Source organism: Amborella trichopoda, chromosome 3 (genome assembly GCF_054954075.1).
Source record: "Amborella trichopoda isolate Santa Cruz 75 chromosome 3, AtrichopodaSantaCruz75HAP2 v2.0, whole genome shotgun sequence".
In the NCBI taxonomy this organism is placed as follows: domain Eukaryota; kingdom Viridiplantae; phylum Streptophyta; class Magnoliopsida; order Amborellales; family Amborellaceae; genus Amborella; species Amborella trichopoda.
The window spans coordinates 28,613,130-28,685,218 of NC_142338.1; the positions used below are offsets into that span (position 1 = coordinate 28,613,130).

Here is a 72,089-nt window from a genome sequence, read left to right on the forward strand (position 1 = left end):
GATGAACCAATGTCGATCAGCTAAATCAAGGACTATCCAGCTAAATCAAGGACTATCCAGCTCAAACTATATTAGCCCCATCAGCAAAATATTGGTCAGATCGGGCTATTAAGATAAGATCGTACTAGCCAATTCAGGAAAATAATAAATAAACAAAAATAGAACCGGATTGTGGATCCACTTTTGATAGACCAATGTGGATCGACTAAATCAAAGGCTATCCAGATCAAACTATATCAGCCCAATTGAAAAAATAATAATAATAAATAAAAACATGTGACAGTTGTTTGGCCACATCGAGCTATTAAGATAATATTGTATTACCAATTCGGGAAAATAATAATATAAACAAGAATAGAACTAGATTGTGGATCGGCTTTTGATGAACCACCGTGGATCGGCTAAATCAAGGACTATCCAACTCAAACTATATCAGCCCCATCAAGAAAATAATAATAATAAATAAAAATAGATGACAGCTCTTGTTTGGCCAGATCGGCTATTAAGATAAGATCGTATTAGCCAATTCAGGAAAATAATAATATAAACAAAAATAGAACCGGATTATGGATCGACTTTTGATGAACCAATGTGGATCGACTAAATCAAGGGCTATCCAAATCAAACTATAAAAGCTCAATCGAAAAAATACTAATAATAAATAAAAACAGGTGACATCGATTGATTGGCCAGATCGGGCTATTAAGATAAGATTGTATTAGCTAATTCGGAAAAATAATAATATAAACAAAAATAGAACCGGATTGTGGATCGGCTTTTGATGAACCAATGTCGATAAGCTAATAAAGGACTATCCAGCTCAAACTATATCAGCCCCATCTGGAAAATAATAAAAAATAAATAAAAACATACGACAGGTGTTGTTTGGCCAAATCGGGCTACTAAGATAAGATCGTATTAGCCAATTCACGAAAATAATAATATAAATGAAATTAGAACCGGATTGTGGATCGGCTTTTGATGAACCAATGTGGATTGACTAAATCAAGGCACTATCCCGATCAAACAATATCAACCCAATCGGAAAAATAATAATAAAATATAAAAACATGTGATAGTTGTTGTTTTGCCACATGGGGCTATTATGATAAGATTGTATTAGCCAATTCAGGAAAATAATAATATAAACAAAAATAGAACCGGATTGTGGTTCGGCTTTTGATGAACCAATGTGGATCGGCTAAATCAAGGGTCATCCAGATCAAACTATATCAGCCCAATCAGGAAAATAATAATAAAAGTAAAAAACAGGTGACAACTGTTGTTTGGCCAAATCGGGTTATTAAGATAAGATCGTATTAGCCAATTTAGGAAAATAATAATAAAACAAAAATAGAACCGGATTGTGGATCGGTTTTTGATGAACCAATGCGGATCGGTTAAATCAAGGGTTATCCAGATCAGACAATATCAACCCAATCAGGAAAATAATAATAAAAAATAAAAACAAAGTGACTTGTTGTTTCTCAAGAATTAAAGGGTGTGGTTTGTATAAGTTTGAAGCTTTAAACAATCAAAATAATGCACACCTTAAAATAGGGTTGAAACATGTTGTTTCAGTACTAGAAAGCTTGGTGATGCTTTTAAAATTCATTTTTATCTCTAACTACAAAATTTAAAGATTTAGAATTAGTGTAGATTGAGCAGATTTATAAATACTTGAAAATTTTGAGAATCGACAGTCTAGAATATACATTACATGATGCACTATTTTGAAGACTTAAAATCCAATTTTTTCATATTCATACATTTTGAGGTTGAGATGATCAATTTGGGAATTTTCAAGGGTCTCAACATTATATAAACTATTTTTAAAATTAAAACTTGGGTCTTAAGACATTAACCCTCTTTAAAGCCAACGGACAATGATAAACCTCCCTCTCTCACTCTAAAGCCAGGATAACTCTCTTCCCCTTTCTCTCTCTAGGTGATAACTCTCTCTCTACCCCTTTCTCTCTCTAGGTTCCATTTGACATGAGATAAGGCGAAGACTTCCATATAGAGCAACTTTCAGTCCCATGCCACGTCATCTACCTATCTACGTGGGCTCCATCTCTTGGTCGTATTTTCTAATTCAAACGAACACATAGGGCTTCTATTAGCCATCCATCCCACGTCATGCAGGACCAATCAGGGTAGCCATCTGTGAGTACAGACACGACACGTGTCAGACACGCGATGGCGTAGTAGAATATGCTGGACCCCAGTTTGGGGGCATTGAATCAAATGGGCGGCCAAGATTGCTGATATGCTGGACCCAGTTTGGGGGCATTGAATCAAATGGACGGACAAGATTGAATCAGCAGTTGAAATGAACTTAAATGTGCTTTTTTTTAAATTTGCTTTTTTAAAATAGTATGTTGCGCCTGCAATACAATAGAATCCTATGTTACGAAATTATGGGATACCTTTTTTTTTCCTCTTCAAGTAGAAAAACTCAAAAGTTTTCTATTTTTAAATTATTTATTTTTCACCGGGCAGCCCCAACTGCCCGCGTATGCAGAACGGTCAGCCCCGTCTTGGCGGGAAAAGATGAAATTTTGGATTTGTTTCCACTTTCCCGCCCATGGCCTTTCGTATTTTTACCCCTTTCGTTGCCCCCACAAAATTAAAATACCCACGTTGTCCTCTTCGTTTCTGACAATTAACTTTGGGTCCTGCCAGTCAACTCCCTCCACAAAACACACATACTCTCCATATCGTCCCTCCTGCCAGTCAAACTCTCTTTCTCTCTATAACACAATCGCAGAAAATTAACCTAATGAAACATAGCAAATATAACGTGGTGGGCAAACAAATCCAGCAGCCCTGCTAACACAGAGAGAGGAAGGGAGAGAGAGCTAAAATGTCCTTCCCACTTCACATTGTTATGGTCAGTTCTTTTTGTCTCCCCACTTGTTAACTCTGAAAATAACAATAGCTCATAAGAATTGAATTTACAACCTTCACCAAATATGCATACTCAGACAGAATTATTTACACCTTCAGGTTGTAATAACAACTATATCATCTCAGTGATCCCTTGTTCCAAGTAATTAAACGAAAATTTTCAGTGAACCATCAAGAGAGAGAGAGAGAGAGAGAGATTTACAAGTCTTACAAGCCTTCTCTGCTCCCTCTAATAATCCTTAATCCAAGAGCCACAAAATTGTGTTTTTGGAGATGCTAATGGAGAACTCCCGATTCTTTCATATGTAGGATACTTCAAGTGACCATATTCACTATGAAGGTCCTCCAAATTAACAGTGATTTATTGAAACTTTAGCAGAAAGTCGAGCTTTCACTCCGTGCTTTCATCATTCTCGTCCGTCTCATCATTCTCTCCTTTCTCATCTAGCGCATCCGGCATTTCAGTTTCTTCATCTCCTTGTTTCTCATTTACAGCAGTCTGGGTCTTGGTGGTTACCCTCCTGTGTTAACATTTTTACAAAATCAATATGAGAGAGATAGAGAGAGCAACAAAACAAAGTGATAGCCACCCTTAACCAGAATTTGGTGAGAGAGAGAATCCAATGAAATAAAATGATATAGACCCTTCGATAGAATCATGTTATAGAGAGAGAGAGAGAACGGGAGAGAGTCCCAATAGGTGAAGCCTTGTTTAACAGCCTCCAATCTATGGGTACTTAAGTACACATAAAATTTAGAACTACTCTAAATAAAAAAAATTTAGACAATGATTTACTTGATAAGGTGGTGAAAAATTTAAAATCTAACCTCATATCTTCACATTAACAGTCACAGTTCATGTCCACCATCTAGCGGATGAGGAAGATCAGGACGTGTCATGCTTCATGAAGGGCGGGGTCTAATATGATCATTTCTCATATATAAATATTGCTTATTATAAAATATAAAAAACTTCATTTTAGTAAATGTAAACTTACGAGAAACTAACTAAAATAGTAACAGATGATTTTATCATTAGTATCTAAAATTATCTCTAATACACAAGTGTCTTAAGGTTTCTAGAGTCTTATTGAACTCCGATGCGGCCTAGCAAGTTAAGACCAATGTTGACCCCGGACTAGTGACCGAACCAGTAAGGGCAACGGCTCAGGACCAGCTGAACTAGACTGGTTCGCTGGTCTAAGAAATTAAACAATTAATAAAAAAGTAAAATAAGAAAAATATAGAAAATTACCAATGTTGACCCCAGACTAGTGACCGAACCAGTAAGGGCAACGGCTCAGGACCAGCTGAACTAGACTGGTTCGCTGGCCTAAGAAATTAAACAACTAATAAAAAAGTAAAATAAGAAAAATATAGAAAATTATGGAAAATAGTAAGATTTTTAAAAATAATAGAAACAAATATAACTCTTAAAGCAATAAAGAAATACTCATTAATAATACAATAACTCAAATTTGTAAAGAAGGCACAAAACAAAAAGCTCACAATATAATATAAAAAAACACTAGTCATGAACCACAATCGTAAGTAGGGAGAAAATAAGTACACCACCAAAGTCCACAACTCTACAACTTGCAACCAATAGGCCGAAAAAGCTTGTTACGATTAAAATATTATGAAACCCAAGTGATATAATACAAATATCAAAATAATTAATAACCTTACTCATTTCAATTTTCTTGCTCATCATTGGACTCCTCAGTGTTGACCTCTATACCTATGACGAAGTTTACATATTATTAAAATAGATACAAACTTACATTCTTAGAGTGCATAAAAACCTCAAACATAAAATTATTAAATTTAAATTTGACTTTCTTATGGCGGTTTCATCTCCATTCAATTATGTAGGATGCTCTTCAATACCTTTAAGAGCAGACCTCTCTTTTTCAAGAACCCACTCTTTCACAACATCGATCCTCTCCTATATTATAATTTATAGTTAAATAATAAATAATTAATAAAATAGACTACCTAGGAGGATTGTACCATGAGAGGCAATTACTAAAGGTCATCCAAATACTCCGGATGCATTCTAATATTGGTACAACTCTCTCTCAATCTTCACTTACATAGGCGTTTCAGAATATAACGTCACCATGGTATGCAAGCCCCCCCAAACTGCTAGATGGGTTGAAAATATGTCTCATCTTTTATCAATAATGTCTTAATACTTATCATATTGGGTCCTTCTGCTAAAAATGTTTTTGCTATAGCTTCTTTGGCCATATCCATAGCCTCATATGTGTAAGCTAAAAACATTTTTGCTATAGCTTCTTTGACCATATCCATAGCCTCATATATGTAACCCATGGCAAGTTTAGAATCACTGTCCACAAATATCAGAAAACCTTAATCAAGGGCTCTATAATTCGAATTACATTTTTAACACTAGCCCAAAAATGATCATTTAAAACTGAATTCGTTGTATCATTCCCACTAGTCTTCTTGACCCATATAGAATCCCTCCAACCAGTTGATGTAACCATGGCTCTCAGGCCATCCATTTGATTCAACATTCTCTGTAACGTGAGGAAATTAGTAGCGAAGTTATTGTGGGCCTCATTAACTCATTATTTGTATACTCCCTAATAAGATTGAGGACAAAGGAGTAGTTATAAATAAATTTTGTAATATCCTTTGCATTCTCTATAACTTCTTTAACATAATCTCTCTTCCCTATATCCTCTAGTATCAAGTCTATACAATGGGTTGCACAAGATGTCCAAAAGATTGAGGAGCAATGAGCTTGTAGCAAATGCGCCCGACGGCAAAAGTTGGCTGCATTGTGTAATAAACTGAACCAAATTCTTTGGCCCCACTTCCTCAACAACATCCTCAAATAAGTCAAATAATTCTTGCCCGGTCTTAATTATGCCAAAGGCATCTAAAGATCAATGTTTCCTTGTGACAATACTCCAAAAAAATTAATCAATTGCCTATCTTGTTCATCTTTCCACCCATCAGCCATGTTAGAATATCCATATGTCTCTCATATTGCCCTATATTTGGCTATGGACCTTTTGACATCTTCCACAGTCTTCTTTAACAACTTAGTCCTACAATCATGATAGAAATGGCCTTTATACCCTGCACCTAATGATCCAACATATGGTGGAAATGGACAGATTTGAGGATATAGGAAAGGATAGCACAATGATACATCCACCAGACTACAGACAAATCTACTCTCTTTATAGCTTTTACTCCCCAAGCAATACATTTTTAAGGGTTTCTGATCTCATCATAACTTTTTAAGGGTTTCTATGCTATTTTGCATCTCATACATCACGAGAGCGAACTTTGATACTTTTGGCCACGATTCCTATCTTTTGAGACAAATGCTCATTAACCCCATGTATTCTCCCTCCTTTTATTGGTTTTAAACCATATATGCAAATATTTTCCAACTTGAGAACATTTTTTTCCTCTATTAGACCCACTTGAAGACTTTTTTTCTCCAAATCAAATATCAAAGTCTCCAGTCTCAACCACGAATAGGTAATAACAATCTCCTACAAAGTACAAACCATACCTAAAACCAAAATACCTACACCCACACCACAACACAAAGCACACCCTCACAATAAGTGGAAAATTCTGGGAAAAAAAGAATAATAAGAAATTCCTTGAAAAAATAATTACAAGAAAATGTAAGATAATGCAAATAGCAACAAAAGTGCAAAAAAAAAAAAAAAAAAAAAAAAAAAAAGCTATTTTTTTAGTTTACTTTTTTATTTTCTTTCATCTCGGTATTTTATTTTTGTTTTTTGCATTTTCTCAATTTCTATTCTTTCTTTTTTGCATGTTCCAAAATAACTTTTTTCATTCTCTTATTTTTTTTTAAATTAAAAAATTCAAAGAATAAAAACAAAAAATTCAAAAATGAAGAAAAAAAAAAAGAAAATCCATTCCCTTCTTTCTTACTTACTTTTTTTAATTCTTTTTTCGTTTTTTCATTTTGATTTTTATTTTTTTACATTTTCCAAACCAAAATTAAAAAAAAAAAAAAGTTGGAAAAAATGGCACAAACATATTTTTATTTAGGTAATATTTCGATAGACTTTTACAAATTTGTAAATTCCCTTCAAATTTCAAAATAACCTAAAACAACAAAAAAAAATGAACACATTCCAAAATTATAAAACTCAAATTTCCCAAACCTAACAAGGCTAAAACATTATTTCATTATTTATTTTTGTATTTTCTGAAGTAAGCTATTAAATATTAAAGTAAACAAGAAATAAACTCACTTGATATGAAGCTCCGCTAAAATGTTGCCAAAATCTCACTTCCTTGGCCAGCAGTCACGCAATAAAGTTTTGGTGGGGTTCGCTTGATGAGAGAGAAAATATAGAATAAAAAACTCGAAGGTAGAAAGTAAAAAGTAAATTTTTCTCTCTTAATATTTATATTACAAAGCAAGATCTTTTATTAGCTTTTTTTGCTCTTATATACTTATAATAAGACCAAGTCAGGCTTATATTTTCCTCATTGAGAATGACAAAAGGGGGCCAAAAACGTCTTTTCTGGTCCCCATTTAGACCAAGCCAGTTCAATTTAGAACCAATGACCCAGTGGATCTAGTACATGGAATGGCTGGTGCACTGGTTTAGTGCCAGTTCAATATCATTCTTGGTTCAATCACAAGACCAAACCGAAAATGGTGCCGGTTCACAGATTGCTAGTTTGAACAGGCCGGTCCAATCCAATGCTTATAACATTAATTAAGAGGTGAGTAACTCTGCCAGATCCAAGAAGACAATAGGATTTGCAGTTGCAAAGATCCAAAGATTTCTCCATAGTGTTTTTAATGCCAATGTTTTTACTGAAGAGATCATCACAAGCGACGCAAATGGATAGGATGCTTGAATCAATGTTGTAAGAACCAGACCGGATCAGCCGGTTGGAACAAAAAACCAAAGAACCAGCATTCCGGTCCAGCAATTGAATCAGGAAGGATATTGAACCGGCACTAAATATTTGAACTGGATAATGTAAAAGGGGGCTAGAAAAGGCATTTTCCGCCTCCTTTTGTCGTTTTCATTGAGAAAAAAAATGGCCAAAATTGGCCATATTATAAGGGCGAAAAAGGTAACAAAATTTGCTCTATAATATGAACATTGGGGTTATATAAGAACGACAAGGGAGACACGTAGCAAAATATTTGCGCGTCATTATTATTGAATTAATGACATGGCGCCATTCGCACTAACGCCAACGCCAGTCCAAAAGTGGCCAGAACTCTTATGGTCCGAAAATTACACAAAACCGATAGAACGACGGGTAATACATTCATTTAAGGACGATATGGCATAAAAGACTATGAGCATGGTCAAATGCTCCAACGTTCCCTCTCCTATGATGTGATGCAAAACAGTATTGAATATCACATGACCGAGAAGAAAAAGAGGCAAATAATTGATGACGAGATCAAGAATCCCTACCCAATCCCCCATGGAGGAGTATTTTGATATTGAGGAGGGAGAAGAGGAGGCTGGAAGCCCCCTCAAACTAGAGGGAGACATGGGGAAGAGCCTAGTCACCACAACTTTTAGCGACTAGTAGCAAGCTAAGGGCAAGAAGGCAAGGTCAAGGTAGGATAGGGGCTTATTTCCAACCAAGGACAACACCAAGCTCCTAGCCAACTATAAAAAATGTATTGGTTGGGGATCTAGCTATAGAGAGAGAAAATGGATATATCATTGTGCTATCCCTTTCAATGCCTTCAACTCCGTCTATATCCAAAGTATGTTGGAAGCAGAGGATCTGTAACGAGATCCTATCATGATTCTACGACCAAATTATTAAAAAATATCATAGAAGAGATCAAAGGGTCCACAATCAAATATAGGGCAATATGGGGGATATATGGATATCCCATCAATGGCAGATGGGTTGAAAGATAAAAGACATAGGCAATCGAGACCGGAGAAGAGATCAAAGGGTCCACAAATATAGGGCAATATGGAAGATATATGGATATCCTATCAATGGCAGATGGGTTGAAAGATAAAAGAAATAGGTAATCGATTGATTTTTGGTGTACTGTCACAAGGGAACGGTTTTATTAAGGTCCATAGATGCCTCTGACATAATCAAGACTGGGCAGTCATTATTTGAGTTATTTAAGAATTGTTGAGGAAGTGCAACCAAATAACATGGTTTAGTTTACTACAGACAATGCAAACCAATTACTCCCTTGGAGGCATTTGCTACAAGCTCATTATCCCTCTATCATTTGAACATCTCGTGCAGCTCATTGTATAGACTTGATGCTAGAGGATATAGAAAAGATGGATTATTTTAAAGAAGTTGTAGAGAATGTAAAGGATATTACAAAATTTATCGATAACCACTCCTTTGTCCTGAATCTTATGAGGAAGTACACAAATGATAGGACATTAGTGAGGCCAGCATTAACTAGATTTGCTTTTGATTTCTTCGTATTAAAAAGCATGTCGAATCAAATGGATGGCTTGAGAACCATGGTTATACATCAGTTGCATGGAGGGATTCTATATGGGCTAGGAAGACTAGCTAAAAAGAGATGGGGTTCACTTTTAAGTAATCATTTTAGGACTAATGTTAAAATGTAACTTGAATTATAAAGCCCCTAGTAAAGGTGTTGAGAATTGTAGATTGTGATTCTAGGCTTATCATAAGTATACATATGAAACTATGAATAGGGCCAAAGAAGCTATATTAAAAACTTATAAGTAGAGGAGGACCCAGTATGAGAAATACTGTGACATTATTGATGAAAGATGGGATGGGCAGTTACATCACCCTATACATGCAATTACAAATTATTTCAAAGCCTAATTTTTCTATAACAATGACTCATTTTCAACCCATGTTGCAGTATTGAGGGGCTTGCATACTGTGGTGGAGAAGTTATACCTTGAAACACATACGCAAGTGAAGATCGGAAGAGAGTTGTGCCAATATCAAAATGCATCAGGACTATTTGAGGGACCTTTAGTAATTGCCTTGTGGTACAATTCTCCAAGATAATCCATTTTATCAATTCTTTGTTAATTACATATTAATTATAATGTAATACATTTGTTCTTGTGTATCTCTAGTTCTCTAATCTAAATTAATTATCACATTCAGCAGCTTGATAGGAACAATTTGATGGAGAAGTTCCCATCCTTAGGATTTTTTCTATCCATATTCTAAGCAAAACTTGCAGTGAAAGTGAGTGAGAGGAATTGGATTGTTTTCAAACGCATCCACACTACTAAGTGAAATAGGTTGGAGCACAAAAGGCTAAATGACTTGGTTTTTGTGCAATACAACTTGAGATTGGAAGAGAAGTAACAAACTCTTGTTTACTTTATTTATCATTATGTATCTATTAATTATAAAATTCTGGTGCTACTTCTATTTATTTTTAGAGCTTTGGAATGTTATATTGTAGGACCGAGGGTAAAACAATGCCCTTAGATCCAATTGACTTGAAGAGGATTGATATTGTGGAAGAGAGGGTTGTCGAGAAAGAGAGGCATGCTCTTGAATGTATTAAAGAGCATCTAGATAAGTGGATGGAGATGGAACCACCACAAGAAGTTAAAATTTAATTTATTTTTAAAAATTTTATGCACACAAAGAACGTAAGTTGTATCTTACTTAATAATATGGAAACTTAATATTAAAAAAAAAAAATATGGAAACTTTCTCATAGGTGCAGATGATGATAATTTAGAAGTCAAAACAGTGGAGCCCAATGATGAGCAAGGAGATAGAAATGAAGTTGATGAAGCAGACAATTGATCATTTTGACACTTTTATTATATCCTTGGATTATGTCATATTCAAATAGTAACAAGATTTTAACGCCTATAGGTTGCAGATTGTGGAGTTACAGACTTGTGGAGGTGTACTTATTTTCTCCCCACCTATGATGGTAGTTCATGATTAATGTTTTTAATATTTTATTATGAGCTTTTTGTTGTGTCATCTTTACAAATATGAGTTATTATATTATTAATGAGTATTTCTTTATTTATATTTGCTTCTAACATTTTTTTTATTTTTTCTTAATTTTTTAGATTTTTCCTATTTTTCCATAATTTTTTTATGTTTCCAAATTTTCTTATTTGATTACTTTTTATTAATTATTTATTTTCTTAGTCCGGTCTGGCTGGTGAACCAATCCAGTTCGGCCAGTCCAACTGAACCAATGCCCTCACCGATTCAGTCATCGGTTCGGTCCTGACAACATTGGCCTAGATACAAGATATGTCACTAGCTATTGCACATTACTGAGAGATTCACTTGTTTCTTGGTGAAATAAGAAACAAAACTATAATAGTTCAATCCCATGCAGAAGCAAGTATCATGCTACGTCCAATTTGAGCATCTGGCTCTAAATGCTATTATAGAACATTAAGGTGCATAATTCATTGCCTACTCCTCCAATGACATGATGTTAGGACATTTCATACTTCTTTTACTCTAATTAATTAATGAGTGACCAAATATGCAATAGCTGTGATAAACTTGATTGCATCACTAGTCTGCCTCATGACACTTCCTAAAACAGGTGGACATTGGTAAGCGGTTGACAAGAAGTAAGATATTGCTTATGTCCATCGATGCTCCAAGTGGAAGAAGACCTTGAAGGATATTTATACATTTGAAAAGAAATGCATGTTCAACAACGAATCTAGACCAATCATTTGGTGAATTTCAATATCTTAGCCTTTACAAACTCAAAATCATTTTTTCTTTTTTTAATATTATTTATTTAATGATAATAAAGCCATCTACAAGAATTGAAAAAAAAATCCTTCTAAGGCCTAGATCTAAGCATCTTATCAAAATAGACGGCCTATGTTAATTGAGCCAAAAAAATACTTTCAAGGTTGCGTTTTCAAATTTTTCTTTTTTGTAGTTGTTCATTAGAATGAAAAGAGTATATATTTTAAAATTTGGATAAAACAAATAGCCCTAACATGGATTTTGAAGATTGTTGCATTATATTACTATACAACCGTTGCATGAAATCACTGCACTTATCTGCATTGTTGTATGTCATTTTTCTTTTTTTAGGTGCACTTGGTCATCATAACCATAGAAATATATTTTAGTGAGCTTGATCAAATTAATCAGATTGAACCTTTTTGATATTTACATATATTATTGTACATTCATATGTTACCTAAGAGTTTCTCCTTGTGGCTTTAGGCCATTTCGACCATTCTAATATTGCAAGTAAATTTCTAATCAACCTTAATAAGTCAATGGGGAGATTTATTTGTCCAAATTTCCGTCACATTAACAAAAAATGTCCTTCAAATGCCACTGGTTCTCTTCTAGGTACTGGATTGTCGCACATATATATAGATGGAAGGAGAGACCAAACTCAAAAATAGAAAAATATCAGAATATACAGAAGTGCATTCCTAGTTACAACAAATATCCAGAAACAATAAACAGTGAGATAAAATTCTCTTTCTTAATCAATGAATACTGGATGGGAAAATAAGCTCTTTGCAATTTATAGAGAAAAAAGGCTTAGACAAGAGTAAGGAATATCGAGACAATTGAAAGCAGAAATGAGACTGAAGTGTAAGCACCATTGGGCTCAAATATCGGAAACCCCAAAATGGTATGTGACTGGTGAAGAAGATCAAAAGAGTGGACATAGTTCAAAAAAATTTTGGTTATTAGACAAAATGATTCCTTCTTCATGAACTCAAATAGGTTTCCCTTAAAGCAATAAATATATTAGACAACAAAACAATCAAAACAAGAGAGAAGGAAATAATCATATTTCCAATATAAGAAGTGAATAGATATCGTGAATAATACAGTATTATTACCTTGCGGGAGAATTCCCAACAGATTGGTCACGATCATTGGCATCATTTTCTCGAGGCCTTTGATCTTCCTCTGATTCAGATGCACAATAATCTCCATCCCATATGCGCCGACACTTAGGTCTGCGCTCCAAATCTTCTTCCTCCTGAATTGTCATCAATCTTATTATGTATTGACAGGGAAGGTGACCAACTATATTTTCGCAAGAAGTGTCCTTTTCTATTACCAATTTTGTCCTTTTGGTTTTCTAACCCTTTTGACCCGGTGGTATTTGTTTTTTTTGCCATTTTTCTCCTCATTTAAATAAGAAAAATATTGAATGTGCTTATCCATACCTTGCAAGAGATTCCCAATTCTATGAACTTTGTGTGTGTACTTATATTTTATTTCTATATAACATCTCATCTCACAAATAACGCGGTTCAAACCTTATCTAAAATACCTAACTGCCTATTTCCATGCACTCTCTCATACCTCTCTCCACGCACTTTTATATTATTTTCAAACTATAATTTCATGCCACAAATAAAGAAATTCATGCCTTACCTAAAGTACCTAAAATATCTTAAATTTATTCCACGCACCCTCAATTTACTCTCTCTCTCTCTCTCTCTCTCTCTCTCTCTCTCTCTCTCTCTCTCCGTGGGGCTTTTCACCCTTTAAGCTAGGAAACTCTTTATATATCTTTCTCACCAAATCTAATCCTTATCTTATACAATTTCAACAAAGAAACCACATTAATTATCATAATTTTATGGTTAATATCCATATTTTTTGAGAAAAGTTCTACCTCCCACTAATAATAATTATAAAATACTATAATGTCATATAAATCATAATTATATTATGTAATATACATATGCTAATTATTATATCATTTATTATTCAATAACTATATTGTAATTACACTGAAATATTAATATTATATCCAGATTATATATTTGTATTTTATAATGTATATTTATAATAATTAATTTAAATTCAGTGTAGTCTCATAATAATACTTACATGAATTTATTGTACTAGTATCAGAAATATTTGTAATTTAATTATGTTTTTAATCATTATATAATATTAGTAATTAACAACAATGCATATAATTTGAACTAATAATAATTTTTAACAACAATGAATGTAATTTGAACTAATTATAATTCTATTAAGTATTATAATAATCAATTACTATGATAGTTATAATTTTATGTAATAACAATAGTAATGATTCTATTAAAATAGTGCACCAATATGGTAATTAGTATTATGATCATTATATTTATATTAATTGAGAATGATAAAAAGAAATTTATTGTAATTCTTAATAATTAAAACTAATATACACAATCTTAATTATTACATATACAATTACCAAATGAGATTTTATACTATGAGACCATTTACCATTGTTACAAGGAGATCACAATCAGCCCTAGCCATTAGGATGTTAAATTAGATGGCTTGGGGTGTATCACAAAGTTTGAGAAATTTAGTTTCATGACCTTTGAATCTAGTCAATGACACACTACCACCCGATTTAAAATCTAATGGACAAGAGTGATTGTGATCGCTTTGTACTAGAAGTAAATGGTCTCTTTGTACAAATTTCCTACTAGATTTACAAATATATAATAACAATTACTATGTAATGTATAAAACAATTATAATTAGTGATTATAGATTATTATGAACTAAATCTAAAAAGCATTATAAAGTTTTATTAATTATAAAGTTATATTAATTATAAAGTTTTAACAATCATATTAATATTATATTAATTTATATAAAATATTAATATAATCCAACCATACTAATTATAGAATATTATTATTGTTACATAATTATAATATTATAATATAACTATAACAATAAAATGATGAAATTAATGTTTTAATAATATAATAATAACCGTTGGTTTTTTTTTTGAAATGTGTAAACCATTTTTATAATGTTTAAATAAAATTAGCATATTCAATGTAATTTATAATGTAAATTATCACATTGTAATTTAATAAAAATTAATACATAATTACTTTAATAAATATAACAATAGTAATTATGTAATATTATGAAACAAATACTATAATAGTAGTGGATAATATTGTTAATATTATGCATATATAGAACTTTTATTATAGTATAATTATTTATAATTTCCACAGTAAATGTACTATACTATGCATTGTAATATTGATAATTTTCTAATTATAATTACAAAATAATATGATCCGTAGTTGTTAGTTAGATTGTATTGTATGGATACAATTTTATTTATTTTTAATACAATTGAACTACAAAAGTAGCACTACAATTTCTAGTGCATGACTTTGTTTCTTATGATGGTGAATTTGTTTCTTCATATTTTTATTTAATAATTTTTATGTAGAGTTTCATGATTGCATGTTGAACAATGAGAGTGTATGAGTTATTTGACAATGTTACCTTAAAGAGTTTTATTTAGTTTTTTGTTTGTTGCATTTGTTTTTGACCACCGTGCATATAATACATTTTCTAATAGAAAAAATTACATATAACAATTATATAATTCAATGTCATTAGAATTCTAAGTATTATATGATTATCATTATTATACATGTAACAGTGTTTCAAAAAGCAAACTGCCCAGCACCTAGGCGGTCCAGAAGGCAAGGTATCTTCGGGCGCTCGCCTCAACCCGCCTAGGTGCCCGCCCGAGCGGCCGCTCAGGCCTGCGCCCCGCCCAGGGGTGAAAATGTCGATCATTGAGGCCATTTTTTGGTCATTTTTTTTAATACTAAAGATGTAAAATTGTCGGTTTTAGGTTTCAAAGGAACCTAAAACCCATTAGAAGCTATTTTAGAGAGAGAAAAAATGTCTATTTTTACGATCATAATCATTTCTACAAAATCCATTGATTTTATTTTTTGTTCTCTATTTCCAATGTCTACCATGATTAACAGCGTATTTCATGTTCTTTAATTCTGCATATAAATTGATTCACAAGGAGTGACAATGTCCTGGCCGTGGATCCTATAGGGCCACCCCGAGCCAGAGCTCACCCGAATAGACCCAGAGAACAAAAAGAAAAGAAAAAAAGGGCAGAACCTGTCATGGCCCTGGCCTAGGCCTAGGCCCAGGCCCGGCCCAGCTCGTCCATTGGGCCATAGTGGCCAGGTCCTAGTCCAGTCCTTAGCCACATTTTGTGGCCTAGGCCCTAGTTTATTAAGGGCTACGCTGACTAGGCCATTGCCAACCCTATTCACACCTAGCATAAAGATAGAAAAATCATTATATTTTAATTATTCACTATAACTTATCTTAGAAAAAAACAGTTATATCAATATTACATTTTGTATAACCATGTATTGAGATCAGCGAAGCAGGTGAATTCCTTGTGCACAAATGAGGAATAGCAAAGGCTCACCTCCTCAGGAAGATCAAAATTGGGAGGTCTACTATGAAATGGCACACTAGGTACATGTTGTACTCTCGATAGCTGCTCCAGCAACACAGCCCTGAAAATCCAGGTGATAGCCAGAAAATTAGATTAAGCAATGGATGTGAGGCTTTTTATGTAGCTGATTTTTTAAAAAAACAGCAATCAAAAGCTGGATTTTTATGATAAGTATCAATTTTTCCTTCTTGTTCAAAGGATCGGCTGATTTTAAAAAAATCGGCCAACTAAATCGGGGTCGGTCACTGCCCGATCCCGATTTGTCCCAATTCCGACAGTCATGTATTCTGAATTTTTTTTTCAGTACACTAATTGACCGATTTTTTGAACTAATCGGTACTAATCGGCACAAATGGGCCAATTAGTTTTTTTCAAAAAATTGCCCGATTGTGCACTATTCCAATGTGACTTTTGAACACTGTCATCTATTATTGTAAAGATTGGTGTGGGCTCTATTATTGTCCATTTTCTCTTCCCAATGTTGTGAAAAGACCTTGTGAAGAATCTCCATCATTGAGATGGAGATTTTTGTGCTTTGTTGGGTTCTCTTTCTCTCTCTCTTACTCTCTCTCTGTCTCTTTCTCTCTCTCCCTCTCTCTATCTGTTGGGTTGGGGCAGGTCCCTATCCCAACCTCTCTCTCACCCTCTCTCTCTCTCTCTCTCTCTGGAACTATTGGGCAGGGGACTGCCCAACCTCTCTCTCCCTCTCTCTCCCTCTCTCTCTCTCTAAATGTTGGGGCAGGGACCTGTCCCAATCTCTCTCGACCCCAATGTCTCTCTCTCTCACTATTTGGTTCTCTTTCTCACTCTCTCACCTCTCTTCTCTCTAACTGCTGGGGAAGGCCTGCCCCAAAGTCTCTCTCATTCTCTTTCTCTCTCTTTAATGAGTTAAAGTTTGGGTGCCTAAACAATATTACTTCAGGTGCCTAAAATTTTTTTTCCGATATCCAATTATGCCTATAATATATTTTTGTTTTGATTTTTTTATATGACAATATAAATAAACAATACATGTAAATTCGAAATATTTTTTATAATTTTTTACAAGTTTTTGGGATTTTTTTTGGATTTTTTTAGATTTTTTACCAAAATTGCATTTTTCTGGAAAAAAAGGGGGTACTAATTGGCCGATTTAGTTGGAATCGGCCCGACTAATCGGATCGGGCTAGGACCGACTAGTCGGCCAGATCAGTTGTTTTGAACACTGTTTTTCCTTTAAGCTAACAAATAGAAAGTCGTAATCATAAAATTACTATAGCATAAAGAAGATCATTTTGGTTTTGTGCTGTTTGTCTGGTTTCCTTTCCTTTTTGACGAGTAAAACACGTGCTCCTAACATGCCAAGAATCAACAAACAGGTCTAAGCAATACACTCAGAGAATTGCAGTGAAGAGTCCACTAGAAAAAGCATCAAATGATATAAGAGGAAAAAACAAGTCCGAAGTCCATTTCTATAGTAGAAGAGAGTGGGTATACCCTTTGAAAAGCATCTCACAAGCACCTAGTTGAGAAGCTTGCCACAAAAATAATTGCAGCAAGGTTCCACACATGCACAGGAAAGGGAAATGACGGATTTCTGAATATTGAATAATAAAAAACAACGCAAACTAAGATGCCCAAATATAGATATGGTTGCAGCCATGAATATGGGGAGAATAGACACAATTCGGTATTTCCCTAAATCCAGAGTAAGGATACTTGTATCCTATCTAAAATATTGCTACATATGTACTACAAATGATCATGACACATATTATAAACATATAATAAACATATATTGTATATAGATATTATATTTTAGCAACATCACATTCAAGTTCTCAGTAGATATTTTAGCAAATGGAAAATATCATGTTTCATCCCCTTAAATCTCGGGGTTTCAAAATAAATTCAACACTAATTCCATCTCAGGCGCCGTTCTGTTTTCCTGCTCCTTATATCCAACCCCGTTCTGTACAACTTCCCCTATCTTTTATTATTTGTTTTCCAAAATAGCCCCTTTCAATATTCTAATTCTCCATCTCTAGAATCCTCTCTCCAAACCCTATATTTCTCTCACATTCCAACAGTGAGTAGTGCAGGAAATCTCTTGTAATTGTAAAGTGTTTTTCTCTGTGCCATAAAAAGCAGCGAGTTTAAGATGAGAAAGAAGACAAGGGGTCCCACTCTCTGTATCCTTAATAAGCACCGGCCAAAAAAGCAGAGTTGGGAAGAGAGAAATATAATGATAGATAGGTAATGAAGAGGGGTTGGTTTTCTTTCTGTAGAAATATGAAGAGAGCGGAAAGGGAGAAGAACTTGGGGATAAGTGAAAGCCTGGGGAAGAAGTTTTTTGTGAACCTGGAAATGGTGTGGCTCTCGGTGAAAGTGGAAATGAAGAGGTAAATGGAAACCAAAAGGAAAGCCAGAGTGCAATATAGAGATAGGGTTATGTTTCTAATTGGAATTGGGTCCTGACCAGACAGCAAACCATGCTGACTTTGAAGTAGGGACTATTTCGCTACTTTTGCACAAGATCAATCTCTCCTATATCCCATTGAGTTGTTTACACGACATGGGTCTCTTTCTCTATAGAGGCTTTTGCACTAGAAACATCTCTTTATAGAAGATGAGCCTCCCTCTCGAGGGGTTTTGCAGTCTCACTCTAGCCTTTGAACAAGACCGGCTCTCTCTCTCTCTCTCTCTCTCTCTAGAGGCCTTTTGAAAGAGGGGTCTCTCTCCATGTAGAGTGACTCTGCAAAACCATTGACCTTTCCTAGAAACTTCCGGGATGCCTCAGTTAATTCTGAATTCCACCTCATATAGTTTGAGAAGGGAGATAGAGAGAGAGAAGGCTCATACCCAAGATGGGTCTTTATACTAAAGGCCCCATAGCTCATGAGCATGTCCTCTTTCAAGAGAGAGAGAGAGAGAGGAGTCATTTCTTTGTGATATTTATATCATGCGGGCCTTCTATGCAGGATGTCCCTAGGCGCCTGTCCAGGGACCTTGGAATGCCCAGTGCCTAGCCCTAGGCGAGCACCCTGGGGCTACACCTGCATACAGGCAAAATGCCCCTCGGGTGGGGCATTCCTAACAATTTTCCCCCAAATAAAGCTGCCCCAGCTTTTTTTAATGATATGACTGAAGACTCCTGAATCTTCAAGTCTATTTTTTTTTTTTTCCTTATTTTCTCCCTTTATGTGCTTGGATTACACGATGGTACGGACTATGGATTATGGATTGTGATTGTGTTGTATTTTTAGTTGTACTAGTACTTTGGTTTGGATCATAGTTGTTGGAGACAGAGTGAGTCTATGGAGGATTATGGATAATGTGTATGGACCTATAATATGGAATGGTATGGAACTACAATGTCAAAGATTGGTATGGATTACGGTTAGGTTAATTGGCTATGGATTGAGTTTTTTTGGCAGTACCATAGTACTTTGATTTGGATTTGGCACGATTCCACATAAAAATGTATAAAAATGCCTGACCATGCATTTTTTATACAAAATTTGGTCTCTAGACACACCCTAGCCCCTGTTTAACCTAGGCAGCCATGTCCTTGGACACCTGCCTAGACGCTAGAGAAGAGAGATGGACACTACTGATGGCCATCGATATCCAAGACCCCAGGTCCGCCATACACATAATTTCTTAGTCGCATGTTTTGATCATACGACACTTATGGTTGATTTAGTATATCCAACCAGATTAACTTGGAGGTTGGCATTCACCATACTCACGCACACATCTTCAACTTTTAAAGGAAGATGGATGCAGGTGTAATTCTAAAGACTCTGCTGGTAATCAGCTCGTATACAAATCGTTTCAAACTCCAACCCAAAAAAGATGTTTCTCCGCTGTATATTGCATCTTACATGAGTTCTTATAAGAAAGAGAAGTAAAACTCAGCAAAAAAGAAAAGATGTTGTTCTTGTCCACATAGAAAAGTCTGTAATTTTCTATCTAAGTGAGCTTAAACCGCGTTCCATTTAAAAGAGATCTTGCCTTTGCCTTTGATAATCCTGCCACTCCTATTCGTCGAATATGGATGTGCTCGACACCACCAACTACAATCTGGAGTCTAAACTAAACCCTTACCCTTTACAAACCCAATAAACCAAAGGAGCAGCCGCCAAGATCAAAATCTAACTTTAAAATCACGTTCAAAGGCAACCTTGCACACCTCCTAGGCCCACACTTGGTGCTTCACTACTCACTATATTGGTGGTCGACACCACCAACTACAACTTGGAGCCTAAACTAAACCCTTACCCTTGACAAACCCAAGAAACTGAAGGAGCTGCCACCAAAATCAAGATCTACCTTTAAAATCCCTTCCAAAGGCAACCTTGCACTCCTCCTAGGTCCGACACTTGGTGCTTCACTACTCACTATATATTTTCATTTTCACACAAAATCCACAACTGCCACTCCTCTTTGACTAGTGGCAATGAGATAATGTACATTTTGGGGCAAGTTTGGACCACTGCGCTAGGAGTATTCGTAATATGACTATTATATAATACAGGAAAGAAGGGATTCCTTTCCCCCCGATATTTCTGTCAGTCCCTATTTTGGGAAGTTTTCCACACAAGTGGGGTTAAAAATGGGACGGATGCAAACATGTTGTGGAAATATTGTCCACACAAGCGGGGTGAAAATATGGTAAGAGTTTCTATTTAGTAAGCCATATGAATACACCCTTGAATTCTATCACCAAAAAAAATAAAGTGTACTTGGATTTCATTTGAATTTAAATCCTCTCACGCAAAACCATGGGCAAGATTGCCCATGTTTTCAAAACTAAATGCCAATGTCAATTTCCAAAGTGCAGCACTAAGTTTTAAAATACAAATGACCAGTATTGCAAGTCATAGAAGCAGAATGCAATATCCCAAAACAACCCCCAGCCCAGCCCCCCCGCCCCCTCTTCTCCCTCTAGCACAGTGTTTCAAAAAGCGGACCGCCCAACGCCTGGGCGGGCTGCCTAGGCAATTCTGGGGGCCTGAGCGCATTGCCCAGAACTAAACGGGAAAAAAAAAAGAAAACCCTGGGTGCCCAAGAATCCGCCTAGGCGGCCACCCAAGGCTTGCATTCCTCCCAAAGGCGGAAATGAGTTTTGGTAGGGGCATTTTTTGTCCTTTTTATTTTATACTAAAGGGCCAAATTTTTTGTTTTTAGGTTTATTTGTAACCTAAAACATATTAGAGATCATTTTAGAGAGAAAAAAACCCCAAAAAACCAATTTTTGGTGATTTCATTAGGATCGAAGGGTCAAAACATCATCCATTGATATTAGATTTAATTTGTGATATTTTATAAATCTATTGGAGGTTTTTTAGAAGATTTGGAGTCTTTAGAAGCATCTTTGAAGTGGAAGTTTAGCGATTGAGCAATCAAAGTAAGTGATTTTTTTTATTATTTGTATAAGATGTATTATTTTGAGATGTCTTCTTCGGGATATGATAGGAGTGGTGATCCCGGTTCGAAATATGGCTACAACCCAGATCCTAATGATAAAAATTGCATGAGATGCAAATTTTGTGAGAATGATACAAAAGAGGGCATAAACCGGTTCAAGAAACATCTTGCTGGTATCAGGGGGGATGTTGCCCTATGTAAAAAGACTACTGATGCTGTTAAAGAGGAAATAACCAATTTTTTGAGAATGGTAAAAATGAAAAAAGATGAGAAATTTGCCTCCATAGCAAAGATTAATATGGGGTTCAAGTCAGTTATGATGATGATGATAGTGATGAAGATGGGGAGGGATGTTAAGAGTTAGAACAATCCATTATTAGGGGAAAGGGAAAGGGAGTTGTAATTGGTTCTGGTTCTTGTTTTGGTTTTGAGAGTAAGAAGCCTCGAGTTAGAGGCCCTATGGATAGTTTTTTGCCCCGACCTAACCCTAAGGTTGCAGGAAAGAAAACAAAGAAGCAAACCACCATTGAAAATAGAATGAAGAAGAAAGAGAGAGATAGAGCTGTTTTTTATATTGCTACATGGTTTTACGAAGTGAGCATTCCTTTCAAAACCGCTCGCCTAAGAAGCTTCTATGCCTTGGTAGAGGCAATTGGCCAATTTGGGCCTGGGATGAAACCCCCAACCCCATATGAGCTTTCAAAGCCTCTTTTGAAAAAAGCGGAGCTTGTCACGAAGGATGTTGTAAAAGTTAAGAATGATGCATGGGCTCAATATGGAGTTTCTATTATGACTGATGGTTGGAGTGATAGGAAGAGAAGAAGTCAGATGAATTTGCTTGTGAATTGTCCTTTAGGGACTGTTTTTTTTTAGGTCAATCCATGCATCTGATTATACCCATAATGCCCATTACATATTCCAAGTTATAGAGAAGGGAATCAAGGAGGTTGGGGAGCATCTTGTTGTACAGGTTGTCACAGACAATGTTGCTCCTAATGTTGCTGCTGCTAATTTGTTGCGTATAGCTTATCCTAGAATCTTTTGGACACCATGTACAACACATTGTATAGACCTCATGCTTGAGGCTCTAGGCGGTTTAATCGAGATGTCAAATGCAGTGAAGAAGGCAAAGTCAGTTATAAATTTCATTTATAGCCACCATCTCACCCTCAGCAGGATGTGTAGATTTACAAAGAAGAAAGAGAATGTGAAGCTTGGGGTCACGAGATTTGCGACCTGGTACTTATGCCTAGATAGCATACATTCAAAGAAAGTGCGTTGAGGCAGACGTTTACCTCAGATGACTGAAGAGCATGCAAGTGGTCCAAGGATCAGGTAGGGAAGAAGGTGAGAGATATCATCCTTTCTAAGGCTTTTTGGCGAGGGGTGAAGGGCGTTTTTAGGTATTTTTTCCTCTTATCAAAGTTTTTCGCATAGTTGATAGTGACAAGGCTTCTATGGGCTACATATATGAGGCTATGGAAAAATACAAAAGAGAGATAGCCCAAAATTTCGATGATGATGAGAATTGCTACAAGCCTATTTGAGAGATTATTGATGAGAAGTGGATAGGCAGCTACATCGGCCATTGCATGCAGCTGGTTATTATTTGAACCCAGCTGTTTTTTATGTTGACAAGGATATTCACACAAATGATACAATTATGACTGGATTTATTAAGTCTGTAGATGTGCTAGTCCCTGATCTTGATATCCAGGATATTATATGCGTTGATGAGCTGATAAATTACAAGTGCTCATTAAAGTCTTTTGGGAGTCCAATGGCGAAGAGGGAAAGGACCAAAATTGATCCAGATAGTAATAATATTCTCAAGCTCATCAAGTTCAAGTAATCAAGTTTCATTTTTATAATTCTATTATTTATTTATGATTTAATTCTATATCTTTGCAGCTAATTGGTGGAGCCAATATAAATGTAGTTCTCCAAATTTATAAAAGTTGGCCATTCAGATCTTAAGCCTAACCACTTCCTCATCGAGTTCCGAACGCAATTAGAGTACTTTTGAAGGGGTAAGGCCAAAGGATAATTTGTATAATTATATTAATAATACATGAACTATATATATTATAATCAAATGAATTACATTTGATTTTGTTAGATTCATACAAAGAAAAGTAACTAGGCTCAATAACCTAGTCTATGTCAAGTATTATCGATTCTTGAAGGACAGGTTTGCTAAGAGAGATAAAAGAGACCCCATCAAATCAAAAAATTTGGACAATGTTATGACGTGGTTAGTTGATGAAGGATTCACATGGACATGGTCATAAATGCTTCAGGGACTTCAGCCGACCCTCTTAGGGCCACTAGATCTTTTGCACAGAGGATGAGGGTAGAGGAAGAGGAGGAAGAAGAGGCAGATTCAGAAGAGACGGAGGAGGACGATCAATATGTCGAGGAGGGTGACGACTCCGATGAATATGATGCAACTGCGGCTGACCCTACTTTTTATGATGATGAATGATGAATAATGATTAAACTTTAAACATTGATTGAAGATTCTTTTGAGTCTTCAAGTATTACTTTCATTTTTGTTTTCTTCCCCTTGGTTGTGTATTGTGGATAGTGGATTTGTAGTTCCACTGATTTGATATTTGGTAACTTTAGTTTGATAATTTGGCTGGTAAATTTTAAGTTTTAATTGGAAATGGACCGACTTATGGTTATGCATATGGAGTGTGTGTTAATGTGTAGTATACTTTAATTTTGATGTGCCCTAAATACCTAATTTTTATATTTTATATGATATATTTATTGTTAGAGACTGTAGAATCCTTTTTGGATTCAACTAGGCCGCTCAGGTTCTGGGTGCTCGCCTAGGCGCTGGACGGCCTAGACCCCCAAGCCACCTAGGACCCCCCTAGCGCTCTTTGAAACACTGCTCTAGCACATGCAATCCTCACCTAGTCAAAATAATAAATATAATATACATATGTGTAGTACTAATTCCTCTCACATAAGCACATCTAAAACTTCACGATATGTTGCAAACAATTGCAAACATCAAAAGCCCTCTAAATTTAGTTCTGAAAAATCTGAACATTTTAACTTTATCATAGTAGCATATTGTGAAGCACATCATCGTTGACATGCAGCCAGCGACACAGAAATTGAAGCACCAGAACTAACCAACAATGTATTCATCAAAAAGAAAAGTCTAACCAACAAATTAAATGATTTTAAATATGAAATCTGGTAACAGATTCTCCAGCAGCAAGTTTCCCTACTTTTATAGATTAGGATGCAAAATCTAAAATAAGTACTAGAGACAGATTTCCAAAGCAATTCAGCAAAATACGAGGAAGTATAACCATATAACTCCTGGCACATAAGCTGGGTGTGACCTATTTAGGTTTGTGGCAAAAGCATCTTTTGCCAGGATTTTGACTGTATTCAATAACATTTTTGAAGACACATTAATTAGAAGATAATAGCCAGGTAATTACCTGATTTTCTCGAGATCTTTTGGTGAGTTTTGATTCTCCATATTGCTTGGGTCAATATGTAGAGTGTAATCTGGACCGAAGTACTCATAATATTCATTGTAAGGCAAGCTGTTATCAGGTTCCACTCCTACTGCAACTGCAGTCTGCACCAAAGGATAAGTGCACATATGAATAGCCAATCAACCCATACCTGCACTAAAATTTTCTCTTTTTTCTTTTTCGCATGATTGATGCATTCAAAACATTGTCAAACAAGGTTACAAAAATATAATTATATAATTATAAGATATAACTACAAATCAGCACCAGTACAACAAAATTACAGTAGTGTTGTTTTATAAAATATGCATATTTACGGAGGATTTTAAAAAGGAGAAAAAGAGTCATCATCTTTCCAATGAGTACCAAATCCCTGCCCTCCAATGTTTCTTTTCCACATCGACCCACATTTTTGCAGTTTCCCTATAAAAAATCAAGGTACCACGCAATACCTCATAGCACCAACAACGAGCAACATTACGGATAGTATATCCACCCCCACCTAAAACCATCAGAGGGACATTGAAAGACCTTAGGAAACGGAGGCAATCTGCATGTCCACGAACTGACAAATTGAAGCACCCCAGCCTGTCCCCAGACAAAGAATCTGCCCCACATTGAAGAACCACAGCTTCTGGCTGATAAACCTCCATAACTTTTTGTATAACGGGTCTAAAAAGTCTTTGGAAACTCTCGTCATCCATTCCGTCATTTAAGGGAACATTGAGGGCATAATACTTCCCTTTCCCAAATCCTACATCCTTAAGATGGCCAGTTCCAGGGAAGTAATCGCCAAACTTGTGGAAAGAAACAGTCATGACTCTGTCAGTTGTGTAGAATGCCTCCTCCACACCATCTCCATGATGGATGTCAATATCCACATACAGAACACGCTGCCCAACAAGACCAAATCAAACTCATGTCCAAAGAGATAAATGTGGATCAGAGAGAAGTTATGCTGTAATAATATGTCACCTAGCCTTATTATTTTTTTGTTTTTTCTGTTTTTCTTTCGTGCCATTGTAGGTATGCATGTTGCAACAGAAATACAATAACAAGATAGAGTAAAAAGAACAAGGGAGAAGTTCGAAGCCAAAGAGAAACAGTGAGGGAATTGCACATACCAATCACAATAACAAAGGAATGGGCATAAAATCTCTGAGCACAAATGCAGGAACGAAATCAATTGTATAGAATCAAAAGCATAAGTAGTAGGAATTGTAGTTATCATATGCACATAAGTACGTATTTAGATGTTTGTGTGTGACTGGTCCATGATATCAATATCCAAGAAAAATAAATTCTATATAAGCAGACCAGATGTGTTTGTCCATAACTTTTTGGGAAAGTTGTCAAGAAAGCATAAGAACTAATGACAATGTGATATTCCATTCATGAGTATCACTAAATCTCTAACTAAAAGAGGAAGGAAAAAGGTTTTACCCACAGTTGAGTTGCGTGGCACTTGAAAATCTGCAACAAAAGCTATTTCCATATTCTAAATTATCTACAAATATCTGCCAAACATTGTTCTTTTTTAAAAAAGTTATGATAGGAGAATTGGAGCATGATGAAGTGATCAGATGCTTATGAATGTTATTGCTAAAGTACTAAAAAAGAGAGAATAGGGTTTAGCTAAAAAAACATAACGAAGAAAAAGAATAGATCTAAAACACAATCTTCTTGGCTTTGATGAATCGAGCAGATTCCATAAACAAAATGAAAAATTAAACAAATTAATGAAACAAGTAGAAGACTGAATTCATAAATAGAATAAAATACAAGTCATTCAATTTCAGAGTTTGAAAGACAAACTAGCATCAAGAAGATCATTTGATCACCATGGCTGGGAGTCTGATGAGAGAGATAAAAGGGGACTATGATGAAAGTTGCAATATATGGATGGTCAATAAGGGCAAGGAGAGGCATTATGGGAGTAAATGGGTTATCCTCCAACATTTCATAGTAATAAACATATCTACGCAAACACAATGCAAATGTATATCTTTCATGAGTACAAATATGGATTCCATAGCATAAAAGTCAGAAAAAAAATTCAATGATGATGCACAATCACAAGGGTTTGAGGTTCTAGGGTCGTCAACAATTTCAATCCATAGGCCAAGTTCATGGAAGCTATTTAACATGTTCAGGTAGTGTTATAGTCAAAACTCACTTAAAGAACCCTGGAAAGATCATCATCGACGCCAAATTATATTTGACAGAAGGAACATATGCGAAATGGGTTACTGATTCCATATATTAATGTTGCAGACACGTGATTTGAGGAATAGGATGTAGCATTACATGTGGAACAATTAGTTGTCCTCAAAAGTAAATAAGTTAGCGCCCAGATACATCAAATAGAAAGAAACAAAGAGAGGCATCACCCATTTGTAATTGAATGCAAGGTAACGAAGGAAGAAAGGGAGCCAATTGACAATCTAAAAGTACTTCCAGGTGCTACGATCCTGGTTCAAACATGGATGGCAAACTCATTGAAGTATGGACACCAATAGAAAAAGGACTAACAAACTAAACCCTAACAAAAGAGGATTCAACAGCAGAGTGCTGAGTACAAATAAAATAGTCTCTCAAAGGACATATGCAAGATCTTGGAAACCACAATCATATCTAACAAACACTTAAACTCCAAAATCATTCCAAACAAAAATTAAACTCCAAAATCATTCCAAACAAATGGGACAGTAAGACTTTAGAAAAGGCTTCATCTTAAGACTCTACTTTCATATCAAGAGGCATATTAAACTCTTCATAGATGGAATATTGAGATTTGGGTTCATTTAGATGCATAGGATACATCTGCAGCTCATGCAAAGTAAGATATGGGCTTTGCAGTAATCAATGGCAAGTAAGCTATTATGAATAGGATAGATACTCAATTAGTAGGCATTGAATGAATTTATGACACAATGCTGGGAGGAGAAGAGACATAAATGTGCTAACATTTTCCTCCAACCAACAACCAAAACTCATTCCTAAAGCTTCAAACCCGAAAGGTAGTCAAAGAAATAAACTACATGAATTATTAAAGACCTAATGCCATTCATCATAACTTGCATCAAGCCATTCACAGAAAGAACAATAACATGTTGCAAGTTCCCTCAAATGTATTCTCTAAAGCATATGCCTTTAAACAACAAAAAACCAAATGCCACCATATTAAAAATATTAAATAAGTAATTCACCAAGACAACTAACCAACAAAAAGTATGAATATTAGTCACCCATATAGACACACAGGCGAGAGAGAGGGAGAGATGGTTCCTTACACGGTGGACTTTCAACAGCTCCAAGATCCCCAACACAATATCATTCACATAGCAAAACCCTGATGCCTCACATTTCTTTGCATGATGAAGCCCCCCAGCCCAATTAATCCCAATATCTGCATCACCCCGATTCAATTTCACTGCCGCCCCAATCGAACCCCCAGCGGAGGCCCGGCAAAAATTGAAAATTCCATCAAACACAGGGCAATCCTCACCAACATTAAACTTCTTCAACTGCCTCATCTATACAAAGTCACAAAAATTATTATCAGAATTTTACTAGTTTCCTCATCAAATACCATTTTCACATCAATTATCAAATTTTCACTAGTAGCATTAAATAAAGATGTGAATAAATAATTAAATATAGAAGATGTAGAATTTATAAGGTAATGAACCATGAAATTTCTCTGTTGAGAATAAGGGATGGAAAACGAAAAAAAAAAAGAGAAAATAAACTTGATTTCTGAGGGACTCCTAATTCATCTACATTTAGGTGGGTGTATGAAAGTCCCTACCAGGTCTATAGAAGAGAGTGTACTTTCATAGGTGGGCGTATGAAAGTCCCTACAGGCCTATAGAATTTTTTTAATAGAAAGCACTACTTTGGAATTGAATTTCTTCACATGTTTAGGTGTTTTTATTCCTAAGGATGATCCATAACAACATCGAGGAAATAGTTGGCGATATTCTGAAAACAAATGGAGCCCACAAGGAACTCTTTCTATGGCTTTCTAAGTTGATTCAATTGTTTGAATACTTCCTTCTCCATCCAAGTTGTAGCAGAATTCAGATATGTATTTCAGCAGAGAAAGTAGTTAGACCACAAAGGATAACAAAATATAACACCCAACAGAAAAAACTGAAGAAGAAATCCATAAACCATCATCCATATCACCCAAACCATGAAACTAAAATCAACAATAAAGAAAAATAAAATGAAAGCCCCAACAAAATAGAACTCAAAAAAAAAAAAAAACGAGAGAAAGAAGAAAAAAAGATCAAATTAAACAAGAAACGAAAACATATTTCAGGAAAAATAAGTATATAGCATCAGAAAAGAAGAAAAAAGTGGAGCACAATTTTGAGAAACTCACCTGCTCGTGCTGAGTCTCAGGTGTAACAGTCTGCAAAAAGTTAACATAATCCTCAGAATGAAACTTCATTATATCATCTGTGTTGGCCAAGCAAGGCCTATTGATCTCCATGAGATGGTGGAGATTGTAATGAACAATGAGGTTATGGGCCATTCTGATTCTATGGGGCTTCATGGGGTGCCCTTGGCCATAGTAATAGTTACCAATACCGGGGTCATAAAAGTATGAGACCTTTCTCTTGACTGCGTCAGGGCCAGAAGAGAGTGCTATACCAGAAGACCTCTCCATTGTTGCAGGCCTCTCAAATGAATGAGACAATGTCTATATGAGAAGCTTCTGCCCTATTTAAGCAGATTTAAAAAGAACATTTGCGAAGCCTCTCTCCCTCTCGCTCGCTAAATTAGCAGAGTTTTTCTCCCTCTCGATCAAAAGTGGAGAGGTTTATGGTCGGGTTAAGTACAGTGCACAGGGGAGCTCTCTCTCTCTCTGTTTTGGTTTTGGAGCTTTCTCTCTCTAGCGCGCGGGGTCTCTCCCTCTCTCTGTTTTGGTTTGGGAGCTCTCTCTCTCTAGCAAACGAGTCCCGCTCGGATTAGATTGTTGAAGGTAAGCATCAAGTAGTTCAGTCTTAGTTATAGTAGAGGCTTGGCTGATTAGGTCAAGAAGTTGTTTCTTACGTTTTATAAATACCATTAAAGAACGCCTGCGTCCAAAAAACACGGGAAAACGTAGAAGACCTCATGCACGTTATTGAAATAAGGACCCGGTTTCTATGCGGCCAAGCCCGCATATGTAGAATTGCGGGCCTCTTAATAAATTAATTTTTTAAATAGATTTTAAGACTTAATTTTTTGGGGACATATAATCTCTAATATGGAGCTCATGAATATGAAATAGTAAATAAATTTTAAAAGTTTAAACTAATATTTCTAGTAAAAAAATATTTGGATTGTTAGTTTCTATTTTTGTTTAGATGGAACACTTACTTGCATCCATCTTTAAGATTGATGCTTTACACTTTCTAGACTTCATATATAAAAATGTGGTCCAATCCGCATGAAACAATTTTCCTTCAAATAAGGGTCAGGTTTGTATAATGTTGCGACCTTAAACAATCCCATTAAGTTGCACCTCCAAAATTTATTATAAAATGTAGTGTTTGTTGTAAAAAATTCTTAAGATGGTTTTGTAATTTATTTTTATCTTTAATTATAGATTTTAAAACTCTACAAACATATGAAAATTTTGAAAATAGACGGTCTAGATAATATGTTGCAAGATGCACTATTTTTGGACTTGAAATCTTTGTCATTTTACATAGGGTGTGGTTTGTATAGAACCTAGGGTCTAAACAATTGAATTAGAGCCTACCTTCAAATAGCATTGAGAAATATGGTTTCAATATTGAAAATCTTTGTGATAACCTTAAAATATATTTTTATATTTATTTATAGAGTTTAAAGATTAAAAAATAGTGTAGATCGACATATCTATGAAAAGTTGAAAGTCTTGAAAATTGACGGTCCAAAAATGTGTCACAAAATATACTATTTCCAAAACTTGAGATCCAGTTTTTTTTCATGTCCATGAATCTTGATGTCGAGATGATCAATTTGAAGATATTTCGGCATCAAAACAACCTCTTCTAGTGCAAGTTTTGAGGTAGGCTCAATTTTGATTGTTTAGAGCCTCGACTCTATATAAACTTTTCCCTTTCACATGTTCATACATTTTGATGTTGAGATGATCTATTAGAGTGTTTTTCAAAAGAAAAAGTGTTTTATGAGTCAGCGGACTCACTAACCAACACAATCACAAATGTTCATCTTTAAGACAAACATCCACAACTAAAGATTCTTCTCCAATGGATAGGAAATATTCTAATAGAAATATTTTAAAAATTTTTTTTATTATATTTTATCATTTATATTCATGATCATCATAGTTCAAATCATGGATCACTTCAAATTTTGATCCAAGATAGATACAAACAACAAGTGTTCAAGGGAGCCGGAATGAAAATACTATGAGTCGGGGGACTCGTAACTTCCGGGGTCATTTTCAAAATCAAAACAATATTTTTTTAATGGATTTTAAGTTCACCTTATTTATATGATCAATGGTATAGATCTATTCTCCTTAGAATGGCTAACCCTGAGAAAATCTATAAATAGCCTCTATAAGAGCGTTAATTTCTACACCTTTGATCTCTCTCCCTCTCAAGGTGGCACGCCACCCATTCTCTCTCTCTAATCTAAGCCTCCCCTACTTAGGAAAATAATTTGAGAAAGAGAAAATAGGGGGCACGCCTCAACCATAGGTTAGGTATGCTCCATACAAATCATTGAGGCCTTTTGGCTTTGTGTCTTGTTCCACCATTTCTTTCCTATCGCTAAGCCTCCCCTGCTTATGAAAATAATTTGAGAAAGCAAAAATAGGGCGCACGCCCCAACCATAGGGTAGGCATGCCCCTGACAAATCATTGAAGCAATCTAGCTTTGTGCCTTGTTCTACCATTGCTTTCCTGTGCTTTGAAAATCTGAAATACACTATTAATTTCATGCGCATTGGAGGAGGAGACCCGGAGTGGGATGTGGATAGACAATTGATCAAATGTGCCATTGGAAGAGGAGAATCGGAGTGGGGTGTGCAAAGTGTAGCTGAGGTAATTTTCTAACAATTTACATTATGCTTTGCAGACTTGTGTTTTCATGTTCCCAAGAGTCTTGTATGATTTTTAGTTATTGAACAAAATAAGTTTTATTAGTGGCAACAAGTGAAAACCTCATTTTGTATTTATTTAATTATATTTAGACTTCTATAAGTGTTCTAGCTGATAAAAAAGAAGAAAAACGCATATACTTTGCTAATTCACCCCTTCGAACAAGGATACACCATTTATACCCTTGGGGGCTATTATTGACTGAATATACCCATAAAAAACTCCCATTTTTAATCCTTTTCCTGGGGACTGACAAAGAGTTTCTTTGAAAACTTCGATCTTTATTTCATGCAAGTATTCGTTCATCACAATTCTTCTATATAAGGAGGATCCTTGAGAATTCATGCTTAATATTATTTGATATCCCTTGTAAATCCATGGAATTTCCAAACCACTGTTTGACTCTTGCGACTCCAAACATCAAGGGGGCAAACCTCAAAACCCTAATAATGCTTTTTAGCGAACTTGAGCTTCCTACGCAAGAAACTTCCATGTGGAGACATGGAGGTTTGTACTCCCTCATCTAATCATGAAGACCTGAAGTTCGTCCCTGATGACATTACTTGGGAATGGGACAATGATGACCCTATCTTTGAAGACAAGGTTCATGAAATTGACTAAGTAAACTTTTGGGCTTGTTAGAGCCCGAGATATCTTGTTTATCAAAGTTGAAGTCATCAAAACGCTAAAAAAGAAGAGACATGGTCTCAACTTAGAACATTAACCTCTATGATAACAAGAAGCTCCTGAAGAAGCTCTCCAAGGAACAGTCCAAATCTGAGCATGAGCCCGAACTGAAGGAAGAGGCCTAAAGTAGTTAAGGATTATTTTTTATTTATATGTTTAAATGTGCTACACAACCATGTTTGTGCAACTGGCTTTTGTCCTAAATTTAGTTATTTTGTTATTTTTTTATAAAATAAAAAAATTTCGACTTTGGAATGTATTGCTCCTTGTTGAGTCCCAATTCCAAACTTGGATTCATTAAGGGTTGATAAATACCCCCACCCTACCCTAGATGGATTTTATTCATCCTGAGGCTCTTCAACTTATTCTTTCTCTCTAGGCTTTTCTTCTTTCTTCTTTAATTTTCCAGCAAACCTTTAGGGCTTTCTTCTTCAATTTCAGTAGGGCTTCTCAAATTCCTTGACTCCCATGGCACCTAAGAAGGGTCAGCCCTTATCAGCCACGAGAAAGAAAGAGAAGAGTCTTCGAAAGAGAAGAGTCTTCAATTCCCTTTCCTTTCTCTGTTCTTCTTCGATTCACATTTCCCAAAGTGTTTTAAGAGGATAACGTGTTTCATAGATACTAGGGTACCCATGGTTTCAACCTTAGTACCACTTTGCACAATAGTGGCAAGATTTGAGGCTCTTCCTCAGAAATCAGTCTCGTCAAGGTACTTTTAGTATGGCTTGGACTCATTTTAACTTCCCTTTTATCGAGGAATTGACTGAAGATTTAGTTACCACACCAATTCTCTTTTCTTCCCAACCCTTGACTACCAACCCATCTCTAGATAACTACTCAATCTTGTGCCTAGTAGGCTTGGTCCTTCTTCCCACTTGCTCTAAGATGTATTGAAGCTCATTGGTTCCTTGAGTTTCAAGCTTGTGGAAAAATTCAGAACACTTTCATAGTTGCTGTGTGCTTGCGGTTACCTATCGAGCTCTCTTTGGCTGGGTGGTGCATGGCTGTCAATTTTGGAAGGAAGCGTGGTTATACTACAGATAACCTTCTCTTCTCATGTCTTATTTTTGCTTGGTTCCCATAATATTTATCTCTCATCCATATATATTTTTTTTCTCTCTTTTTATTGTGCTTGAAAGGACCCCTAATAACTTTTTATTATTGTTAATTCTTTCTCTCTTTTTTTTTCGAACCTTTTTCATATTTTTCTTTCTTGACATAAATGAGCTTTCGAACCCATAGTAGTTTGTTGGCTCTACGCTTTGAAACCCTATCACTGCTGCTGATGCCATGGCTCTAGCTTATACGAGCATTTAGATGGAAGTTAATGATGTTGCCTCCTATAGAGGGCTTCTGGATATACTTGCAGAATTTCAATGGGCTTTTCATAACTTGGAGGATGTCATCATGACTTTGCCTCACCAAAGTCATTCTTATATCAGTTTAGGAGGCCAATATTTCATGGAGTTCTATTTCCCTCCCAGGGTGCTAAGACATTTCAGATTTGAACAATATTTAATAGCTCCACTTGCTGACAACGCCAAACGCATATCTATATATCCTTTGATTCCATATTCGTTCAACTTATTGAGATCAATGTGACTCTTACTAGAAAAAAAAAGGACCTCTTTCAAGAAGGATGGTTCAGTGAAGAAGAGTACTCCTTCATGCACTCTGAATTATCTTTCATGGTGGGATAAAGCTCGTCCGTTGCGTATTTCAAGTACTCCCGCTATCCCTGCTCTTGAAGTAGTGGTCTTTCAACAACTGAATAAGAAAGCTAGGCCCCAAAATTGGGAGGAGCCAGCTCAACATTGTCAAGTTCACTTCAAAGTTTGCTTCGATTTGGTTTAAAAAGCGAAGCCATTCATTGCTTCAGCTAATTCGAAAAAAGACTTCGGTTTTTTTATTAATTTTAAAATATTTATTTTTATAATTTTAAAAAATTAAAAATAATTTAATAATAAATAAATTTGTTACAAATGACAAATATAATATCGGCTAACTTTGAACTTATGGACAACATCAGGTGACTTAATGTTGATTGGCCTTATGGAAAAACCTAAACCAAATATTCAAATCTTCATTCAATATTTCATCTAAATTCCAACTAATACCCTTCCAAACTTCAATATGATTCATACAACAAATAGTAAAAAACCAGTCCGTACCATCATACAATTATGCATTATGTATAACATCCAATCCACCAAAGCTTTCACCTTTCTACTTGACACTTGTCAACATTATTTCTTTTTGTACTGACACACAAAATTTCGGTGTACAATGCCAAACTTCAGGATGCTGAAATTTAATTGCCAAACATTCTTCGCTTCGTTTCGGTTGAGTGCAGAAAACTGAAGGCTTTGTCCGCTTTTGGCGAAGCGACTTGAATTTAATAACAATGAGCCAGCTTTTATGGAAGAGCTAAGTGATGTATTTTCGCAGCTTCAAGCTTGACTCAGTACTCATAAAGTGGAAGAAGAAGAGGAGGATGACAGTAAAGAAGATGGCATGGAAGAAGACACCAACCCTCCCAAGGAAAACAAGATTTGTGTTTTCCAGTTTTCTAGGGTAGAGATGATAAGATCTTAAGATTATTATTTTTTCTTATTTTATGAAGCTTAATATAATAATCCCCATCCTTAGTTGATGGATGAGAAATCATTGTAGGAACTCTTTTGATTTTCCCACTCACTTTTGACTGAAGAATTAAACTTTGTTTTCTTGTTCAGAGATGAACCCTTGAATTATATGGCACCGCTGAAAATTGCAAATATGAATCTTTTTTTTCCCTGTTCTAAAACTTAGTTTTAGGGATGCACTCCCTTTAGCCTAATTTCTAAAAAATATTTTTTTGTAGTTATTATTTTCTCCTTCTTCTTCTTCTGTTTTTAGTTTTTTGTGGGGCATAGGGGCCTTTGGTCCCTAGTGTGTGTATATATATACACACATAACCGTTAGAAGTTCCCAAAGTGATCCCACCGAACATAACCGTTAGAAGTTCGTAAGGCGATCGGGTGGGATCACCATACGAACTTGTAACGATTATGATTCCGCTTGGCTTGATTTCAAACCCATTTCAAATCAACCTATGTAAATAGCCTGACGGACCACAATACTCTATATCTCTGGCATCATGGGGCGGCGGACCTCTCTCGCTCTCTCTGAAACAAAAGAACAAAATATCTCTCTCTTCTGCTGCCCCCTCTCTCTCTATCTCATCTCTGGTTTCAGCCGACTGCCCTGCCCCCTCTCTCTCTCTGGTTTAACCTTGCATCTCATTCTCTCACTCTCTCCCACTAGTTCAGACCTGCCCTCTCTCTCTCTCTCTCTCGTGTTTGTGCCCTCTCTCTCTCTCTCGAGTTTGTGCCCCCTACCCTCTCTCTCTCGTGTCTGTACCATGCCTCTCTCTCTCTCTTTCATGAGTTTGTGCCCTCTGCAGTCTGTTCTCTCACTCTCTCAACATAGAAGACGAAGCAAGAAGAGGAGAAAAAGGTACATACTCTCTCTCTCTCTAGGAAAATCTTATACATTTTGGTCTATACCGTTGTGTGTCTTATGAAAGTTGGGGAAACAAAGATGCCAAAGAAATTGATTCGTATTGCTGGTATTCATAAAAATTGATTCAATTGATATGGTGGACCTTTATCTTGTTGTTTTGATCGCGAATGTAGTATTAGAACTGGCTAGTTTCTGCACATTGATCATGGCATCTTTCACTCAAGTTATCTCTCTCTCTCTCCATGGATATGTATTTTTCTTTAGCTTAGTTTGTTTGGTAAGCTTTAGATAAAGCTCACAGACCAAGGAACTCCATGAATTAGTAATATCCGTTTTAGCCGAAGCATGTGCTAAGGTTGAAGCCAAAATTGGGCGTATGGTAGATTCTCACAATGTTGCCAATACCCCTAATACCACTTCTAATGAGAATGTTATTGGTGGGTAACCCTTTCCATAATATCCTTCAGTCCCCATGGGTGCGAACAAAAGGGTGACCTACCAATATTAGATATAAAACTCGGGCTGAGCTAGAGGAAGAGAAAGCAAAGAAAGAAAAAGCGAAGGAAGGGATTTGAAAGTGTGCAGTTTGTAAAGGGAGCGGACACCACAAAAAAAATTGTCCGTCCTTCGCACGTCCAAAGTATGAATGAATGATTGCTCCATATATCTTCATATTTCTTGCTCCATATCTCTTAGTATTTGTGAATGTAATTTGAATTGCATAAATGCTTACAATGGTTTTTTTTATTATAGGTTGAATGTCAACAAAAGATGCAGAGATGGGTCTTGTGAAATTGTAGAACATGACTAGTTATAGTATGAAACTCATGAAATATATAACTTTATTGATTTGGGTTCTTAGGGATCTCTTTGTTGCTACTTTGATACTTCTATTGATGAAAATGTTGCAATTACATGCTTATCATGGAATGTTTGTTTTGTCTAAAAAATCAACTAGCTTTTTACCTCTTTATAAATGTAATTGAAATGCGAAGTCAAATGTTCCCTATAAGTATGTTTTCTCTTTTCAAATGTCCCTAGAATTCTAATCATACAACTATTATGCAGACACAGTGGCAAGAGATTTTGCAGCTGTTAGGAAAGTGGATTTCTTCTTCACTGCAATAGATAGGGTGGCAGTGGGTCAAGGGGGTCTCAAACCATGTGTTCAAAGCCTTTGGGGCCGATCATTTCAGTGAGGACAATCAAGTGGAGCGAATGTGGTAGGAGCAGATTCATTTTACCCTTTTTATTTTCATTTTGGCACGAGAGAATGTGGAAGGAGTAGATTCATTATCGTCTTTTTATTTTTATATTGGAATGAGAGAATGTGGAAGGAGTAGATTCATTGTACTCTTTTTATTTTCATTTTAGAATGAGGGAATATGGAAGGAGTAGATTCATTGTATTTCAGATTCATTGTATTTCACCATTGAAGTAAACCTTTTGAGAGGAAACTATTTGAAGCCAAAAAGCTATGGTTTGGCTAATATAGTAATTTGTTGCATTGCCAGAAGTTCCTGGTGATCAATTTTATATATAGAGCGTGTATTTTCTTGGTTCTTATTGTTGCTTTCTTTTAAGTCCATCTACATTTTGTCACCCACCTTGTCATAATTTTCTCAAAATTGATCATATTTGAGCTACTTTTTAAAGTTATTTTTTACGAAAGTTGAAGGTCCTGGTAATTATTCCTAGTTTTTTTGTTTACATCTCTTGCTTGGTACAACAACATCTTTTGTACTTTATTCCTACTAAATAACTATATTGGGAGGGAAAATTATTTCACTATCATATCTCTATTGGCCAGAGGTCTCTTCGATGTGAATTCAAATGAAGAAGTCAGAGAGATTCGATGTGAATTCAAATGAAGAGGTCGGAGAGAGAGAGAGAGAGAGAGAGAGAGAGAGAGAGAGAGAGAGAGAGAGAGAGAGAGAGAGAGAGAAAGAGAGAGAGAGAGAGAGAGAGAGAGAGAGAGAGAGTTTGGTGTGAGAGAGAAAATTCTTCATTATACCCTTTCTCTGTACAAATTTATGTAATGAGAGTAAGAATGAATTTGTATTTGTATCCACATGTAACCTCTCTTCTATTTTGCATTTGTACCCATTATTTGATTTCATTTAATGAGAGTAAGAATGATGCATGTAAGAAAGCATTTCATGACCACATGCAACATATTAAGTGAATGAACACCATTTAATTATGAGCACTGAACATAGTGAGAGAAAGGTTATTATCCAGAGAAAAAATAAACTACATAGAAAAACCATGACTTATGTTGAAATATGCCCCTAAAATGAATGGTTAACATTCCAAATACCAATTGCTCAGAAAGGATAGTCTTTCATATAAAAGAGATTTCTCGGTATGAATGCAGAGTAGTAATATTTTGGCTCTTTTTTTGTAAATGCCTTTTGTATTTATGCAAACTTTACAAAATTGTATATGGGCAACTGCGATGAGGATGTCATAATAACTCAATACAATTATACATTTATCTGCCTGTAGACAGATACTCCACCCAAATGAAGAAAGACATGTTGCACAAATTTACCGATATGCCAAAAAGCACAAGATGAAAAACAACCAAATAATTGTTAAAGTTTAGGTTGATACTATTTAACGAATAAAAATACACCCAAGCCATTACATGAGCTTGTATTGTTTCTTAAAAGACTATCAAATGCTCCTTAAAAAAAAAAAAAAAAAAAAAAAGAAACAAGTACAAATAAGCAGGCATTAGCTACACATAAGAACAACATTAAATGTTGCACACGTCCTAAGGCATTGAGTATCATTTCATGAATAGCACTTGCATCTTGATTGATCATAATACGTTCTTGTGATTCATTCATTTGATTCCATTGTTGTATCTTGCAATGCTTTAAATTAACATTATTGCTTGCAACAACAACATATTCTTCACACCATTGAAAAAATCCACATTTATAATATAACCTATTCGGGTTAGATGGGCTCGAGGATGCTTTGATGGCACATTGTATATTATCACAACGAGGACACGAATGAGGTAGATATGCTCCATTAGTTGTAGAAGCATATGACATTTTGATAGTCTGGCATAGATAAAAGTTAAAGAAAGACAAATGATACAACATACCATGCATTCAATGGCTTGAGCGTGTGCATCATAGATGTTAAATGTCTCCATATGTATGTAAAATTCATGTTGATGTATCATGTCATACAATATATCTCTTACTCGAAAGACAAAAAAGAAACAATAATATTTATATAGATATAGATACAGTAAACAATCACTCATAATAATAAGGAAAAAGTTTATATAAGGTTGCAATCTTAGAATGTAAAACTACAGATGCACCTCAAAAATCCATTGAAAAAGGTTGTTTTAATGTTGAAAAACCCTGTGATTGATCATCTTGACATTGAGATGTATGACTATGAAAATTAAAAAGATTTTGAGTTTAAAAATAGTGCATCTTACAACATATTATCTACACCATCCATTTTCAAGATTTTCCTATGTTTATAGATTGACTTGATTTTAAATATTTTTGAAATTTAAAATTTTATAACTAAGTATAAAAATAGATTTTGAGATAATCTCAAGAACATTTTACATCAAAATTATACATTATGATAAAATTTGAAGGCGCTCCGTAGTGGGATTGTTTACGGTTGCACCATATCGAAACCACACCCTAAGAATAAATGTAAATGAATGGCAATTTTGATATGGTGGAGCTTGAAATTGTTGCGGTTACACAAGATACCAACAATCACGAATGGCATTAAAGCTGCATAAAAATAAAAATTGGGTCACTTGATATTATTACCCAAAGGTCAAGTACCTCAAACCTAAACTTTGACATCGCTCTAAATGAAACCAATGCATGGAGTTAGCTAATGATGAGCAAGGCTGCATCAGCATTTAGGTTAGAGATTTTTTCAAACCTATTGAATCAGACATTTCATGAATCAACAACATTTTAGCAAATTATGTTGCTAGTTGTAAACCCTATCTTTCATATCCACATGAAATGTATAGAAATTGATTACATGGCGAAGGTTAGAGATAGAGTTCAAAGTATGCCAATTCTCTTTTAATCAATTTCATAAGTGTTACAAAACTAAATTTCTTTAGACAGAGAAGGTTAGAGATAGAGTTCAAAAACTAAATTTCTTTAGACAGAGAAGGTTAGAGATAGAGTTCAAATTACGCCAATTTCCACAAGACACAATAAGCATTTGTTGCATAATTAGCTTGTTATTGAATTCTCCAAGTGATAATTTGCTTCTCCTCCATTAAAAAAAAAAAAACAGGATTTCATTTGTTTTATCACACTTTACCCATTAATTTTCAATTTGGGAAAAAATAAAATAAAGCCCTTCAATTTGGGGAAAAATAAAAATAAAGCCCGAGCTGAGAAGTACACAAATAGAGAAACCTCAATATAGAAACCATTAAGGAAGCTGAAGAGAGAGAGAGAAAGCGAGAGAGATTGAAGGAACCTAATGTCCGTTCCATTGTTCGCAAAATTGGCCTGTTAGATCGGTACCGACAAGGTACCGATTCCGGTTAAGGCCGATTTTATGGTAATACTCAATAGACACCCCTCTCCAAAAACAATCGGTACAAAATCGGCCGGTTCGATGTTGAACCAGTGGTATTTTCTCAAAACCGGCCAGTTTTTAGCTAACCGGACCAATTCGTCGATATAACAGTGTTTTAGAGTAAATAACAATAATGTATACATAACGACATTATTTTGAAATAGAGACCGTTATATGTAGCAGGAAAACTGTGAAACCAATTTTTCACATTTTTTGATTAAGTTTGTGGCCATTTTTTGTTTTTTGTTTTTTGTTTTATGTTTTAATGGTTTAAATCACTATATAATGAATATAAAACAAGCAATTTGGATTTAAACATTGGAAAAACAAAGAGTTTCTTGGATTGAAATGGTAGATTTTTTAAGTTTTTGAAGATTTCCGCCATTCTTTCAATAATCTCCTCAATACCGAATGGTTCTTGAAGAAATTTGAGGGGTTCGATTGCTAGTCGAAGTATTTATTAGATTCAAGTTTTAATTTGTTCAAAAAACAAAAACTCAAGGGTCTATTTTTGCCCAAAAAGCTGCTGCTCTGAGAACCTGTATTCTATTAAAAAACGCAGATGTTTTGTCCATTTATTGGTTGTTTTTTTTATTATCAAATTCAGTTGTTTATTTTGATCATTGAGGCTTCGTATCTCAAATAAAATTGGTATGTTTATGTATAATTGAGTAAATTTTTTTATATCATTTTTTTTGTTGTACCATATCATGAAAACTTCATAGATTTGAAATTTTTGCCTTTTTTTCAATTAAATTAAAAATATCGAATTTTTTTTTTTTGATATTTAGTGCGTTTGAAAAATGATTGAAGCCTTTACAATGCATGTATGTTTATTTGTTCGAGTATCCAAACATTGAGGTACATTTCTTTGTCAAAATGTTGCTTCATTTTTTGGGTTTTTGAAAAATCAATTTTTCTAAAAAAGATATTTTGTTTAAGAAAATTATGTTTTTTTGATGAAATTGGGAAGTGTTTTTCTATTTTGCTTAATAAAATTATTTTTTTAATAAAATTATATTTTTTGATGAATATGGGAAGTGTTTTTCTATTTTGCTTAATAAAATTATTCTTTTGATAAAATTATCTTTTTGATGAAATTGATTCTTCTTTTTGATAAGTGCCTGATAATGTCACTCGATTTTTTTAATTATATGTTTTTAAGTTGATATAGTAATATTTGTAATGTTGGAAATGAGATATTTTGTTTTTTTAAGTGCATGTAAAAAAATTGATTGCCTTATGTTCAATGAAACACTACACTGTATTGTATGTACTTGGTTCTTCACTTTTTCCTTTCTTTCTTTTTATTTATTTATTTATTTTTTCATTTTCTATCAAGTTTTTGGAATGTTATGGAAAGAGTCTTTAAAAGAGCAGTCGATTTTTTAAAAATCAGCCGACTAACTCGGGATCGGTCATTGGCTGATCCCGATCTAGCCCGATTCAAGAGAGAGATAGAGAGTTTTACAAAGATCTTAATTTCAAGTCATCCCTCATTTGAGAAATTAATTTTTCTAAAAATAAATTCATTTTGCTTAGTAAAATTATGTTTTTTTTAATCAATATGAGAAGTTTTTTTTCTATATTGCTTAATAAAACTATCTTTCGAACAAAATTATGTTTTTTTAATAAAAACTTATGTTTTTTGATGAATATGGGAACTGTTTTTCTATTTTTGCTTAACAAAATTATTTTTTGATAAAATTATGGTTTTTTAATAAAATTATGTTTTATGATAAATGTAGGAAGTGGTTTTCCATGTTGCTAAGTAAAATTATTTTTTTATAAAATTATGGGTTTTTAATAAAATTATGTTTTATGATAAATATGGGAAGTGTTTTGCTATTTTGGTTAATAAAATTATTTTTTGATCAAATTATTTATTCTACTGTTCTTATTTTTTGATAAAATCAATGCACAACACATTGATATGGATTTGGTAGATACATATAAGAACAGTAGAACATATCAGTGTGCTGTGCATTGATTTGTCATTTTGTTGCGCATCATGAGATGTATTTTTGTGAAGTATGCCTTTTTTAACTTCACGGAAAAATATTGTATGAAGGAAAAGTTCATATAAGGTTGCAACCTTACCTCTATAGCTACAAATGCACCTCAAAAATCCACTAGAAAAGGTAGTTTATCTGTTGAAAAATCTTTTGATTGATCATCTTGACATCGAGATGTATGACCATGAAAAATAAAAAGATTTTAAGTCTCAGAAATAGTGCATTTTACAACATTTATCTACACCATCTATTTTCAAGATTTTCATATGTTTATAGATCGACTTGATTTTAACTATTTTTGAAATTTAAAAATGGATGATTAGATATAAAAATAGATTTTGAGATAATCCTCATAACATTTTACATCAAAATTATATACCATGCTAAAATTTGAAGGTGCACCTTACCTCTACAGCTACGGATGCATCCGTATGCCAACTGCACCCTTGTATGAATTATGCTTTATCTAACTATATGGAAGAGCTCCTTTCTATTTTTTGTCTTAATTAGCTAGTATTTTTATTTGATTTAATAACATCAAGCTACTTTTGTTATTTGCAAAAAAGTGCATAAACTTTCATTCCTAATGTGAGCGATTTTTGTAAAAAAAAAAAAAACTAGAAAGTTTTTTATGTAAGGTTTGGGATAAATATGTTAATTCTTGGAAGATGTTACATGACAAAAATATCTTCAAAAATATCCTAAGCTATTTTCATATACAGGACCATAGCATTCAAATATTACTTTTATAAAAAGTTGTTTCAATTTTTTTTTGTAAGATAAATATATGTAATAAGATATTATGCACTTAGTCTAAGTATTTTTTTTTTTTTTTAAATTTTTTTGGGAGTTTTTGACCCATTTTTTTTTTTAAATCTTCTTGACCGGTTAGTCCGATTTCGGTTCAAACCGCTCCCAACCCCATATCCGATTAACCGTTTTGCGAACACTAATCTGTTCTCTAGCACATAGTGCCATTCTTCCCATGGGCCATCATTGGTCTGTGAGCTTTATCTAAAGCTCACCAAACATATATATATATATATATATATATATATATATATATATATATATATATATATATACATGAAGAGAGAGAGAGAGAGCGACAGAGAGACCACATAACTTGAGTGAAAGATGCCATAATTAATGTGCAGAAACTTGTCAATTCTAAAACTACATTTGCGATAAAAAAAACAAGATAAAGCCCACCATATCAATCGAATCAATTTTTATGAATATTGGCAATACGAATCAATTTCTTTGGCATCTTTGTTTCCCCAATTTTCACATGACACATAGAGGCATAAACCAGAATGCAGAAGATTTTCCCAGAGAGAGAGTCCGTACTTTTTTCTCCTCTTCTTGCTTCGTCGTCTATGTTGTGAGAGAGTGGGAGGCCAGGCTGCAAAGGGCACAAACTCATGAAAGAAAGAGAGAGGGGGCAAGACAAAAACACTAAAGAGAGAGAGAGAGAGGGCACAAACACGAGGAAGAAAGAGAGAGGGCATGCCTAAACTAGTTAGAGAGAGAGTGAATGAGATGGCAGGGTTGAACCAGAGAGAGAGAGGGGGCATGGCAATCGACTGAACCAGAGATGAGAGAGAGAGAGAGGGGGCAACAAAATAGCGAGAGATTTGGGTCTTTTGTTTGAGAGAGAGATGCACGCTACCCCATGACGCTAGAGAGATAGAGTACTGTGGTCCGTCAGGCTATTTCCATAGGTTGATTTGAAATGGGTTTGAAATCAAGCTAAGAGGGATCACAACCATTAAAAGTCCGCAAGTTGATCCCACCCATTCGACTCACCCCCATTGGCATAGTTGGTCCGGTCAACAGTATCATCTTCCATATATATATATATATATATATATTTCATTTTTTTTTTTTATGCCCTGTCATGTCTTTTTTTCTTCTTCGCATGTGGACCTCGTGAGCCTCTGTGGCTCATGCCCCTTGTGCGCTTTTAAGATGGGGGCCAATCATTTCCTCGCTCAGCTTCCCACTCTCTTCTTTTCTTATGTTTTCTTTGAGAGGGGATTCCTCCAACCGGGTCATCGACATCCAGACCGACCTAGGACAATGAGAAATCAGGCTTGACCAGTGTTCTCTTTGGGGTGCAATATTTAAACTGCCTCGAGCTGAGTGAATATTATGCAATGCATGGGTGGCTTGAGAACCTCTTTTAATAGGTTTGGGTTCCAAGAGACTTGAAGCAGGTGAGGTGGTCGAGGGTAGCTTTTGTTTGCCCCGATTCATCACGATTGTTGAACCATTCGTGGTGGCTTGTGTAAGAGTGTGTTGGATGGCTTTTGAGCCATTCAAATTGGATGGTTTGGTGATGGAACCGCAAGCGTGAAGTGTGGGGGGCATCATACAAGTATGAGTAATGCCCGTGTGGAGTGGAGATGGGTGGTCGGGCATGGGTCGGATTTGGATTGGACCCCCTCTCGAACAAGTGTGTGACTGGGCATGTGTCCCTTGCCGGCTCATGCATCACTCTTGTGGACAGGTATGTACAACTATGAGTGCGGTGAATATATAGACTAAAGCACCTACCTCGCCGTGGTTTGAGTTCGTGGGATAAGCTCGGGCTAATGCCCTCTGAGATCAACACGCGAAAGCCCTTTGGCTGTCCAGCAGTTCAGTTTGGACACGTCGAAAACTCAACACCTCACCACAACATCTTACTTAAGAAACTGGTGATGGAGTTCATATAAAATGTGCTCCTCTTTGATGTACCTCTTAATGGGTGAGTGGCTCTAGCTTAATGGTTGAATGACTTGAAAGAGAGAGAGAGAAAGGAGAGAGAGAATGAAGCCCCTTACAACCTAAGCACTGTGCGATCTAGTGGTTAGAGTAGTGAGAGGGTCAAGCTACTAAGAAAGCTGGCTTAGGATGACCCCACCCCGAGTGATTGGGTGCAAGAGAATCAATTTCTCTTATGACCTAGGTTCACTATGTGAGAAGGTGGTTAGAGTAGTAGTCTCAGAATTTGGACCCTAAAACACGATCTCAGGCCGACCCCGAGTCGAGTGTTTAGGCAATGAGGGAAGCAACCAATGAAGATGACGAGACAAGAAGATGATAAAATAACAAGTGAAATGAAATAAATGAATGATAAAAAAGAATATGGTTTAGACAAGAGAAAATAGAAGGTGTAGAAGAGAAAATAGAAAGTGTAGGTGCAAGTATAGGGACTAAAGGGGTAGTTAGAGGTGATGACATAGAGGTTAACATGGGCTACAAATGTGTGAGGGATTAGTTTGGATGAGGGTGTGGATGGGAGCTAGGATGAGCAAGGCACGTGTAAGAGTTGAGATGTGCTAAAGGCATGCACAAATTTATGTGTGTTAGTGTGGGAATGAGTGAAGGATAAGTGCGAACATGAGCGTAAGGGTATGGATAAGGTGCACTGAGTGATGGTGCGAATGGTGAGGGTTGGATGATAGTGCGAGCAGGGGTAGGTATGATAGCGCAAGTAGGGCTGTGATTGTGATAGTGCAGGAAGGGATGTGATTGTGATAGTGTGGGCAGAGATGAGTTAATGGGTGCAGGTAGGTGTGCAAGTGAATAGGCACGAGCATGGAGGTGCGAGTGGATAGGAGCGAGCAGGGAGGTGCAAGTGGATAAGCGCATATAGGGAGTTGCGAGTAGAGAGGCGCTGACAAGGAGGTGCAAGTGGATAGGGGCGAGCAGGGAGGTGCAAGTGGATAGGTGCAGGTAGGTATGAGAGTGGATAGGTGTGGGTAGGTGTGCAAGTGGATATGCAAGGGTAACTGTGTTTGCAAGATTAGGCGCGAGCGGAAGATTGTGGATTTAGGTACAGGTGGAGGATTGTAGAGTTAAGCATGAGTGAAAGAGAGTGAAGGCGTAGAGGAGTGATGGGCGTGGGCGAGAGGTTGTCAGCATGAGAGAATGCTGGATAAGGTGCGAGCACAGGAAGATGTGAGCGAGAGTGAGTGAAGGGTGGACAAGGCATGAGCATGGGAATATGTGACGGAGAGTGAGTGAAGGGTGGACAAGGTGCGGGCATTGGAAGATGTGAATGAGAGTGAGTAAAGGGCGGACAAGGTGTGGGCACGGGAAGGTGTGAGAAAGAATAAGTAAAGAAGCAAGAGAATGCGAGGCCCACCCTGGATCCAAAGAGTTGGATGTAGAAGAGAGGGTAAAGGAGAAAGAGAGAGGAGGGGGAAGTATGCAATGCTCGGACCCACCCTGAGTCTGAGCAAGAGAGAGAAAGAGGGGGAGAAAAATGAAATAGAAGAGAAAGAAAGGAGGAGGAGAAAGAGAGGATAGAGAATGGGCTTAAGATTGCTGAAATCTAGGTGCACATCCATGGGTCCCCTTGCATGCACATGAGAGAGAAGGGTCTTGAGTTTGGGTTAAGGCTAGGGTCTAGGGTCTAGGTGTGGTGTATGGGACCTTAAGGTGTATGGTATGGGTTGAGGTGTAGGGAGTAGGCTATAGTGTATGGTGGTCTAGGGTTTGTGGTATAAGGTATGTTGTAGGGAATGGGCTTTGGGTGTATGATGGTCTATGTGTATTTTCTCTCTTTACGAAATGTTTCTCTCTCCTCTCCTCTTGTTCTTGAATTTTAAAGCAAAGCACACACATAAGCAAGAACGTGATAACAAATGACTTAAACTTTCAAGAATCATCCAAAGACCTTATTACAAGTGACTTGGGTTTTCTTATATAGAGCAACCACTAAACAAGGGTGAAATACTCAAAAGTACCCAAAATTGTCAAGAAATACACATTTAATGAATTAAAAAAATCATCCCGTATTTAGAAAAATGACCAAAATACCCTTAAGCTCTTTTCAACAAATGACAAAGCCATCCCTTCATGAGGGACCTCTTGTTATTACTAGTCTTCGCGAGCTTCTTGGGACATCTATGATGGTAATTCGGGTGATCAATCGTCTTAGAATCGATGCTTGAACTTTTGTGAACGTTTTGATACCCTTTGGTTGTCTTGAAACATATTTTTGATGAAGAACCCAAAATCCGGCCAAGTCCATAAACTTTGCAATTCTTCAATCATCAATGTAGTCTTCATTTTTATCACAAATTAAAGAGGACACTATCACAATTATTTTGCACTAAATTTCGTCCATTTTGGTCTCCATTTGAGCATATTCAAAATTTGGGAAGTCAGCAGAAAATGGGATTTTGGCGACCAAAAAAGTATGTCATTTTTAACCTCAAAATTCATGTCATCCAGCCTCTGATCATTTGAAAAACTTGTACCAAACTGTAGCTCTTCAGAGCACGGTCTCAACGAACCCGTACTTGCAACGATCCGACACCAGGATCTTGAGCTATGGCCTCCCAATGAATTGGATGTTCTTTCATGTTTCTGAGACCATCTTCACTTTAGAAATTCTCTCATTTTGGGCCATGGCATGATGCGTGCCTTATGTCAAAACGATCGGGTCATTGAGATCTAGCTCATGTCCAAAATTGAGCTTAATTGGACTTAAAACGTGCAAGTTATAATCATTTGAAAATTATACCGAAATGAGAAGACACAGTTTCCATAAATGGCAACTGGTTCGCTAAGGCTGCACTGCAATAGTGTAAGACCTACCTTTTTATAGTAAGTTAGGTCTAGAATGGTCTCGAAGGTTCCGATTGAGCCAAAATTTCGTCCCTGTGTGTTTTTCGATGTTCCAGATCTAATGGTGCTAGTATGATACTATTTTAAGATACATAAAATAGGGTTGTAGTTATAGGGCCTCTTTTTAGCACGATTGAAACTGGATTTGAAAACCAAGTTTCATCCTCATCATGTCAAAACTTATCAAAACGCAACATAAGGGTTTATCATAAGTTTTGCCATGATCAGGACGAAACTTGGTTTTCAAATCTAGTTCCCAACGTGCTAAAAAGGGGCCCTATAACTACAACCCTTTTTTAAAAATATCCTCTTGTACAATTTGCGACTTTTCTGACACTTCTTTAGAGGTCACCTAGTTTTAGGCTTATTGTTTCAGTGTTCTCATGGTCTGGCGGTGTCTTAGGTACCGGTGGGACTAGGTTACTACTGGCTCTCTTCTTATTCACATCGAGGGTACAAATACGTAAAAAATGACGTATAACAATGGGGTAACTTTGTGGTTGCCCACTGAAGTGGTGGTCTTAGAAGAACCAACCATATGACGAGAGGGAGTGGTTGTAGAACCACTCTTGATCTTATGACTGGTGGAGAGTCCATGAGTAATAGTGTGGGCATAAAGGGCGGCGGTTTTAGAACCATTCATGAAGTTGACAACAATGGACTTGTCATTGATGCCGGTAGAGAGGGAGCAATCGGTTTGAACAACCTTTCCCGAGTTGTCCTAGGCATGAGCTCGAGTGCTAAGGTCTGAAAGATCACATAAGAGATAAATGGGAGTAGTGGATTGAGGAATCCTACTTCCCATGGGTAAGTTCACGAATGTGGGGATGATGAAATCCCCAATTTGGATGAGAGAGGAGTAATTGAACTCCTTAACAATTTTTAAGTGAAAGTGAGATGAGATGTTGGTTTGAGAACGGACCGAACATCTTTCTGATCAATGCAACTAAGTAGCATGTCATTGTAAGTGATTTGGAACAAGATACCATCCCGACATTGTTTGAACACATTTTTCAACACCTTGGGTCCCCGATGCAGAGCCAGTCAATAAAGCCTCGACATACAATGGAATTCATGATAGTCTCAGAATTACCCCAGAACGGGTTAAAATCTTCCTAAGCACTCCTAAAAGCCACCTGCCAAGTTTCGTCTCAAATGACATGTTTAAGGTAGTGGAGACAGAGAAACAATTTCAGAAAAATCAACCTCTAGCACCTTGAAATGGACCGTATGACTAGAACTTTATTTATGGTACGTCAAACAACTATGGGACCACCACCATTGGATTTGACATGGTCGAAAACTTCTAGGGATCAAGTTTCAGCTTAAACAGACATTTCAGGACAAAGTTATGGGTAACACATTAAAAAAGGGTAGGCTGCACGCTATTTTCACGCGACCTCCCTGCACCAATCTCCGTTAAAGGAGACTGGTGTGTATAGTCGCAAGAAACAACTTCGAAGACCCGTATCTCACTCGTTCTGAGCCGGATCGCTCTCAAATTTGGTGAGCATGTTTGTCTCATCAAGATGAGCGTTTTGATATGTGGCACGACTCGTGATGATACCAGGGTAGAGAGAAAAACTAGAGAGAAATTGATGATTCATGAAGATAGTTACAAAAATCCACACCTCACTTGAGTAGCCATATCACGGTGCTAGCGTACCCGATCAATGTAAAACCAATTGCATTATGTATGTAGGTCCAAGGCCATATCTAGTCTGAACCCCATGTACGATGAACTATTGGATTCGACACATGAAAGCATCAAAGTTGCTGCAGATTTCGACTATCGGATTTTAAGATCCTACCAAAAACCCAAGACAACGAAATCTTCGTCCGGACACAAAATAAAGTTGTGTTTGTTGCAACGTGATCGTTATGACATGCTTAGTGCAATTCAACGACGAAACTAAAGAAAAACATCAAGGAATAAGCACACTATTGGTAAGAAGTTTTCAAGATTTATACAAATTTCAAGTCGCATGATCGTGGCATAAAAACGTGATCCATGACTCAAAGTTGGTATCAAATTGATCGTTATTCCGAGCCCGACAAGAAATCAATCATCTTTCAGCCAAATGGATGTCGGAGCAACCACGAATCATCCATAGAAAATCATGCAAGTTCTAGGGCAGCAACATAGACTGTTTTGGAATTTCATCTATTGTTGGGTAGGGGCAAAACAATCATTTTACACTCATTTTTAGAATTTCTTTTAATTCAATTAAATTATAATTATCATCAATTTAGGTATTTTTTTGGCATACACCCATGTTTGGGCCCAATTCTATACGTACATGTTAAACACAATTGTCAAAGGACCCTTGGTTTTTCAATACTCATCAATAAAATTTGAGAGTTTTCACATTGAGATTATGGACACATCTTGGAGAGAGAACGAGGAGAGGGAAGAAAAGGTTTGGTACCCTTTGGTGAAGGTAATTTTCTCACTCTTCATGTCATCTCTCTCTTTCTCTCTCTTCATCTCATCTCTTTTTCTCTCTTTTCCTCTCATTCATCTCTTTCTCTCTCTTCCTCATCTTTCTCTCTCCTCATCTCCATCTCTTTCCTTCTCACTCCTCTCGTCTATCTCTTTTTCTCTCCTCATCTCCATCTCTCTCTTCTCATCCACATCTCTCTTTCCTTTTTCTTCTCTGATCTTCTTTATCCCCTTTCTTTCTCACTCGTTATCTTTCCTTTCTTTCTCCTTGCTTTCCTTCTCTCTCTGTTCTTTCTCCTTCCTCTTTGTTCATGCATGGTGGAGACTATCACCTGACATGATGTCTTCTTGCTTTAGGGACACAAATTATGAGGCGGCCCTTAACTTGAGTGGCGGGTTGGGCCTCTGTCAAAGTTTCCTTGTCTTCCCCTCTATCTTGGATGGCGGATGCTCATCGTCGTCCATGTTTTCTCTCTCTTCTCTTAATCATTTGTCATGGGCGGCGGAAGCTCATCGCCGCCCATATTTCCTCTCCTCTCTCACTCCACTGTCATGGATGGCAGATGCTCATCGCCGTCCATGTTTCTCTCTTGTCTTCCCCTTTGTCATTGACAGCGGATACTCATCACTGTCCATGTTTTTTTTCTCTTCTCTTAATCTTCAGCTATGAGTGACGGAAGCTCATCGCCGCCCATATTTCCTCTCCCCTCTCGCTCCCCTGTCATGAACGACGAATGTTCATCACCGTCCATGTTTTTCTCTATCTTCCCTTGTCATTGACGATGGATTCTCATCGCTGTCCATGTTTTCTCTCTCTTCTCTTAATCCTTTGTCATGGATGGTGGAAGCTCATCACCATCCATGTTTTCTTTCTTCTGAATCCTGTGCCATGGACGGCAGAAGCTCATCGTTGTTCATGTTTTCTCTCTCTTCTTACTTCTCTGTCTTGGACATTGGAAGCTCATCACCGTCCATGTTTTTTCTCTCCTCTTATTCCTCTGTCATGGACGGCGGATGCTCATCGCTGTCCATGTTTTCTCTCTCCTCTTGCTCCTATGTCGCAGACGGTGGATGCTCATCGCCGTCCGTGTTCCTCTTCTCTCTCTTTTTCTCCCTCATTCTTCACTCCCTTCTTTCTTTCTTCTTCCCCCTTCTCTTCTTCTCACTACTCCTCTCTTCTTTTCCTCTCTATCTTTCCTTGCTTTTTCTCACATGCACGACATCGGTAGTATTGTGAATGCCTCTCCCCTTCTCTTTCTTCTCTCTCTTCTTCTTCTTTCCCTCTCGTTTGACCAAGGGAGGCTAAGTTAAACACTACAGTAGTCTCATCGTCTAGCAATATTGCCGTTGTACTGGTCTTAGTTACTGTGCCGGCCTTACTGCCATGATAGGCTAGCCATTGTGTCAGGCTGGTCGATGATCGTTATGTTGTCTAGTAGTATTGTCGTTGTGCTGGCCTAGCTATCATGCCCATCTTGCTACCACGGCAAGTCAATCACTTGTTGGTCTAGCTATGGTGTTAGTCTAGCCACCTAGTCAAATTTTTATCTCCCCCATTCCTCTATTCTATCTCTTTCTTCTTCTTTCATTAATGGTTAGGTGCCTCGTTCTCACCCTCCGGATCTGGCTGATCGGGCTGCACACATCTCAGGTTTCGGGGAGACCCGAGACTTTTGAGTTCGCTCTCTTAGAAACCTCATTCGAAAACAAGGGAAGGTATTACCAACCGATGAGAGAGGAATTTAAGATGGGTTCGGGACTTACTCGGGCTGACTCGCGTGGGCGCCCTCTTAGATCTCGAAGAAAGCCCCCCAGTAATAAAACTGGTTCGGAATAGCCTCCCTTGGCTTGTATTCTCCTGTTTTCTGCAATCACACACATATGACAAATATTATAAGACAGGTGGGTCAACAGACCTCACCTTGCCTCTTTAGTTAATGTACACAAGCATATACATTCAAAAGAAGAAGAGAAGAATGAGAGAAAAAAAGATGGGGGAGAGAAGAATTTATCCAGGCGGGGAGATCAATACAGTGACTAAGCTGAAGAGTAATTGGCTTGACGTGGTAGTAAAACGACTCGATAACTCAGACCGGCTCAACAAGATTACTACTAGATGTCAATACTGATACTGACTAGCTAGACACGTTGGTTAGTCTGTCGTGGCAATAAAGCGGGCACAGTAATTCTGGCACAACAACATTACGGCTAGACGACAGGACTACCATGATAGGCTAATCTCAACCCCTCTTTAATCAAATGAAAGAATAACAGAAATAACATATATCGTAAAGAAAAAAACATAAGAAGAGCAAGATAAGAGAAGAAGAGAAAAGAAAGATGGAGTGGGAAGAGAAAGAAAGAAAAAAAAGAATGAGAGAAGAGAGAAAAATACAGACGACGCTAGGCGTCACTGGCTATATTAGGCAAAGACGAGGAAGAGGACTCAGTCGGCGCTGAGCGTCACCGGTTGGGTTAGATAAAGAAGAGAGAGGTAACATAGTCGGTGCTGAGCATCGCCAACTGTGCTAGACAAAGAAGAGAGAGAAGATGCAGTCGGTGCTAAGCTTTACCGACTGTGTTAGATGAGAAGAGAGAGAAGATGCAGTCGGCATTAGGCTTCTCCAATTGTCTAGACGAGAAATGAGAGAGGATGCAATCGGCACTGAGTTTCGTCGACTGTGTTAGACAGAGAAAAGAGAGAAGATGTAGTCGTTGCTAGGCTTCACCGATTGTGTTAGACGAAGATCAGAAAGAGAGAAGATGTAGTCGACGCTAGGCTTCACTGATTGTGTTAGATGAGAAGAGAGAGAAGATGCAGTCGGTACTAAGCTTCACCGACCGTGTTAGACAAAGAGTAGAAAGAGAGATAGAGTTGAGAAGAAGAGAGAGAGAGATAAAGATGAGAAGAAGGGAGAGAGAGAGATAGAGATGAGAAGAAGAGAAAGAGAGATTGGGATGAGAAGAAGAGAGAGAAAGGGAGATAGAGATGAGAAGAAGAGAGAACAAGAGAGATAGGGATGAGAAGAAGAAAGAAAGAGATAGAGATGAGAAGAGAAGAGAGAAAGAGAGGGATGAGAAGAAGGGAGAGAAGAAGAGGAGGAGAGACAAAGAAAGAAGAGAAGAGAGAAATAGGGGAGGAGATAGAAAGGGGAGGAGAGAGAAAGAGGGGAGGAGAGAGAAAGGGGGAGGAGAGTGAAAGAGGGAAGAGAGAAAGAGGGGAGGAGAGAGAAAGTTACCTTATCAAAGGGTATCGACCCTTTTCTTCCCTCTCCTCCCTCTCTTCAAGATGCACCCACGAGTTCAAGAGGAAATATAAAGTTTATTGATCGTTTTAGTCCTTTAGAATTTGGCTTTGCATGCTTTTATAGAATTGAGCTAAAACATGGGTGTAGGCCCAAAAACTACCTAGAATTGAAGATAATTATAGTTTAATTAAATTAAAAGAAATTATAAAAATGGGTGCAAAAAGATTGTTTTGCCCCTGCCTAATAATGTGTGGAATTTCAGAACAGTCTCTATTATTGCCCGAGAACTTGTGTGATCTTCCGTGACTGATCCGGGATTGTTTTGATGTCGGTTTGATCGAAAGATGATTATTTTCTTGTGGGGCTCAGCATGATGATCAATTTGATACCAACTTCGAGCCATGAATCATGTTTTTAAGCCATGATCATGAAACTTGAATTTTGGATGAATTTTGAAAACTTTGGATCGATTGTGTGCTTGTTCCTTGATGTTTCTTCATAATTTCTTTGTTGAATCACACTGAGGATGCCGTCACGATCATGTCGCAATAAACATAGCTCGATTTTGTGTCCGGATGAAGATTTGGTCGTCTTGAGTTTTTGGTCAGAATCTTGAAATTCAGTGGCTGAAATTTACAGTAGCTTTGATGCCTCCGTATGTGAAATCCAACTGTTCATCGTACACAAAGTTCTGACTAGAGATGGCCATGGACCTTACGCACATAATGCAATTAGTTTTGTGCCGATCGGGTATGCACGCGTTGTGATTTGACAGTTGGAGTGCGGCACACTGCTTTTGCATTTTTGTCAACTTTCTTTACATATCAGCAACTTCTCTCTAGTTTTTCTCCCTGCTCGAGGGCATACTACATATCGAAATGCTCGTCTCAATGAGACGAACATGCTCACCAAATTTGAGCGATATCGGACTCGAATCGAGTGAGATATGGGCCCCAAAAGTCACTACTCGTGACTGTGAAAACAACCACTTCTAATGGTGTTTTGATGTAGGGTGGCCACAAGGGAATAGTATGCGGCTTACCCCTTTTCAGTATTTTTCCCATAACTTTGTCTTGGAGTGTCCGATTAAGCCGAAACTTGACCCACATGAGTTTTCAATCATGCCAGATCTAATGACAATGGTCCCTCAACTGTTGGACGCACCAAAAGTATTGTTTTAGTTGTGGGGTCCATTTCAGGGTGTTAGAGGCCAATTTTTTCGAAATTTTTCTGTGTTTATTGCCTTAGACATGTGTGATCGTGATGAAACTTGACAAGTGGCCTTTTGAAGCACTGAAGAAAATCTTGACCATTTTTAGGGCCATTATGAGACTGTCAAAATTTTCATTTATTTTGTAGGCTTTATTGACCTGCTTCCTTCTTTATTTCGCATCAAGGACCAAAGTACTGGAAAATGTGTTCAAACAATCTATTCTCTTTCTTCGTCTTTCACACTGATATGACCTTCCCCAGGCTCTCAATCAACACAGAAACACTGTAGATCAGGAAAGAAACCATCGAAGAGTTCATAAAACTAACCGACTCCTTCCCTCATGAAGAGATTGCTACAGCAAGATCAAAAGAGATCAAAATGATCACAAGAAAATAAACGTAAAGAATATAATAATACATCGAACAAACTCACGTTGCAAGCACTCGGAAAGAGTTTACGAAATTTGACAATGGCGGCGGCCTCCTTAGGAAAGGACAAGTCCATCATTTGCACAAAAGAGTGGATTTAAGGGAATTTTGATCGTTATACCCAATTTCAAAACTTTATTTTAATTACTTTTATTCGTATTTAGGCTTAGTTTTTTAGTATCCACCCCTGTTTGGTGAGAACTCTATATAAACAAGCTTAAGTCAATTATAAAAGGAGGATTATAATTCAATAAAGAAGAGGAATTATGCTTACTTTTGCTTATCTTTTATCTTAACCCTAGCGCTCCAAAGAGAGGAGAGAGAAAACTTTTGCAAGAGAGAGAAATAACCCCAACCGTGTGGGTACGTACCTCTCTTCTCTTGAAGATACCTAACACCACATGAACTTTGTCTTCCCCTCTAAACACGTAATCCCATATGCATGCAAAACTGCGTGGGCGCGAACAAATCAAATGGCTCAAACCAACGCGCGACAGCGTTTGGCCCCCTCTTTTCTCAGTCAGTTTAACTAAAATCGAGAAAACCCCCCATTTGCCTTTTTGACCACTTGAAGAGACATCGTTGGAAGCAAACCAACCCAGGAGAGAAGAATTAAGACATCCATTGAAATTTAAATCTGAGAGAGGAGAAAAGAGTCGATAACATCTGAAGAGAGTCCTTGACCATACCTTGCTGGTGAACAGCTGGAGGGTTTTCGCAACTGATCTAAGAGGGTAGGCTGCTCGAACGTGTCCCATGAACCCGCAACGACAAGGTGAGTAAATTGACCTTCTCTCGTTGTAAAATCTCTCTCTTTGTTGGTAGCCTATCCGCACTCGAGAAAGCACGCGCACTCGCGTCACCTGAACGCGTCGCGCACTTGAGCCTTTAGTGGTTATTTGAGGGAGGATTTTCTCTTCGCACATTGGTACGAGGACCTAAGAGAAACTTAGGCCCCGACCAATAGTCTCCATGTTTGGGGACTGGTTTGGTGAGGCCGCACCGCGCTAGTGTGAAACTCACTTGTTGCAAGGCTGAATGGGCGTAGACCCCTTTTAGTTGGTCCGATTGAGCCCAAATTTGGTCCTTGGGGGTTTTTCAACATTATGAATGTTACGGTGGTGGTCTGGTATAGTTTTGAAGCCGCTAGCATAAGGCTACAGTTGTAAGGTCCTTTCATGGTGCGATGGTAATGTACCCAAGTCGTATGGCTCGAGGCTTTATTTTACGGCACAACTTTAGCCTGCCGATGTCTTCTATACCCGTAGGACCAGGCTTTTGCCAACTCTCTCCTTGTTCGTGTGGGTGGTGCAAATACATAAAAAATGACATACAACAATCATTCCACTTCTTCATGCAACATATCTTCAAAGGCAGTGGTCATAGCCCTTTGATAGGTGGCTCCGGCATTTTTTATACCTAAAGGCATCACCGTATAGCGAAAAACTTCCTTGGGGGTCAGGAAGGCAATAAAATCTTCATCTTCAAGTGGCATCCTTATCTGGTTATATCCTGAATAACCATCCATAAAAGAGAAGACCTGACAATTAGTTGTTGAGTAGATTAATAGCTCAGTGAAAGGAAGTGGGAAGTCATCTTTAGGACATGCAGCATTCAAATCACATAAATCAATACAGACCTTGATCTGACCGTCGTTCTTCTTCACTGGCACAACATTGGCTAGCCACTTAGGGTACTTGACTTCTCTTGTGAAATTTGTCGTCTTAAGCTTGTTCACCTCTGCTTCAATCTAGATTTCCAAGTTAGCACGGAACCTCCTTGATTTATGTTTAACAGGCTTAAAGGATGGGTCAATCCCCAACCTATGAACTACGACCTAGGGATCAAGGCCGAGCATCTCCTGATAACGTCAGGTAAACACATCCAAGTTGGCACACAAGATGTAGTGTACTCCTTCCTTTCAAAAGACATAATAGCTGAGATGAAAGTAGGCCTTGGTTCAACTTCATCACCGAAATTCACCTCTCCCAAATCATCGGCTGTGGATTGACCACCATCTTCCAAGACTTCTGGTGCCTCTTCTATTTCCTCCTCATCAAGAGGTAAAGGATCATAGATCTGCTCATCCAATTCAAGCACATCACCCTCTTGATTTATAGGCAGCAATTCTTCATTTATCTCCTTCACTCTTGAACTCTCAGGCTCTTGAGAAGTTCAAACAACTTCCACTTCTTCTTGAGACTCCAGGGGAATAACTTCTTCAGGGATGAATTCAAGGGGCGATAGTGACGGTTCTTAAGATACCGTCACATGGGAGATTTGATCAGTGAACAATGGCCATGGAGGTAAACCAGCGTGCTCTGGGTAGCCAAGACCTTGCTTTTGAGTATGTTGAGACGTTGTGGTCTCGATAACTGCAAAGGGTGTCAGCATCCCTTTATTGTCATTTAGCTCTTGATTTCTTACCGGTTCGTAGTCTATTTTCTTCATAATATGATGAGCTCTAGGACTATAAAGATCTCATTTTGACATCACTGAGGCATCTATAGAAGAGTGACTATGAGAATTCTTCTGAGTACCAATGCCCTAGGTTTCTGGGGTGAAACCATGTAGAGGGACAAAAAAAGGTTTTGGAGGTACTACTTCCTTCACCTTATCTTTTCCCTTTCTTATAACTTCAACAGGATTGAGCAATCCTGAACTTGCTCTTTCAATTCAGCAATAATAGCTTGTCTTCTAATTTCACATTTTTGTTCATGAGTGCCAATGAAGTCATTTGAGGGGGAAGGAGGACTACTTGTCATGTTTTGATGAGCAACGTGAGCCTACATGAGTTGGGAAGCACATGATCTTTTGAGAGTCATGAGTGTAGCTAGCTTGATCAGTGAGGTAAGCACTATCCTCCTCCCTTTAAGGGCCTGGGACATGCAAGACCTTTGGGATTTGCAAGACCTTAGGGTGACCTTGTTGGTAAAGAGCTGAAGAGGTGAGGTAAGCATCATCCTTCTCCCTTTCAAGGATTGGGATATGCAAGACCTCGGGGATTTGCAAGACCTCGGGGATTTGCAAGACCTTAAAATCGTCATGCTGAAGAGGGGTTTGGGGTATGAGATGAGCATCGTCCTTCTCAATGTGCAAAACCACTGGTATCTGCAATACCTTGGGCTAATATGGTGCGTAGCTAACTTGGGGAGTAAGGTAAGTATCATTCTCCTCTCTTAGAGAGACTGGAATGTGCAAGACCTTTTGATTAGCTATCGGGTTAGTCTTAGTGTGATGTGCGACCTCAGCTTCTAGAAATGGAATGGGGATACATAACACGTTTATGTCACCATGAGCATAAGTGACTGTAGGTGTTAGAGTGATCAAGTCAGTGGTTTCCTCTTTCGTGACTTGCTCAATTTGAGCTACCACTGGAATGGGCGAAGGTGGGTAGAGGATGAACCTTCCCCTTTATGACCTTGGGGTATCACTTCTTTTGTGGAACTTGGTAAATTTCCATAAATGGAGGGAATCACTTTTCCATACCTAATCTCTTCTTAAAATATATGATTAAGTGATCGCACCATATCTTCCACATCTTCATGAGAGGTTTCAACAGTCTCTCTCATGCTAGGGTTCGTAATAGCTTTTGTAGGAAAACATTAATTCTTGAGATTGCACAGGATCCGTGAAATAGTACTTCGCATCAGTATAGTGCGATTTAGTAATGGGAAACAGTCTTTTATCAACATAGACCGTGTGTTGCCTTCCATCTCGATTATATTTGAAGCGCTGATGGAGTGTGGATGGAACCACCCCATGGTCATGTAGTCTTGGACGACCCGGAAGAATGTTGTGAGAAGTATTTGTCTCAATCACATGAAACATTGTGGAAGCATTCAAGTACGCAATCTTAAGCTTGAGACGGATAACACCAGCTAGTTTCTCTCCCTATTGATTAAATCCTTGAACTGTCATGCTTGTTGGTTCAAGCTGCTGAACACCTACCCCAATTAGGGCTAGTATTCTCTTAGGCATAAGGTTCACTACGGATCCCCCATCCAACATGATCCAGTTGATTTGGAAAGCATGTAGTTTACCAGTTACAAAGAGAGGAAGGTTATGGAACCTCTCACCCAATTGAAGGTCATCATCAGAGAAAGTGATAGTGATTGAACTGTTAATGATTGCAAGGTCTACCTAAATCAGCTCAATCTCAATTTTATATACTTCAAGCCGCGAGAGGACATGAACTAAGGCCATACAAAAGTCATTTGATAACATGAGGACATCATAAACACTCAAGAGAGATGGAAGTCTCCTCAAGTGCCCAATCACACCGTAGTTGACTTTGTCTGCTTCAGGAATGACAACTCCTTGGGTTACCACTAGTTTCAGAGGAACATGTGGTAATGGAGTGGCTTTTGGAGGGAAAGGGTTTGCTACAGTTGCCAAGGAAGGGTCAGATGTAGTGGTGGGAGGAGGAAGAGAAGGCTGGCTAGGTTGCATAGCCGAAGTAGGTTTTTGTAAGATAGGGCAAGATGAATGTTGTGATGGTTTTGGATTTTAAAGAAAGAAGAGGAAGGAGTTGGGTAGGGACTAATGATGGTCCCGACTATTTTAGCAGAGGGGGTGGTTCTTGAATGGAAATTGGTGAGTTTGGATAGGGAGCTAATGGTGGTCTGGGGTACATCAAGAATTTAGGTGAAGCTGGTCTTTGAATTGCTTTAAGAAACACTAGCAAGTGGCATGCTTCATAATTTTAAGAAATTTCTCCCTTTGAATTTTTCCATAATTCCCCCAAATCAGGCTCTACAGGTCATTGAGACTTCTTCTTAGGCTTCGGGTTTAGAAGCTGATTGAACACCTCTTCTGGAGTAGGACAAGGCTTTTCCTTTTTAGTGACAAAATCCATAGCATCTCCAATATTCAAGAATCTTGCTTTTTGAGAGACCATCTTCCTTAGCTGTTTGCTATGCCGTTTATTAATATTACAGAGTTTGAGCTCTTCATTAAGAGCCTCAAAATCTGGGCACTCCAAAGAGAGTTTAGAGAGATGTTTTGAGAGGGAAGACGAATTTGAAGAATCAGGGATAGAAGAAGGGACAAAGTTTTTAGGGTCATCACTTAAATTGGATCGAACCAGAATTAGACTCAAAGAGGCTTTTAACATCTTCACTCTCATTGGATGTAATTGAGGATCTTTTAACGTCGTAACCCTTGTTGGACGATTGTAAGGGATCTTTAAGGTCTTTACCTTGCGTGAACCATTGAGGGATGCTTTTAGAATCTTCACCTTTTGTAGACTATTCTGGGGTGCTTTTAATGTTCTCACCCATGTTGGATGGGTTTTGAATTGCTTGCATTGTTATGTAATGACCTCCGTCAACATAAAGAACTTGCCTTGGGATAAAACAAGGTGGGAAGAGGGGAAATAGGGGGAAGGAATGCCACTTCAATTGACATTTGGGGCAACTATTCTTTTCGGTGCTTCGAAGGTTGTTTACTCTTCTTTTTTTTTCTTAACAGGTACGGTCTTATAATTTTGTGGCATAAATACCACATTGACTTGCTGAATGGCTTCCCTCTTGAGGCTTTTAATCTTACCCTGGCCATAGTGCTCTTGCCATATCTCGGGTACTTTGATAGGGGCTTGGGAAACAGGAACTTCCTAGGTTTCATGACTAAGAGTATTCCTCAACTATGTTATATAACATGGCTTCAAATTCTTGAGCAACCTTTTGAGGTGTAAGTGGTGTGTTATCTATAAACACTTCACCATTTCTTATAAATTCATCTAAGATGGCCAGAATCCCCAACAATTGAACAGATCGCATCCCTCCATCTGATGATACTGGCACAAAAAATCCTTACAATACTCCTTTAGGTACTTTGGCTTCTTAGGCAAGCAAGGCTGAATCATTTCATGTTATACAAGCATATCGAAGATGATGGGAAACACGTCAAGGGAAACTTCATCCATGGGGACACTATGAGGCCGTTCCTCTAGAACTGCAAGCATGTGCGAAACCTCAATTGTTTCACCTACCTCTTTAGACTCATCTGATTGAACTCTCTCTTCCTCCATTTCACTATGAGAAGTAAAGGGTGCCTTGGGTGGAATATTCAATGGTTACTGGATTGGGTGGTTTATGAGTTCGTACAGATATATTCACAATAATTCGTCCTTCAGATAGGGACTCTTATATGAATGTGTTGAAACTTGAACACTGAGATATCTCATGGCACCACACTTGGTGGAATGTACACTAGAGATTTTCAGTTCCCTGAACCAAATTTTTGGGTTGTCTTGATGAGAGCGAGGTAATCAACCCTCGTAATGCCATCATTGCAAAAAGGTCTGGAAGAAGGTCAAATGGTACTTCTTCTGGTTGCAAGGTCTGCACTCATTCTTCTTCAATGGTGACCACATATGAACCTTTTGTAGTCTCAAAAGCTTTTATGAGACTATTTAAATGAATATGTCTTTTCTGAATCAAGGCTTCGATGTGGTCTTTAAGATGGAAGCAGTCTTGCACTGGATGAATCAACATCCAGTGATAGACAAAATAATTCATGTTATTAGTAAGTCCCACCTGGTCTGGTCTCTTTGGCTTAGGAAGGACTATCATACCTTGATCCAACAACATTTTCAATAGGACTGGTACCCAAGCTTTGTGAAAACTATACTGCTTGTTCAACCTTTGCTCGAAATAATTGAGCTGATACAGGTTTGGTGGTGGAGACACCTTGTTATAGGCTTGAGGTTGGAACTGCTATTGTTGGGGTTCCCCTTGACCACTAAGTGGTATTATTACTCACGAAGTATCCAATGTTTTGAAAGGTACATTAGTAATAGGAGGTTTGGGAAGAATGGGTGTGACAGTCATCACTGCACTGACTGTGTCTTTTTGCTGACCAGTGCGAGGGTTAGCTTTGTCATTAGTGAAGATCTGGCTTTGACCTCCCTCCGAGGTATGAGCTTGAGTCCCACCATGGTGCTTAAGTAAGATTTCGATCGTTACTACCTTAAATATTACATTTGAGAAAGTAGTAGGAATAGAAGCTTCGATATGAAGGGAGATTTCCTTCTTCATGTTCCTAATACATGTTTGTACAACATCACCACAAGATCTCTCCATCTCTTGATGTATTCATTTACTGGTTTGTTCACCCTTTGAGTCATAGTGAGGAGCTCTATGGTTTGAACTTCTTGCTCGACTTCATAAAAGTGTTTATAGAATAATTGTTCCATCTCTTCCCCAGAGTGAACAAAATTTGGAGGTAAGAGTGCATACCATTTGAAGGCAGGCTTGGTTAGTGTTTCCACAAACTGTTGAAGTAGCAATATGGGATCAGAAGCTTACTCTTGACATGCTGACACAAAGTGTGCCACATGCTGTTGCGGTGAGCCGGTGCCATCAAAGATATGCAACCTTCCTTTTTAGTAGACAGGGGAAAAGGGACATGATCAATGAAGGGTGGGTAAGGCTTGTTGCAATGAGAATTTTGATGGGCCTTTGAGACTTGTAAGCCTGAATGCTTCGATTGATCATATTTTGAATGTCTTCCTGGGTAACCGTTGGGGAAATAGCTTGAGAGGCTATGTTGGATTGGCTATCATGAAAGACTAGGAGAATGAGCGGTCGTGAAGTCTGAGCAAAGGGAGGAGGTGGAGGTCTTCGCTCTTCTTCTTCCATCTGAGGTTCAAATAGGGAATTTTCTCCATGATGAGAAGACACCCCCAATTGGTCAAGCATTTTCTAGCTCTTTAAGCATGCCTAAGATATCGTTCAGGGTTTCATTAATACGGGCCATCGGTTCTTCGGGACCTTCATCATCTTGACAGACTACCATCACATCAGAGCGTAGTTACTTAGGGATATGAGTAGTCCTGGTTTTCTTCGTGCCCTGATCTGACAATCCAGGTAATAGGGGTTCAGACTGCCCAGATTGGATTTGAGACTGCCTTGATGATTGGGCAATTACTGGCTCTTGACGGCCTTGGGGTCGTAGCTTAAGTAAATATGGCGCGAGACAACCTTGGGGCCATGGCTTGATTCGAATGGGCTCATGATGGCCTTGGGCCCATATTTCCTTTTATTGTGGCTCAAGACGGCCTTGGGGCCGTGGTTCAGTCTGATCAAATTCCTCTCCTCACATCTCAACAATTCAACATTGGACAGTTTCGCTCATCTCAGGTTCCACTGTAGTTCACAATGGGTAAAAAGGGTTTTTCTTCAATAAGCCTTATGGGTTGGAAGACTCCAACTTCTTTCTTATAAGCGGCACTTTCATGCCTTTATGTTGCTTGATTCATAAACTCCAGTAAATTCTCTCCCAGAACTGCAATTGGGTGTGGCATCCTGCTTGATTGGCTCATCTCAAGGAGACTAGAGCGAAGTCAATCAATTCAGGTAAAGCATGGTGCCTCGACAGTAGGGGGCTCAAGGTCGTCCTTGGAAGTTTAGTTGTTTTGAAGAACGGATGGACTGCTCCCTTGGGTTCGGGGGCGTTATTTTTCCCTAAGTCCAGCCTCAAGGGATGGCTCACACATACAAAGTAGAAGTGGACAAGAGTGTTCTCAAAGGGAACTTCTTTGAGTATCATATTGTCATGGGTTTCAAGGTAGATGGAAGTGTGTACTGCTGACCATTCCCTTTGAAGCTAGAAATAGCATTGGAACTACATGTGTGTGCATGATCCATAGAAGTGTTGGGGGTGGCCTAGGAGCCAACCCGTAGTGAAGTGAATGGTCTTGGAATGTTGACCTTTGCAGTTGTAGTGGTCTTAGGACCACTTTGATTTGTAAGCATGTGCATTTTGTTTGCGGCCTACGACTAGGTCGTGGGGCTTGTGCTCTTTGGGTTTCAACATTTAAGTTACCTTAAGCTAAGTGAGTATTATGCAATGCGTGAGTGGCTTGAGATCCACTTTTAATGGGTATGGGTCCCAAGAGACCCGAAGCAGGTGAGGTGGTCGGGGGTAGCTGTTGTTTGCCCCGATTCGTCAAGGCAATGGCTGAGCCATTTTCCGTGACATGTGTAAGTGTGTGTCAAATGGCTTTGGAACCTATCAAGTTAGATGGTTTGGTAATGGAACTGCCAGCATGATGTGTGTGGGGCATCATACCAGTATGAGCAGTGCTTGAGTGGAGTATTGATGGGGTGACCTTGTGATTTACCCACTGAAATGGTGGTTTTAGAAGAACCAACCATATGAGGAGAGGGAGTTGTCTTAGAACCACTCTTGAGCTTATGACTGGTGGAGAGTCCACTAATAGCAGTGTGAGCATGAAGGGCAGTGGTTTTAGAACCACTCATGTAGTTGACACCAATGGACTTGCCACTAATGTCGATAGAGAGGGGATAAGGGGTTCGAGGACCCTTTACCAATTTATCTTGGGCTTGAGCCCAGGTAGGAAGGTCTGAAAGACCACTCAATAGATAAATGGGTGTAGTAGATTGAAGAACCTTACTTTCCGTAGGTACACTCATAAATGTGGGGTTGATGAAACCCCCAATTCGGATGAGTAAGGAGTAATTTGACTACATAGTAGTTTTTAAGAAAGAGTGAGATGGAATGTTGGTTTGAGAGCGGTCAAACCAAATTTAGGATGGCGTATCCCCCAGTGGAGCTGCCAGTTGGTTGGGCTTGGATCTACCTCGCTTGAGCTCCCTCAAGGACCCTGGTTCGATTGACCCCCTCTCGAACAACCACTTGACCTCACGAGCACGTGTGCGCCTCGTATGTCATGTGCAGATAGGTATGTCCAACTAAGCGATGATTTTAAAACGATGAAGAGGCGGACTCGAAAACCTACCTCACTGATTAGGGGCCTCGATCTCGCCCTCATGATTTAGGTGATCTGGCGACACATGTCTCGGGTTTCTAGTGAACCCGGGATTTGAGATCGCTCTCTCGGAACCTTACTAGATGGCAAGGCTAGGTATACCAACTAATGAGAGAGGAATTTTAGGTGGGTTCGAGACTTACTCGGGCTCGCTCATATGGGTACCCTATTAGATCACGAAGAAAGCCCCCCAGCTGCTTGAGCTGGTTCAGAATCGCCTCCCTTGACTTGTAATCCTCTTGTTTTTTTTACACAACACTTCTATGGTTAATTTGTAAGACAAGTGGATCGAAGGGACCCACCCATGTCTTAGGGCAATGCACGTTCACATGAGAAGGCGATGAAGTGCAAGGTTCAGTGAAAGATAAAAACGGGAAGAGAGCTTGACGTGGGGGTGTGACTAGCATGACAATAAAAAATTATCGACTCAGAGTGGTAGCAAGACGGGCATGGTTCTCAGGACCAGCACGACGACAATACTACTCAAAATCGAGGTCGGTGCATCGGCGATAGGCTAGGTCTACCCTCAGTCAAGTGAGAAGAGAAAGAGGTGAAGAGGAAAGAACGAGACCGTAAAGAGAAGGGGAAGTCCAGACGTCAATAGGCATCACGGTGGGCAATGCAAGGAGACGACGCATCCCTTATGAACGGCGTCAGCTCTTGATGAGGAGCACGACGATAACTTCTCCTAGGTCACACGGTGATGGGCACGAGACATAGGGAGAATGGTGATGGGCACTGGTCATGCGGAGGAAGCTTGTAGACGGTAATGGGTGTAACCAGAGCCTTTATCGGGTGTCAATAAGTATCGCTGTCTCCATTCAACGTGCAATAGAGGAAGACCCCTGCAGGCGGCAATCAGTTTCACCATCTGGGTTCTTCATCAAGACGTCACAGCTACATCTACAGGAGGCGATAGGCAGCGCCGTCTACAGACTTCACTGGAAGAAAGTGATAGACGAAGGACTCTTGCATGGAGTTGCCATCGCCATGCACAACCTGTGGGACCAAGGTATAGGCATGCATGACATTGCCACTGTCGTGCACAACCTCTGCAAGGAACTCAGATAAAGAAGCGGGAGAAGAGAGAGAGAAGAAAAGAAAAAGAAGAGAGAGAAGGATTACCTCAACTCTAAGGGTACCGGTCAAAACTTTTCTCTCACCTCACTCTCTCTCAAACATGACACAACAATGGTAAGTAAGAGAAACTTGTATTAAGTGAAAACTCTCTCTTATGTGTGTATGCCTCTACCTCTCTTTTTTTTTTTGCGTACAATGATGGTACATATATATAGAAGTATGCCCCAAACATGGGTGGATGATCAAAAGTAACCCTAATTGCTGGAAATTAAGATTAAATTAGCTTAAAAGAAAATAGAAAATAGGGTGAAAAATGATAGATTTGCCCCTTCCTAACAAGTCATGGAATTCTATAACAGTCCCTGTGTTGCCCTAGAACTTCCGTCATCTTGCATGGCTGATCTGAGATCGTTCTGATGCTTGATTGATCGCAAGATGATTGCTTTCTGGTAGGGCTCAACATAGTGATCGATTTGATACCAATTTCGAGCCATGGATCATGTTTCTGGTGCATGATCACGTGACTTGAAATTTGAGTAGATCTTGAAACTTTGAATTGATAGTGTGTTTGTTCCTTGATTTTTTTTCTATATTTTCTTCATTGAATCACACTGAGCATGCCACTACGATCACGGGACACCAAACACAGCTCAATTCCATGACAAGATTTTATGAGTTTGGAATTTTGGTTGGAGTCAAGGATTCGAATGATGAAATATACAGTCTGTTCGTCGACTTCCTGTGCAGAATCTAACTGTTAATCATGTACGGGATTAAGGTGAGATATGGCCTAATACCTTAAGCCCGTAATGAAATTGGTCTCGCTTCCGATCGGGCTCTCCAGTGGCTTGATTTGGCCACTCGAGCAAGGTACGACGTTGCTGAATTTCCTGTACTTTTCTTCACGGATCGGAAACTCTCGCTAGCTTTTCTCCGTGGTCGGGTATCGTCACGGGACGTACCACATATCAAATCGCTCGCCTTGACTAGATAAACATGCTCACCAAATTTGAACACGATCCGACTTAGGACGAGTGAGATATGAGCGTCAAATGTCACTAGTCGTGACTATCCCTTCAATGGTGTAGTGTTGCAGGGTGGCCGCACTGGAATAGCTTGCGGCTTCTCCTATTTCACTCTTTCACCTATAACTTCTTCCTCGAATGTACGTTTCTGCTGAAACTTGACCCTTGGGGTTTTTAACTATGCTGGATCTAATGGTGGTGGTCCCACAACAATTTGAGACGCTGAAAATGTAGCTCTAGTTATAGGGGTCCATTTCAGGGTGCTAGAAGCCGATTCTGCCGAAACTATTTTTCAATCTGTATTTCGTTAGACGTGTCAGAATGCGACGAAATTTGGTAGAAGATTCTTGAGAGACCTCATGAAGATCTTGGTCAGTTTTGAGGTTGTTGTGAGACTATCCAAATTTCCACTACTTGTTAGGCCTTTATTGAGTGGGGGCCCCATGTTGATGAAAAATACCTTCCAACAGCATGCCTCGCCGAATGTTGTGCTTCGAGAGAATCAATAAGTGCAATAATTTGGGAAGTTTGAGGGATCTTTGTAGAGTTCGCACCCTCAAGAGACTGTTTATGGTTCTGAGCATGAGGCCTTTGTCAGGTTCTCCTCGTACAGAACCAGGCCTTTTTTGAACGAACCTTCACTCAACATTGTTTGATGCTACACTAGGTTTGCCTTTGATGCTCAAGGTATCTCCTGTAGGTCCTGTCTAGCGGGGTCCAGTCGGGGGCTTCTGACCCAACCCGAAAGTCTGGTCCCATGTAGGTTAGGGGGTTTAGCAAAGACTATCCTAAAGCCTGTGACATGTTAGACCCTGGTTTCGTCTGTTTCTTTCCTTTGTGATGGCTCTTAGCATTTCTGGAGGGATCTTTTGATCATCATCCTCACCCTCAACGACTCTTGTTGTTGTTGAACTGGGGAGATCTTATGCGGCTCTCACTCCCTAATGAGCCATGAAACTGGGATGATCTTTTGTGTTCTTACTCCCTGATAAGCTATGAAATTGGGGAGATCTTATGCTGCTCTTACTCCCTGATGAGTCATGAAATCGGGGAGATCTTATGGGGCTCTCACTCCCTGATGAGCCATGAAACCGAGGAGATCTTATGAGGCTCTCACTCCCTGATGAGTCATGAAACTGGAGAGATCTTGTGGGGCTCTCACTCCCTAGCGAGCCGCCATCTGGCCCTCAACTGGATGCTGGCTTTTGAGGATTTTAGGCAGACCTCAGTAGCATCGTGACTGTTTGAAAATTGAATGCCGGCTGAGGTGGTAGTCGTGTGTTAGCTTGTCTTATCGGTCTAAGTGCTCTTTCATGGGTTTTCACTTGAACAAGAGATGTGGCGCCATGAAGACAGTTTTCACAAACTTCTGTTATTTCTGGCCTCTTTTACCCATGACCTGTCGTCATGTTCACCCTTTTTATCCTTTTTTGCTCACAGTGCCCTCTTGGGTTTTTACTGTGCCTGGATTTTGCTTTCTACATAACTCTCTTACTCATGGTTTCATGACCATGTCCGTCCGTCATTTTTACTCATGGCGTTCCTTTGTCCAGTTGTACACCATACCCATTTTTTTTTTGAGAAAGCGTGTTTTAGGGTCGTACCTTTGAGACCTGTGAGAAGCCTTTTAACGCCATGCAGTCAGGACGCGCACTATAGTTTAGGGTCATACAACTGGATTGTAGTAGTAAGGAATGGTAGTCTGTAGAGGCCATAGACTGAGTCTGGTGATGACTTTGACTCACTTGGGAGGATGGCATGAAGTTGCCTGTGGAGAGTTGATTGGATGGTAGGTGAAAGGTGGTGACCCACTTGCTGAGGGCGAATATGGGTGCCAAGATGGCTTGTCGTTTGGTGAACATGGGTAAGACTCACTGAGGGATAATGAAAGATGGTGAAGGTGGTCCGTGCACATGAATGGGCCAGCTAGGGAAGACGTGCTTCGAGATGCACGTAAAGGGTGTGTGTGCCTAAGTAGGCTCACTGGGAAGAAGAAGAGGGTACGCACACACAAATGAGTCAATTAGGGAAAGCGTGCACAAAGATGAACATGAAAGGGGTGTGCGGTTAACGGGGACATGTTTTAAGGTCGCGCCTCCTAGACCTGGACAAAGTAGTTTAATGTCCTGTGGCTAGGACACGCACTATGGTTTAAGGTCGTATAGCTTGGACCATGGTTACACAGTTCTAGGTCATGTAACCAGGACCGTGTAGTTTAAGGTCGTGCAATGAGACCTTTGATATAGTTTAAGGTCATATATTTTGGACCATGGCTATGCGGTTTAGGGTCATGCAGTATGAACCGAGTATGAATCGCAATGTCAGTAGGGATGCATGGGGGGTAGGTATGTGGATAGCAATCTGAGTCCCTGAGGATAAATATAGTTAAGGCTATACACATGCGAAGAGATGTAGATGAAGGTGGTGACCCTACGAGGAATTGTAAATGGGAGAGGCTGCACTGGGGATTAGGAGGGCCAGTGTGACTCCATGGGGATAATGAATATCAGTGTGCATGGAACTCTGACAGGCCAGAGCACAAATGAATCCCACCATGGGTTGAAGGGGTACGAATGACCTTAACTCTTCGAAGATGATAGGGTGAGTACAACCCTTGCATACATTTAACTCCACTGGGGGTCTCGTTGGAGTTATGGGTATGGACTACCGCTCGTTATAGTTTTAGGGTCTTGTAGCTAGAACCATTGTTATGTAGTTTAAAGTCATACAGCTAGAACCATGCAGTTTATGGTCGTACAACTAGACCTTTGCTATAGTATAGGGTCATATAGTTTGGACCATGGTCGTACGTTTGAGTCGTGTAACAAGGACTTTGCAGTTTGAGGTCGTGCAATTAGACCTCCGCTATAGTTTAAGGTCATATAGTTCGGACCAATGTCGTACAGTTTTGAGTCATGTGACAAGGATTATGGCAGTGCAGTTTAGGGTCATGCAGCATGGACCGTAGCAGTACAGTTTAAGGTCATGCAATACGGACCATGGCTGTGTAGTTTAAGGTCATGCAATGTGGACTATGGCTGTGCAGTTTAAGGTCATGCAATGAGACCATGGATGTACAGTTTAAGGTCATGTAATGCTGACTATGGCTGTGCAGTTTAAGGTCATGCAATACTGACAATGGCTGTGCAGTTTAAGGTCATGCAATGCGAACCATGGTTGTGTAGTTTAAGGTAATGCAATGCCGACCATGGCTGTGCAATTTAAGGTCACGAAATGTGGACCATGGCTGTGTAGTTTAAGGTAATGCAATGCAGACCATGGCTATGCAGTTTAAGGTCATGCAATGCTGACCATTAAGTGGTGAAAGCATGCGACTCCATGGGGAACAAGCCGTCACCAGAGACTGGACTCCTTAAGGAGTGAAACTTTGATGTCGATAATGAACTTCTTGAAGAGGCAAGACAATGGTTCAGAGGGGAGTGCAAAGGCATGCGTACGACACCAAGTGTGGAGTGGCACATGAATTAGTAAGCCTAGGTGATGCGTTAGGTCCCTTGGTGAAGCTCGTGGCAGTAGGCACCGACGTTCCGTGCAACGGTGATCTGTGGACGAGATCCACGATGATGACCCCTGGACGATACGCACTGCGATAATCTCTGGACGAGATGCATAGTAATGACCCCCGGGCGAGACGCACAACGATAATCTCTGGACGAGATGCACAACAATAGTCTCTGGTCGAGGTGCTCGTTAAAATTCTTAATGGGGCGCGCGACACTTAGCCTTATGATGAGGCACATGATGCAAGTCTTGACGAGGCGTGCGACGATGATGCTTCGAGTCTCGGACTTGGCCTACCTTGGCTTGGTCTTATCGCCATCAAGAGTTGGGGATTGGAGCGTCATTATGAGTTTGTCGGGGGTAGTTCGCTTTACCATATGGTACTAAAAGGGGAGAAACCCCAGTTTACTTTTTTACCGAAGGGGAAAACAATAGAAAGCTTTTTAGAGAGAGAGCCAAAGCTTTATGGCGAGGGTTTTTCGACGAGCACTTCTAGGTCAAAACTTGTAGAGACAGGTCCTTAATGATTTTTCTTGTGAGCTTCAGGAGGTGTAAAGCTTCGCAGTGTGATTGCAAACCTTTTCGGGAAGTGCCGAGGCTTTATGAGCAAGAAACATGGCTTCTCGGGGTCTTAGCAGGATTTGTAGAGGTGCCCTGCCGAAGTTCAGTGCTCCTCAAGTCATTC

At 38.2% G+C, this 72,089-nt stretch overlaps 1 protein-coding gene across 2 annotated transcripts; it reads right to left on the reverse strand.

Moving 5' to 3' along the window:
• Nucleotides 1-2,956: 2,956 nt before the first annotated feature.
• Nucleotides 2,957-29,816, reverse strand: HDA6 (histone deacetylase 6). 2 transcript variants are annotated; one of them, XM_006840772.4, is made up of 7 exons: nt 29,501-29,816; nt 28,404-28,646; nt 25,563-26,003; nt 25,072-25,214; nt 16,163-16,253; nt 12,768-12,910; nt 2,957-3,431 (listed from the first exon to the last, which is right to left on the reverse strand). In XM_006840772.4, the coding sequence occupies exons 1-7, from the start codon at nt 29,786-29,788 to the stop codon at nt 3,302-3,304; spliced, it is 1,479 nt and encodes a 492-aa protein (XP_006840835.1). In that variant the 5' UTR covers nt 29,789-29,816; the 3' UTR covers nt 2,957-3,301. The 2 variants fall into 2 exon arrangements, with proteins under 2 accessions (XP_006840835.1, XP_020520768.2); XM_020665109.2 differs by lacking the exon at nt 16,163-16,253 and having other exon boundaries at nt 29,501-29,714.
• Between the last annotated feature and the right edge of the window lie 42,273 nt (nt 29,817-72,089).

Coding starts and splice junctions, on each gene's coding strand:
- HDA6 (XM_006840772.4), bottom strand. CDS start 29,788: ATGGAGAGGTCTTCTGGTATAGCACTCTCTTCTGGCCCTGACGCAGTC. Junction 26,004..28,403: donor AGCTGTTGAAAGTCCACCGT/GTAAGGAACCAT, acceptor CTTGTTGGGCAG/CGTGTTCTGTATGTGGATAT. Junction 25,215..25,562: donor CTCGTTGTTGGTGCTATGAG/GTATTGCGTGGT, acceptor CCTTTGGTGCAG/ACTGCAGTTGCAGTAGGAGT.